This window comes from Anastrepha obliqua, chromosome 1, assembly GCF_027943255.1.
Source record: "Anastrepha obliqua isolate idAnaObli1 chromosome 1, idAnaObli1_1.0, whole genome shotgun sequence".
Taxonomy (NCBI): domain Eukaryota; kingdom Metazoa; phylum Arthropoda; class Insecta; order Diptera; family Tephritidae; genus Anastrepha; species Anastrepha obliqua.
This window is the reverse complement of record NC_072892.1, coordinates 124,373,796-124,434,743: the sequence shown is the minus strand read 5'-3', so window position 1 is coordinate 124,434,743 and position 60,948 is coordinate 124,373,796. Positions and strand designations below refer to the sequence as shown.

The window sequence follows — 60,948 nt, the reverse complement described above, 5'->3', positions numbered from 1 at the left end:
TCAGTGTAATAGACTCACAATTAAGGTACAATGGGATGAAGAACAAGAGAAAGTTAACGATATGAATAATTGTTGATTATACAAATAGACTATACTGGGAAGGCATGAAATCAAGTATGGACTTGGTTTATGAGTAAAGCGAACAAGCTGACGCCGATCGCTTACTTCCTACGGTATTAAAGCGGTAATCGATAAGTTTTGTAATACAGAGTTGCTGATGAACCTTCATCAGATATCAAGGGATGATATCACTAAAGACACCAAATATGAGAAGAAATTCAGAATTGAACTGGACAATAAAGTAAACTGGAGTTTAAAAGGAAACTCCTTGTATAAAGATGGTTCGAAGACACCAGAAGGCTCTTCTTAATTGACGAAATAACCGCTTAGGCGATTTTGGCCGAGTTTAACAAAGCACGCCAGTCGTTTCTTTCTCGTACTATGCGGTACCACTTGAACACACCAAGTGAACTCAAGACCTTCTCCACCTGTGCTTTCCAACAAAGAGGAGGTCTTCCTCTGCTACCACCAGCTGGTACCGCAGCGAAAACTTTCAGAGCCGAAGAGTTTGCATCCATTCGAACGACATAGCCCAGTCAACGAAGTCAAAAATCTTCCGCAGTTCTTTTTCTCAAACACTTCAATTCATACCTCATCGGATGATGTCATCGTCTGAGCTTCTGCGCAACTCGTTAGAACGGACATGATGTAAAGAGTAAGTTTTGTTTGTCGAGAAATGACTTTACTACTCAGTTGTCTACTTAGACCAGAGTAGCACTTGTTGGCAAAGGAGATTCTTCATTGCATTTCAAGGCAAAGGCGCTAGAGTACATAGCACCAAAACAAAGCGTTCTGTGCCGATGGGTAGTTTTCTAAGGATATTCCACGTGGAGGTGTATGCCATCTGTCTATGTGCAGAGATCAGTTTAGTCAGTAATCTTCTGAACGAGTAGCCATTCAGACAGCTAGGCGGCGCTCAAGGTATTATCTTCCGGTGAGGTTAAATCCTCAATGGTCCTTAAGTGTATCGAGAAACTAAATTTCTTAGGAACGCACAGTCGCATCCGGCTAATATAGGTCCCAGGGTACAGAGGTATAACTGGGAATTAAGTAGCGGACACTTTGGCTAGGCAAGTTGTGGGCTCGTTGCCAGTAAGACCGGAGTCCTTCCTTGATGTGGCACAATACACCATCAAGGAGAAGTTTATTAATGAAGAGCTAAGGGGGTGGATACGCCATTCGAAGTCTTTTCTGGGCTAGTAAAATCAGCAGAAGATTAGAGAACTCATAAAGCTCTCTAAGGATAAAGTGAGAATGACTCTTGACGTTTCTGCGACCAATTCCCGAAGACTCCAATACACCGCTGCTGCAGCACATGCAATACAACAAATTATTTATATGCTCAAATTAATGTCAGCAGAATACCTTCATTATAAGACAGTCTGATCTGATTGAAATTTTGCCACAGGATCCCTTGAATGGTGTACATAAGTTGCCGAACATCCATCAAACGGAATTGCATTCCAGCAATTCCATCAAACATCCAGTGTGATGTGCCGTTTTATAAAATTGTATTGTGTACTCAAGTTCAGGTTATCGGACCACTGCAGTGTATTCAAAGAGGAAGTAGCGGTAATTAAAGAAGGAGCTAATTAGCTGCTCACTTGCATAATAATTTTCACGGAGGTTAATTTCTACTCCGATAGCCACACGGCAATCAGGTTTCTGAGCTCGTTGATAGTGCACTCGAAATTGGTTTGGGAATGCCTTACTTACTATCGATCACATCCGATTTCTTCGATATAAAGCTCATCTGGGTATCTGGTCATAGCAACATTGCAGGAAAATGCGAGGCGGATGAGCTGGCTAGATAGAGGACCTTCGAGGTAGTTATCCCGCGAAACGAGAGATTTGGGATCCTGTCGACTACCTGTGGTCTGATCCTGGAGGAGAGGGCTTCGCGTCAACTCAGCGCAAGCTGGGAAAGCACACAGACTTATAAGATCACAAGATCTTTCTGGCCACGTGTGGATCGGAGGCTCACAAAGGATCTTCTGGGTCTAGCACAATCTAAGCTCTCGAGTTTTGAGGTATTTTCCGCGAGGTATACTTGCTGTGAGACTCGGCATTACTTCGAGTACTGCGGCTACCACCACCTTAAATCATGCCGTTTCACCAAATACACATCCCCCTCTTCCTCTTAATTTCTTCTCAACCTTCTTATCTCCTTTACAATGGTATCACAAAGAACGATTTTTTCATTTTCGTCCAAGTGTGCCCTCTCTATGGACAGCCACATCTACCTAATCTAACCTAACCTTTTGTTAAACCGCACATTTTTGCAGGAAGTGTCCGCAATATAACGGAACCCGTTTTCCAGAAATGTTAAAGCTTCTGTACTTTGCTTAAGTACGGAAGAATAATAGTTGAGTCGAAGTAATACCAACATCCAGTGATGCCCTTCTCACTTTCTTGATCATTTTTCTTTACACTTGAGTACCATTCTCGAAGGGTCCAATGTTCGTGCAGAGCAACATACTCACTCTTAACAATAAAACATAGCATGCGCCTATATAAATTAATTTTAACAAATTGTGAACTTCAATCGATGTTCCGGCATATTTGTTGACGTCGCGCATGCCCGCTGGCATCATGCGTTGTTTCAACTAATTAAAGTTGATTTAAAGTCAAGTGATTTTACTTTGCAAGCGCCTCCGCTGCCCCAAACCTATCACAAGTCTAACACTAGAGCACTTGAAAAGTCATAGAGAGCTCGGCAAGGGCATGCTGTCGCAAGGGCCGCGCCTGCCTTAACAAGCACATACAAATTCAAATGTGGATATGTAAGCGATCGTAATGTGGCGGTGAATCGCCTCTGCGGAATTTGTGGTGAGTTGAGGCGTATGGCTTTTTTACATACATACCTATATATGCATATTATTTCTTGTTTATCTTCTTTACTTTGGCTCTTTTCTTTCAATTTATTTGAAACTTTGTTTTCCATTTTATTTGCAACTCACTAATTCATACGACTTTTTTTTTAGTTTGTTTTGTAATTTGTTTCTCAATTCAACCGCAGTAGGGTGGGCTCACACTCACGCGATGAGAAGCGTTGAGATTGCGAGCACTCGGTCATAGACGACCGGCAAAGCAGCAGACAAAGTAAAGTGAATGCCTGAAGCCAGTTTAGCTGATGTTGGCGGTATTGGAGTCAATCTAGTAGTGGCGTGCTTGTGAGCGCGGAGCGAAGGCTGCCAGCTGGCCTGATGGGGCAGTGCTCTGCTGGTGTGCGGTCGTAGTGGGTAAAGTCGGTTACAAAAGTTTTTGCAAGCATTGCTCTCGACAGTCTTCGCATAAACTTCTAAGCAAACAGAAGAGTTACTGCAGTGCCGTACAGTTGAATAGACGAAGCGAAATTCGAAACATTTTCTACTAAACGCGAATGAGACGCATCGCGGTGTACTGGTTAGCCACAACATAAAGCATAACAATAAAAAGCAAAAATAAAAACAAAAATATCGTAAAAAATATTTAGATGCAAAGAGACAAAACAAATAATAAACTAGTAATTGTTAAGGCAAAAGATTGAAGAGCTGCAGGAATGGCTAATATTCGAAAGGTTTAAAAAGTCAGCAAACAACAACAACACATGTATGTATGTACATATGGTGAGTGTGATTTTTTGTTCTTCCACAATATTGTTTCGGCTTTTCTTGTTATTATTGTATTTTAACGTATGGAATGTTTCATTGCTCATCTTAAGCCGCTCGTTTGGTTAAGTTGTTTGAAAAATCATTCAATTGCTATTAATTTTTGCGAATATTGTTGTTGTGTGTCTCAGCGCGCAATGCACATACACATGTACGATAGTATACAAATATATGTATGTTCGTATAAGTTTAAAGCTGACACTTTCTAAACGCTGCTGGTATGTCATCACACCTCCTCAAACACCTTCAAACACCAGCCGTTTAGTTGGAGGACACGTAACCGCAAAACACACACACACATACCTACATACATCATACATACATTCGTACGTGGGCTCGCTTGGCTTATTGGCATTCATATAGTTTGCATTTATTGTTGTACTTAGTTTTTAATGCTCTGCAAAGCTAATATGCGTGCGTGCAGATGTATGAGGAGAAGGAAAGCCGCGCAGCTATCGGTATTAAGCAAATAAATAAAGGAAACACAGGGAACCACACCAAATGCGGTCACGTCCTGTGTGACAGTGCGGTAAATGTTCACTTTACTTACGAGCCTGCAGGGAAAACCTAAGCAAGTATAAGCAATTTTTGATTAGTGTAAGCCACTTCACTAGTGATTAGGTCGTTACTAAATCAAAGGTTGCACAGAAATGCCGGGCAGCCCTAATTTATATTAGGATCGTATTCAAGGTCGGCCTTATTTGGGTCCGGGTCAAAGTGATATCGAGGGAAATGGTAAAGCCGCTGAGTTTGCCAGGAAAGGGACTACTCTTCAACTGCTCAGTGATAGAATTACCATTGGAATACCTATGACCACGAGCAAACTAATAATAAAACACAATGTTATCCAAGAGGCCAATAGGTCATAGAGGGATGAAGGTACGAGTACATACGCAACAGCTAGGCTACTATGGGTGCAAATAAATAAGAAAAATATAAAGGAACTGCTTAGCCTTTCAAGAGAGGATGTCTCGAAGGTCGTGGCTTGGTCATTGGCTATTTGGCGGGCATTCCTTGAGACTAGGAGTTTTCTTCTATAAATATTGTAGAAAGTATAGTGATGAGGAAGAGGAAGAAACAGTTGAGCACTTTCATTGTCTAGCTTTAGCTAAAACCAGAGCAAGTTTCCTAGGAAAACATTTTTTTTCAATTCTCTTACGGAAGTGTCTGGCGTGGCGATGAGGCAAATGGTGACTTCAAATAGCCATAAAATGGTTGCACGAAGAAAAATAAATGAGGTTCCTGTGTCGCATAGTGGTATCACAACAGACCAATAAGGTCTAAGTCGTGCTAACCGACTACCACCATAACACCATAACTACCACCGACTAGTTTAATGTGCAACCATTAAAAAACATTTTTTTAGACAAATTTCATAATAAAGGGACTTTCAAAAGACGCGCCTAGATGTTGTTTTAAAATAAAACGAGAAAAACTTTAGATTCTTTCAGGTTGCACTATTTCTATTCAAAATACGGCTCTTAACAATTATATGCGAAACATTACATCATTTAAATTACCACCAAGAGCGGCACATCTACAGGTAAAATCCGCCAAACAGTCGGTTCATGAATGCCTGATTGTGGGGAACGTCGAGATATCGGAGTTGAAGGTTGTTCAGCAACACTTTGCGTTACAGCGGCAATATTCTGATTGGATCGTTCAGTTTTTGGTCTGCCAGTCCTTTTTCAATCCTTGACCGAACCAGTTTCTTGACATTTTCGACTCATTCAGATGATTATTTCCATTAAAAAATTACGAATTTTACTTGACAAATGTGAAAGATGACATAAAAAAGTTACTGTCTAGAAATTATTTGATACTTAGATCTAGGCGCCACTTTTGACAGACCCTTTATTTTACAATGCTGATAATATCACTTACACTCTCATAGTACAGCGGCCATCTTGGCAAAGCTACAGCTGCCACATTAGGCGGGAGTACTTATTTAGTAGGTCAACTCCTGTAAGGAGGAGATCAAACGCCACGAATGCGCAGAATACATTTTTCTTTTCTGGTTTCTTAGTCTAGAAACATAGAGAAGAAGGGAATTGCCGATGAGCTTACCAGGAAAGGGTCGACAGAAGCGGTTTCAGTTGTCCCCATCTCAGACATCGGTGGCCCCTTGACCATTGTTAAGGGTAACCTACAAAAATTCTTAAAAAAGCGCAAGACACATGGAATTCTATCTTATCGTTCGGTATCTCAAAAACACTTTAGCCTCAGTACGACAGAAGCAAAACGCTTAAAGTGCTGGAGATCTCACGCCACTTAATTTCCAAACTCATAGCGATATTCACCGGTGATCAGAAGCCATGCGGATAAGCTTGGGCTTCTGTACAAACCCCATTTTGTGAATAAGCCAAATTACCAAGATTCATCATCTGCCTTTGCTTTCAGCCAGCCTGGCCATCGTAACCTAACTTAACCTAGAAACTGTAAAGGGTGTTTTTTTAGAGGTTAGGTTTTCAAGATGAAATAAAACGTATATAATTTAATGTTATGGCCAAGAATTTAGCTTTATTATAAAGATAAGGGTTTGCCATTATGTTTTAAAAATGATTTCGGACAAGTGGCCGCCGCGGCTGGCTCGAATAAATTCCAGCCGAGAGGCCCAATTTTCGACCACTTTTTGCAGCAATTGGGGCCGTATGTCAGCAATAACGCGCCGAATATTCTCTTCCTAGACGTCAATCGTCTCGGGCTTATCTGCGTAGACAAGCGACTTCACATAGCCCCACAAGAAATAGTCCAGCGGTGTTATATCGCACGATCTTGGAGGCCACGCCACAGGTCCACAGCGCGAGATAATGCGCTCACCAAAAGTTTCCTTCAATAAATCGATTGTTACGTTGGCTGTATGGCATGTAGCGCCGTCTTGTTGGAACCAAAGGTCGTCCACATCAACATCGTCCAATTTAGGCACGAATTTAGGTTCTATAGCGCTCTCCATTGACTGTAACATTATGGCCGGCTTCATTTTTAAAGAAATATGGACCAATGATTCCCTCTGCCCATAGAGCACACCAAACAGTGACTTTTTGAGGATGTAACGGCGTCTCAGCAATGGCTTATGGATTATGTTCACTCCAAATGCGACAATTTTGCTTATTGACATACCCATTCAACCAAAAGTGAGCTTCATCGCTGAACAAAATTTTCTTGTGATGCGTCGCGCGAACCGAACCATTATTTTCGTAATAAATTTGCACGATTTGCAAACGTTGTTCAGGTGTAAGTCTATTCATTATGAAATGGCAAACCAAACTGAGCATAAATCAAGTGACAGCTGTCAAAAAGACCATCTACGAAAAAAGTAGTGCCAACTTGAAAACCTAACCTCTAAAAAAACACCCTTTATAAGATACACAAGCATATTATAAGTAGATACTACCAACCGTCTATAGGACCAGAGTTCCAATTTATCGAAAATAGAATGTAACGCGTGATAATTAAAACTTCCTAGAGTGTACGTTTGAAAAGAAAGGACTACTCACTAGTCACGATTCTAAATTCCCCTTACACGGCACGAATCGGCTTTCTTGCAAGGCCTGTTCGTATATTGTATTTTTACATTTTAGTGCTTTTGTGCGTGTGCAGGTGTCAACAAACTTGCTTAGTTATAAAACCGCACCTACCTGCATATGTAAGTATGAGGGTGTGGTAGTTGTGGGAACGTTTTGTCCGTAAAAGTTGGCGCCCATGTCTTGGCACATTTCTATCAAAAACTAATGCAATACAAACAGACTTAATCCGCTGACCATTCGAGCTACCTCAAACCCCTAGCCGCGTTGCAGGATGAGCAAGAGAATTTTACGACGAAAAACTGCAGGAAGAAGCAGAATAAGGAAAATAAATTTGATTTTTTCACGAAACACGATTCATTCGGACAGTGAATAGATGTACAGCAGTTGAAAATAGAAAATATTCATATGGCAGACGGAAGCTCACAACAAACTTTAGCGGTTTTATGGCTTTCAGCGCTTTATTTAGCTATGAGTTTTTAGATGTATTGCACTGAAAGGTGGGTATAGGATATAAAACGCATGGGATTGAGTTATTTACATATTTAACTATTCAAATAGTTCAGATAACATGAGCTTAAACTGACTATTAAAAGTAAAGAATAATGAAAATACAAATAATTAAATTACAAATTTCCGTGTAACTAAACTAAAACATGGAGTTCAAGAATACAGGAAATACTTCCTTCCGCATAATTTTTATTGAACTCTTGGAGGTGTAAGAAAACTAGTACTTTGAAGCAGAAATGTGCATCAATATCAGGTTGGAAACGAGCTACAGAGCAAGTATCGATCTTCTACAATATGGCGCAAAAATAATTACCCAATTTTGTTTTAGAATAACTTTTTACTAAATAAAAAAAATATACAGATATATTTTGAGTGAACACATAACAACAATCACAACAAAACTTAATAAAGTACAGAACTTACTCAAAGTTAGTACAGAACTTACCAAAGAAAAAATGGTCCTCATATTGAAACAGCATCTGACATATGACGATCACTAACTGAAGGAGTACACAACACGTATCAGTCTCTACGGAAAATAACAAAAAACAATAGAAATGCAGCGTTTAATCATTGTTTTGGAACAGCAGCTGGATTACTAATGGCAACACCAACAGAAGCTGTAAGAGTCAAAGCGCGCTACGATGGCTACTACGAAGCCGATCCGAAAAGCTGGCAGCAAAATCAATCACATCGTTGTCGCATCCTCTTGGAAACGTATAACTAGCCGAAATCCGCTCAGTCAATGCTATAGAAGCACCTGCAGTATTGTAACTATATCTAAATACCTACTGGATACGCACACGCCAATCCCACCTAAACCACTAGACAAATTTAGGACAAACTAAAACATTTCAATAGATATCTCACTGAATACTTTCCACAAAAATAACCCTTCATGAGAAGCTTACAAAAAAATATTCCTATCACATAAAGTAAACTGTAAAGCTGTTATTTTTTATTATACCGATGGCTGTTTACTCGAAGAATCACCGTCGCATGCTGTTATAGAACAACGGATGGACGGAACCTTTCAAACAATCCATTAAGCTCTTCTTCCGCCAAACGCTGGTTATTTCAACGCCGAACTAGCAGCAATTAATTTTGCCGTTCACCACGCAGCCAAAATCAACAAACGGGCCGTCATATTCTCGGACAGCTTGGGTGTGTTAAAATCACTAATAAATAGAAACAGTGAAGCGCACCGATATGTAATGGGAAGAATAAATGGACAGAACGAAATTAAACTAATAATTAAACAGTTCATATGGGAATAACAGGCAATGAGCTAGCAGACAAATCTGCGAAACAAACTTTCAACATCCCGCTCGTAGCGGAGACTCCTTGCTTAACCACTATCATGACAAATTTCAATAGGTTGTATCTTAGAACATTACAAGATAGCTTGTGGGAATCGTCAACCTATTTCTTAAGGACCCACAACTTCAGATGCGAACGACTAAACTACCACAAAGATCTCTCACGCGAAAAATGCATCACAATAGCCAGAATAAGAGTAGGTGCAACAAAATGTATATCTAGGTGCTACTAAAGCCGTGTAATCCCACGAGAATGCAGCCGTGGTAATACACTTCTGAACATAGAACGCATTCTAAAGACCTGCCCCATCTTGAGCTACAGCAGCAATCAAACTACAATTCTAGACTGCAGCAAGGAAGGTACGATGAAAGTACTAAGCGACGTCTTCAAAAAACACAACCTGCTGCATGAAATATGAACACACTTGCGAGGCAAAATGATGCAGTAACCGAGCCTCCAAAATATATTTTATAAATTAATTTGTAAAGTATAAATTTAATAATAATAATAATAATATTTTCATTGCTTCATTGCTTCTCTGTTTGTATACTGCAGCTGTCTAATTCGAAAAGTGACAAATATGATTGACCTACGACACCATTTGCTGCAATGGTCGAACAAAATCAATTTTGGAAACAACGTTAAAAGTATATAGCAACCCTGTAGTCGATGGCTTTTTTGACGTTTCCTTACACTCCTACTTTATTTGGAAAACTGTGTTGCATAAATAATGCTTACACTCCTCAAAACTATATAAACCAACTAAATTTTTAAGCTCATAAATACGTGGGAACTACAACTTCTTTAACAATAATTCATAAACCGTAAAATGAACTTGAAAATATTAGGTAGTCACTTCAAGAAACCAGTTAGGTATATGGTACTCCATGGTGGAATTATTCAGGTGAAGTAATAAAAACGGTACCAAAGAAATGACGATGCCTTATTGAATTATATGGGCCATTTAGATTTTCCAAAAGGGGTAAAAGGCAGAAATATTAAAAAAAATGTATCCCTTTTGACCTTTAAATGCGCAAATACCTGATTTTTTAATGAATGTAATGAATATGAGATTTATTTATTTTATTTTATTTATTTATTAGAAATATAATTATAAATAACTATATTACATTACGAAAGGCACTAGTAGCTAAGACTATCGGCCTTGAATATGAGATTAAAAATTACTTTTGTTGATATTCCCCACTATGAAAAATAGTTAAATCTTCTAAATTAATTAATTTTAATATGCAACTACTTTTTTTTATTCAAATTAGATATAAGCTAACCGATTTTATGGATCTCGGTTCTATTTAATACTGAAAAACAAATTCGATCCATAACAAAATAAGCGGTAAGATTTAACAGCAAATGCTATAAAAAATATTTGTGTTTCACCTTCATCTTTATTATGCCGCCATGGGTCAAAATATACTTAAAAACGGGTTATTAAATCGGGCAGTTCTCTCATAAAAATACACAATAATACCAAATTAAAAAAAATTTAACCTCTTTTAATTTTATATAATACTTTTCCACATTGTAGCCCCTTTCAAAACAGGTGTAATGAGTTGTATATCGGACCTTATTTATTACGCCTTGGGTATACTCTAGAAAGTATCAAATGTATTTCAGTGAGCGTAAATTACGTATTTCACAATTTTAAAATTTTGTTTTAAGTCACATTTTTTTCCTTGTTCATTCCAGTCGCGAGCACAGACTCAGTCTTGCGTTGGTTTCCTTAATTTATTTTGATTACTGACAGAGTAGGTGATTATCCTCTAACAGTTCTGAATAGTGGGAATGCCCCCCTGTCGTTGCTTAGGAACAACGCCTTCTTACTGTTTAGGGCGCCATCTGTGTTTCACATTTTTCTGACAGAAGGGTCGCACAGATGGTTGTGGACTTCGCTAAATTGCGTGTGTCTGCGCTATTACCGCGGTCGCCCGCTTCCTCTTGCTGGCGCCACTGATCCATTGTGTAACTATGTGTTTTTCTTTTTCTTTATTTTGTGCTTGTTTTAGCAGTCACAATGCGAATTAATAGAAGTTAAGGCAAGTTTATTGTACATCTATTGACGTGCATTTAACGGTTTTTGGAGGTTTGGTGGTTTAAGTGCATCGCTTATAATGAGTTTACATACAGAGACACGTGTTAGTAAAAAAAAGAACTTTTTTTTTTGTTTTCATGACAAAATGAGAAACATTTGAGTGAGACGAATCAATTATCTAATCTTGTTGGTGTTGTTTCTTCTACTCCTAGACGACGTTCTTGCTGTCGTAGAGGGATACCCTATGATCAAAAAGTACCGGGAAGGTGATGTTGTGTGTTTTCTTCTATTGCCAAGGCGTAGTGCACCATGAGTACCATCCCTCGGGCCAGACAGTCAATAATGAATAATATTAATTATCCGTTTTGAAGCGTTTGCGAGATGCTGTACGTCGCAAACGGCCGGAAATGTGGGCAAACAATCCTTGGATTTTGCTTGATGATAACGCGCCATCGCACCGAACTCAAATTGTGCTGGATTATTTGACCAAACACCAAGTAAATACCATCGTGCAAGCACCGTATTCACTTCTTTTTGTTTCCCAAGTTGAAGTTACCACTTCGTGAAAGGTGATTCCAGTCGATAGAGGAGCTCAAAGAGAATGCGACGAAGGAGCTGAATGCCTTCCCTTTCTCGGCATACCAGAGGTGCATGGAGGACTTGGTTAAACGTGGGCATTTGTGTGCTGCTTTAGATGGGTTATATTTTGAAGGAGATAAAATAAATTTGCCTGAAATTTAACTCTGTTTTGTTTTATTTAAACCTGTACAAATTTATCTTAACTTGGCTTACACGTTTTGCTAAGGTGAGCTGCAGATTGCAGCTTCAGGCTCGACATGTGTCCTGCATTGGAATTCTGTGGCACCTATAGCTAAATGGCGGCCGCCGTAGCCGAATGGGTTGGTGCGTGACTACCATTTGGAATTCAGAGAGAACGTAGGTTCGAATCTCGGTGAAAGACCAAAGTGAAGAAAAAGTTTTTTCTAATAGCGGTCGCCCCTCGGCAAGCAATGGCAAACCTTCGAGTGTATTTCTGCCATGAAAAAACTCCTCATAAAAAATATCTGCCGTTCGGAGTCGGCTTGAAACTGTAGGTCCCTCCATTTGTGGAACAACATCAAGTCACAAGCCACAAATAGGGGGAGGAGCTCGGCCAAACACCCATACGTATATATATGTATATATATATAATATATAATAGCTAAATGCACCACTGTGCGCAATTATTCATATTTCTGTACAAACAAGCATTACAAAATTACGTCATTTTTATCCACATAACTCTTTTTTATAGTATTACATAAAATAAAAAATACGGATAAAAAATTTGTCATTTTGTTTTCAATTATTTATTATTACTTTTTTATTCTGTTCTTATTTTGAGTTTTTCTCCGACTTTTTATAATTCGAAAAAAAAGAAACATAAAAATCTTTCGTGTACATTTGTATAGATAAAGAGTGATTAAATGGTTGTAAGTTCGCGTGCTGGTTGGAAAAGTAAGTATGCAACCCCTTTAACAGCAGTAGGGGGCATTTACTGTTGTTGTTGTTTTTGCTTCTGCTTCACTTTTAACCATTTTTGGTTAACTGACCGTCAATTATTTAAGTACTTCTGTGTATACGACCGAGTATGCATGTATTGGTGAATTGTTTTTGTACTTGCAAATGCGTAGGATGAGCGCAACAACAGCAGCAATGACAATAATTGCGCTAACAACGTATTATCAAATTTGAGTGTTGTGCACTTTTTTAAAGTCACCCAAAACGTCTTAGTTTTTGCTTTACCTTATTCGGCTGAACATTATTTTCTTTAATTGATTTAATTAAATTATTTGTAATTTTTTTTTTTTTTGCAGAATTTTAAAACCTCGCTCAACGCAGTTATAAATCTACAAAATTTAACGAAAAGTACTAACAACAATTCACCTCACTACGCTGACTAAAGTACCTCGATGAAGCATACATACATACACGCATATGTATATAAAATTTAAAAGTTAACAAGTCGCGCCTCTTGCCTTCACTTGTAACCAAGACTGTTAGTGTAATCCTTACGAAGGCATTCGGCAAGTTTTTAAACCCAACCTTCTAAGTGAAATCTAAGCGATTGCGTTGCTGATCGCATCATCAACAAAAACAAAAATTTAATAATAGTTATTAATATCGGCAAAAACCGTAAATAAAAAATTGCAGCACCAGAAAGTGTCAGCAACACCGGTTTGAAATCGGCCGCGAGCATTTCGTAAACAGCAAACAAAGAAGCGCTTAGAAATCAGGTACGATTAGCACAACAACGACAAAACGAAGCATACATTGAAAAAGAAGCCACAAGCGCCTTGTTCGAGTGTGACAGTTGAGACGCGTGAATCATTCGACGACACGTCACCAGTGCGCCGGAGAACGCGGGGTGCACGTGTCTGCTGCCAACAAATTGGCGATTGGTTGTGTTTAAATCATCAGCAGTCAAGCAAACGAATTAAAAACGCTGCCAGCGACGACAGCCGCAGCAACTGCAGCCACAGCAGCCCACACGTTTTCTTGGAACGAATCAAGGCAGTGCAGCCGCTAGCGATAGCGATTAAAGCTCAGCCACAAGCACCAGTTGGCAGTTGGAGCTGCCTTCCGCACGCGCTTACGTCCAGCGACAGTTGCGGGCGCGACTAAACACAGCAAAACCAGTTAAATTGAAAACATCGGCAATAACAAATTAGCGTCGCTTAATTTATTTGGTTTGTCGTCGTCATCGTCGTTGCCGCTACTGCCGCTGTTGCTTCGTCTACGCGTCAACGCTTTTAAACTTTGTCGTTTGTTGTGTTTGGGTTGTTAAAGCGATTCATATTTGGCGATGGCGTCACAAGGTGTCGCAGCAGCCAATTCAAGGCTGGCGCAAATGCAGGTGAGTGTTCGCTATTGTTGTGAATACATGCAAAAAAATACAGTCAAGTACAGAAAAATAGTATACTTTGAAAATCTAACAAAACAAAAGTTTATAACTAACTTAAAAAAAAAAATTGTTTTTACGTCTAAAAGAAATTGTTTTTGTCTAATCATGACTCGGAATCTCAATCATTGGTTTGTTTTTTTAGTAATTACTAATGTGAAAAATTATTATTTTTAATGTTTTGTGAATAATTTACTTAGCGACTGTAATAAAACAAAAAAAAATCCTTTTCTTTTGTTTTTCTTTAATACAGTCGCTAAGTAAAATATTCACACAAAAAAAAAAAACAATGATTGAGATTACTCAATTTTATTTTTAAATAACTACAGTGAAAACCTCCCTTGGGCGGACACTAACCTCAGTCAATTTTTGTTCGTCCATGAGTGGTATGCATTCAAGAGGAGAATAGTTTAATTTTTTAATTAATTGAATACTATTTCTTATTTGAACAAAAGCTATTGATATTAAAGGGTGATCAATTTAGAGGTATCTGATTTAAATTCAAATAAAACAACGAAAAAGTCAAATTGATTGGGCAATCAATCCAATGCCTCAATCAGAGCTGGTTTATTCATTAAGCATTTAGACTTTACATATTTATAAAAAAAATTATGTTTTCAGTTTGTCATTAGCCACGCGTGGTCTGTCAAAAAATTCCTATTGGAAAAATTACCTCTAACCTGATTACCTTTTAAAATGGCCAAAGCTGGTCAAAAGCTCACACACCTATTTTATTGCACATGAGTGTATGTATTTGACTGCATATAATATATATATTTATGCAAATACGGATGTAATGCACACACAAATAGACTTTAAAAATTATGTAAAATTGCATTGTTGACATTAAAGTAATTAAATAAGCGCCAAAAGTGGTACAGTCGTTAAAGGCTCATTCTTCCCCCACACTGAGTCTGACATTGACGCAAAAAAAAACAAAAAAAAAAAACTATCAAGTTTATGTGATATGAAACGTAATAATTTAATTGACAAACCTCCAAAATGAGTTGGCCAAATAGTACAGGGTGGGCCATATAGCGTTTGCTTTTTGAACTACCTATTTTTTTGGGAATGGTAACACAAATGACATGTCAAATGTGTTCATAATTTACTTAAAGGTTTGACATTTACGAAATGGGACGCTATACGCTTGAACAAAATTGGGAAATATTGAAAACCTATTTCCAAAGTGGTGAGTCTTCTTCTTCTTACGCGGTTACAGTAAATGGCGAGCGTTACCGTGACATGCTCAACTAATTTTTGTTTCCAAAAATTGAAGAGGATGACATGGACGACATATTTTTTTTGTTAAATTATTTGTACATTAAATTAAATATTCTGCAAAAAACCATACAACTCGCAGCATTGGCGACAGAGGCCTTCGGCTGAACATAAAATTAGTCTATGGCTTAAATCGATATTTTTAAATTTTTTACTACCTGTTCAGAAAGGGGATAAAGTAACATGCGAAATTAGTTGAGAAACATTACAAAACTTATTTTTATTAAATCAATAAATTTAGAATTTTGACTAAATTTGCAGATTTTAATGTGTTTTGTTTTTTTTTTTGTGGGTGAGGTAGGTTCCAAAATGCTTTCGCACCTACAGCAACCGTCGTCTACTGCGTCGTATGGTGTAGCCACTAAAACGATCCCTCCTCCCGAGACTACTTTCTATACTACTTCGTGAGGACCATAAAGGACCAATTTTATTCACCTACGTCTGGGTACACCATATTTGTAGCCAGATTTCATGCTATGGGCTCGTATTCTTGAGTCTCTATCTGTGGGGCTTCGCTTTGTTGCACTGTGTCGAGGTCAATCTTTTTTTCCGTAGTACGGTCTCTATGTATTTCTTTATCGCGTTCCAGCTGTCCTCGCGTTCGAGGATTTTGCTGATTTTGTTGCTCGGCGCGATGTCGCCAATCTGCTCCCTCAGAGCATTTCTTTCCGCGAGCCATCTGTCGCAATATAAAAACGTGTGTTCAGCGTCATCGCTCAGAGTTTCGTAGTATATGCACTTGGAATCGGTTTTTTTGCCCATGCAGTATAGGTATCTCCGGAACTATCCGTGGCCCGAGAGGAACTGAGTTAAGAAGTAGTTCACTTCCTCGAAGTTCTTTTGCATCCATTTGTTAATTGATGGAATAAGTTTCACCGTCTATCTGCTACTGGGTTTAGTGTCCCATCGGCTTTGCCACCGCAGCATGGCTTGGCATCTCCGTTGTGAGAAGCTAGTGATGACGTTTTTCTTCTTAAAGTCCCATGTATCCATTCGTTCCCAGACCATGAGTTCGTCGGGTATCTGCCTGTTGATCACACAATTGTAGCGTCTGAGACAGTGCGGTAGGCTGAGGCAACTCTGAGTGCCGCTGCTCATTGCACAGCTTCCAGTGCTTTGCGCTTGGCTTTGCAGTTTGGCACAATTTACATACTTCGCCTCCGTACAGGAAAATTCAGTTCGTGGCCGCCATAATTAGCTTTCTTTTGCTCTGTGTTGGCCCACCGATGTTTGCTATTAATATACTTAGCATACCCTTTGCTGCTTTGGTAGCCGCATGCCGTATCTGGGTCCAGAAAGTAAGCTTCCAGTCAAGTTGAATATTTAAGTATTTCACTACTTTTTGGGTCTCTAAGGACGTGTCGCCTATTTGAGGGATGACTTCAGTTTTATGTTTGGCAAGTTCCAGGCCGTGGTCATCAAGGCATATTTGGGTCCTTATCATAACTTGGTTCAGCTTCCTTCTAGCGCCCTCAGTGTCCCGAGCTGGTATCACCGCCCCTATATCGTCCGCGTATCCCACTGGATATGTATCTTCTGGCATTTCTATGCTCAATATCTCGTCGTAGCTCAGATTCCAGAGATCGGGGTCGAGAATACTAGATCCTTGAGCTGCACCAGACGTTATCGCTTTTGTTTTCTGGTCATCTGGTGTGTCATGCAGCAGTTCACGCTCTCTCAGGTAGCTCTGGAGAATCCTTAGCAGGCATTCAGATATTCGGAACCTTTCTCGTAGTGCCTTTATAATGTCTATCCATCGTAGGCTGTTATCGCTTTTGTTTTCTGGTCATCTGGTGTGTCATGCAGCAGTTCACGCTCTCTCAGGTAGCTCTGGAGAATCCTTAGCAGGCATTCAGATATTCGGAACCTTTCTCGTAGTGCCTTTATAATGTCTATCCATCGTAGGCTGTTAAAGGCGTTTCGTACATCAAGCGTTGTCAGGACGGTGATGCGGTTCGGGTGGTGGCGTCTGCGTTGAGCGCTGCTTATCACCTCCTCTATTACGCCAAGGGTAGATTTTCTGCATCGGAAACCGTATTGCCTTGCTGACAGTCCTCTTACACTCTCAACAGAGTCTACACGTCTACAAGCCTGCGCTGTATGAGTTTCTCAAGCAAGTTCCCGGCGCTGTCCAGCATGCAAAGCGGACGCCAGGCTGACGGTTGCGCTGGGTAGCCCTTACCTTTACTGATCAGCGTCAATTTCTGTATTTTCCACAGCTTAGGGAATATGCTTTGAGCGATGCATGCATTGTAAACGTCGAACATCACCTTGTATTATTAAGTATATAAGAAGTGTGTAACTTATGAAGAAGTGTACGTATGTATGGCTTAATTTTGTTACATTGTAGCCGCATTGTACAACCGCAAAGTGGTGGATAGCAAAGCGGCGTCATGGTATGCCTTCCAAATTTTTCCAATCAATGCATGAAATTGAACTACTTTTCATTGCCGGTTGCCGGGATACACATGCTTTCATGCCTATGTGTAAGTATGTATATATAGAAACAGATGTATTTACCCACTAGTGCTTATGGCTTAAGTAAATGTCAGTATCTATTTGCTAATTTTTGCATTTTCCTATTTATTTACTTTACTTATTATGCAGCTATCTTTAGGCTCAATGCCTGTTCTGATTTGCTTTTCAATTTTCAACATCTCAGGTGGGCGTCTTATGAGTGTTAGGTGTGTGCTACTCAAAATTGAAACAGTTCAATTTTAAGAGGTGTATTCGAAAGTCATATATTACACGTATACATTCACATACAAATATATACATATGTAGATATATTATATATGTAAATATGTACAAGTATTTATTTTTATAAGCCGTCTACTTGCTAACTCAATGAATTCATAATCGTGATGAATCATTCCTCGCTTTAATTAAAGTTATTCCTTTTTCGGAAAATCATAGTAGACCTACACAAATTCGCTACAGCTGATGAATAAATATCGCTAGTGCTGGCAATGGTAAGATAACAGGCTGTCTGTGTTACTTTCCTTAAATGGACATACACACAAGCAAACTTAAAAATATGTGTGCCTGTGTACAACAGTAGCGGATTAAGAGATTCATATGTGTAAACATACACACATACATACGTACATATTTATTACTATATTTATGATATTTACGGATATGAGACATAGACGGCCTTGCGCGGTTAAGCATCGCTTGTAGGTAGGAGGTTATTAATGAGTTGCGTAACCCAAATGTCTAAGTTACTTTGTACTTTAATGACAAGAAATGAGTAATTTATTGTAGTAGTTGCGAACTTCAAAAAGTAGGAGAATGCGGCTTACTTATACAATGATTTACATATTTACGTAATCTGCACAGTGAATTGAATACAAGTTCGTTGACTTGTAAATAGGGACTTTGAGTGAACTCTATAGGGATATGGAAACAAGGACATTATTAGCTGTTCAATTAATGGCTGCAGTAGTAGGCCAAGTGAAAAATTAATCTCATAAAATGGATCTACGGTTTGTGGGCGATTAAAAACTGTAAGCCTCGCAGGATATCACTGTACTAGGGTTGTACTACGAATTGGACGAGATGCTGGGTCAAAACTTCCCCGTTGCAAGGTGGCGCAAAATTAATAACGACATCGGAAGATTTATAATTTTTGTAAATGGCGTCTTACGTCAGCTTGTGAACTAGAGAGATGCAGTGTACAAGCAGACAGTGAATGGAGCGCATAAAGGTCAAAATAAAGTTTTCCATCACTCAAAATCATTTTTTTGTCTTAGTAAAAAAGATATTCAAAAAGAAAATGATTAATATATAGATTAATATAATTAATAACTAATTAATATTCAGTATACTTTCTCCTAACGGACACATTTCTTAAGCGAACTTTTTCCACTCCATCCCATATATCCTTAAGGGAACGGATTCCTGTAAACGGCCATATTTTCCCTGATTTTCATTAAAATTATTTAAAATGAAGAAGTCAATATATTTTTTTCAAAATTTACATACAGTTTATTTATACATTAAAATAATATAAACATTTTTTTTTTATTTTAATCATTTAAAATGGCGGATGTACACTCAATTCTTCCAGGATGGTGGCAGCGGGGCTTTTCAATCGGCAGGCATCGGCGTGACCTGAATACAAAAAACCAAAAATTTGTTTGGTTTATTAATGTCATAATTTCTATATGAATTAAAAAAAATGGGGGAAAAATTCGCGGAATAAAATGCTTAAGGGGGGAAGCTGGTCTAGAATTTTGAAAAAATCGAAAAATTTTTTTTTGTCTTAAAAGGTGCTTTAGGGTCTTAGAAATAATATACCAAATGAGGGATGCCAGCAAAAATGTCTAAATGCCCAAATTTTTCATTCGACGGCAGTGCCTCGCAGGTATGCCCCGAACGCTACTTACAACTTTAAACGCGTTTTTCTCGAAATCACTTTTTTTAAACTGGCCGAAGACATAACTCGAACAAATCTTTACCGATTCTTACGAAATTTTGACAATACATTCGAAATACCTTTCTCCGGAGACGTACGTAGGATTTTTTATTTATATTACATAGTTTTTTTTTTTAATCAACAATTTTATGTCGTTCTTTATAGTGAAAATTGTAACTTTTTGTTCAAACGTGCACCATTTCGCGAAAAAAACAAAATATCGAAAAAATCCTACGTACGTCTCTTTCTGTTGTTAATATATATAGAAACTAAAAAAATTTTATTTTTTAATCCAGGACAAAAATTAAGGAGTTTACGTCTTCGGCAATGGACCCACTAGAAAAAAAGGCGCCTTAGGAGAACTGCTGGACAGCCATTTTGAAATTAATTCAGACGAAAAATTTTGTATTTGTACCATGAAAGCTATATTATTAAACCTATTTCACAGATTTTCTATTGATTCCTTTGTTGAGTCAAAATAAATTCATAAAATATGCCCATTTTTTGCGCTCCAGACCAGCTTCCCCCCTTAAAAAAATGAATTTTGGGGCGAATTTTCCTACTATTTTTGCTTCGAAAAAAATTATTTTTTCGAAAAATTTTCAAAATTATAAATTTACTTAGAAAGTAATATCATAAGAAAGATGTGTGCAAAATTTCAGAGAGATCGGTCAATAACTTATCGAGGTTATCGTGTACGCCAATTCGAAAAATATAGTTTTGAGAAAAACGCGTCTAAAGTCGGCAACGTAACTATACCTCTCCCAGCGCTCGAGCGCAAAGAATAGAGTCGTCACGGTTGACGATCTATAATATAAGGAATACTTAAATTTACGTTCTAAAATTTTTTTGACATATTCTTAAAAAAAAATTGTTTTTCGCAATTTTACAGGTATCTGTCCCCTTAAGCATTTTTTTCTCTTGAGCGGACAAGCCTTCCTTAAACATATTATTCCCTTATTTTGAACTTTTCTCATAAGCGGGCAAATTTTTTAGTTCCTTAGGTGGACGAGCTCTGCGAGAATAGACAGATCAAGACACAAGGGAATAGACGCAATTGAGAGAGTTGCCGAGATTTCAAAGGCAGGCACCGGCTTGCCTAGGATGAGTACGTCGAAGATATATACCCCTCACTCTCAGTTTTGAAAACGGAACTTTACGAGAACCTAATTCTGGAAGCACAGTCTATGTAAGAAGTATCGGCCTCCAACAGGATGACCCGAATAATGTTGTGAACTTGCAACTTTATTTGATCACTCCCAAGAATGAATGTAAAATATTGAATGGAATACTGACGGGACATTGTCCCACTCCATATCACGCAGTTAAAATGGGATTGTTACAGAACGACGCGTGTAACTTATGCGATGAAGAAAGGGGCACGTTAGAACACCTCCTTTGCCACTGCCCTGCTCTAAGCAGAACTCATCACAACTGCCTGGGTTCAGTATACTTTTCATCTCTGAAGGATATTGTTGACAAAAGCTTAAACTGGTTACTAAAACTCGCCAAGACATGTAACACAAACTATGTTTGACACGACCCCAACAACACTGGTAGCACTACAGACCTTTGCGGTTATTGTGACATCTATTCAATTCAGCCAGATATTCCTAATCTAACCCAGTTGTTCGCTTAAGAGAGAGTACCCTATATTATAAATTTTACGCAAGCTGTTGAAACTTGATCACCAAATGACTGGGAGCCTTTTAATAAAAGGTCTTTCAAAAGTCGCGCTTAGAAGTTATTTCAAAATAAAGTATGTGTGCGTTCCGGTTTCACTATTTTTATTCAAAATACGGTTCTTAACAATTATATGTGAAAAATGGCATCATTTGTTTGTTGATACATGAACGCCTAATTGTGGAGAACGTCGAGATATCGGATATCGACGTTCAACGTTCCACCACACTTTGCTCTAAACAGCAATATTCGCAGCAGAAGGTCCAGTTTTTAGTCTGCCAGTCCTTTTTCTCTCTTCGACAGAATCAGTTTCTTGAACTTTGTTCACCAACCTTTGAATTGTCAACTCATTCAGATTATTATTGCCACCAAAACATCACGAATTTCGCCTCATAATCTGTTTCAATAATTTTAACGCGCTGTCCTATCATGTAAATGGAAAATGTCTCAGCTATGGGTTGCGAACGTCTCCCTAAATTCGCAATAGAAACAGGCACCATGGAGGTGGACTATTTCAAAACGCATAACTAAATCTAGTACTTATGGACCGAAACGGTCTGTAAGTGACTGTAAGTCAACCAGTTCAACCTAACATAACCTATCGTCTAAAATTATACATCTATTCACTTGACATATGTCAAAGATGAAATAAAAAAATATACTATCTAGGAATTAATCACTACTGACATCTAGGCGTCACTTTTGAATATACCAAAGAAATTATCGTCATTGCGATGTTGCCTGCTGAGAAACGAAGAAGAAAAATTGTTTACCTTTATTTGAAGAACTGTGGTACAAATTCAAATCTTAATTCTATTTAAGGAATTGCGGTACAAATCCAAATCTGGCTAGAACACGACCGAACATCAATTTTTAAGTCTGAACCGAACCGAACATTTTAAAGGTTCCAAGATAAAAATTAGTAATTATCTTTTTAATTGCGTATTTATATTCAATTTGAAAATCTTGTTCTTACTGACTACTCGTCCCAATGGAAGAGTCCAGGAAAGCCAATATCAAAAAAAGCACGTCAAGTTCGATCAAATGTCAAGCTTTGGCTCACTGTTTTCTTCGATTACAATGGCGTAGTGCATCAGAATTTCTTGCCAAAGGTCATACGGTAATAAAAAAATACCAGTCTAACGGTTAGACTTGATAGAAGTGAAACCTTCCGTAAAACAAACTGAGAGAGAATAAGACGAAAGCAGCATTAGGAGCGGGATAATTATAGGTTCATTATAATATTGCTATAAAGTTCATATTTTATTTTCTTCATTTTATCATTATTCATCCTCAATGTTTTCAATTTCAACAAATGATACGAGTGGCTTATGATAGATAAAATATGATACAAATGCTTTGGTTTCGATGTTGTCAAAAAAAATACCCAAACGGACCGAAGAAACAGACTTACAAATTTCTTCCATTTTCGTCTACTTGTATTCATATAAAAATTTATGTCTCTTCCCACCAAAGCTAAATGTATTAGTATATTTTTTCTTGTATTTATGTATTCCCGGCGGTAGTGCAATACCGGGCCAACCCGTGGCAGAGGTGGAGAGCAAGCCCCTAAAACACTCCGCGCATTTCCAAAAATTAGTTTAACATTTGTTGTCCTACGATGGAGGATCTATCAGATGTTAAGCTGATAACCACACTACCTAGTCAATACATTTTAAATAATAAACCTAATAAACCTTTTGAGAATTACACGCTCACAAAAAAAAAATTAATGTACGAAATATTTATACCGATTCACTTAAACTGACTTTCAGTATCTAAACCAAAAATAGAAAAGCCAAAAAACTGTTTTCAATAAATAATCATAAATGTCCTACAATGCAAATTTCAAAAAAAAATTCCATTTTCGTCTACATGTATTCATATAAAAATTTATGGCTCTTCCCACCAAACCTAAATGTATTAGTATATTTTTTCTTGTATTTATTCAAAGCCGAAATCCCGGCGGTACTGCAATACCGGGTCAACCCGTGGCAGAGAAGGAGCAAGCCCCTAAAACACTCCGCCAATTTCCAAAAATCAGTTTAACATTTGTTGTCCTCCGATGGAGGATCTATCAGATGTTAAGCTGATAACCACACTACCTAGTCAATACATTTTAAATAATAAACCTAATAAAACTTTTGAGAATTACACGCTCACAAAAATTATTTATATCAACATATAATAGAACGCTTCGTAACTAAATAACTTTTAGGCCAGCGACGACAGCATGGCGCGGTAGCCGAGCGACTAGCAATGTGAGCTTCCGATCCAAAATCCTTGGTTCGAATCACAAGAAAAAATAAAAGTTATTTTTATTTAGTTCGTCGCTACTTTTATATCAACATATAATATAACGCTTCGTAGCCAAGTTGGTCGCTTTTTCGTTTCACTTTTCCTCAAATCACTCCCAACGATTCTAAAGAAGTTTTCACTTCAAAAAGTTATGCGCCGTTTGCGTGAAGCAATACGAAAAAAATGCCCGGAATTGTGGAAAAAAAAAATTCATGGTTTTTGCATCATGATAATGTACCTGCTCACTCATCTTTGTTTGTGAGAAATTATTTGGCCAAAAACAGCAGAGTTATCATGCCTCAGCCACCGTATTCACCAGATTTGGCCCCCTGCGGCTTTTTTCTGTTCCCAAGATTGAAGAGACCTATGAAAGGACGGCGTTTTGCGACGATTGAGGAGATAAAAACCGAATCGCTGAGAGACCTCAAGGACATACCCAAAAGTGCATACGAGGGCTGCTTCGAGGATTGGAAAAAACGCTGGCACAAGTTTATTATATCTGAGGGGGACTGACTACTTTGAAGGAGATAAAATAGAAATTGATGAATAAATAAATATTTTTTGAGAAAAATGATAATTCACCTCTTATAATTGGCGCTTATGCTTTTGGGGTGTCCTCCGCCTCCTATTTGTGATGTGTGTCTTCATGTTGTTCCACACAAATGGAATGGCAGATATTGTTTTTTTTGTTTTTTTTTCAGTTTTTTATGAGGAGCTTTTTCATGGCAGAAATACACTCCGAGGTTTGCCATTGCCTGTCGAAGGACGACCGCTATTAAAAAAAAACTTTTTCTATAATTTTTGGTGTTTCTTATACCCATTTATGTTTCATGCACCCATTCGGCTACGGCGGCCGCCCATTTTAAAGGGATTATCTTTAGAAAATAAATGTCAAAATTATTATTCTACACAATTGGGCAATCAATCAATTCGAATTTTCGTTGTTTTATTTCAATTTAAACCCATATACCTCTAAATTGATCACCCTTTACATACGAGTATCAGCATATATCCTGAATGTATAGAAATAATGTGGAACCTTATCTGCAGATGCGAACAACTTCATTCCGAAGGCATTGAATCCACTAAAATCGACAGTTTTCCTTAGTATCACAAACCTACTTTATGCGGTTACAGCAAAATACACTCGCTTTAATTAAATTTGCAATTTTAAATTATTCGAATCTGGTGCATTACGAATGAAAATAAAAAACCAAATTTTCAATTCTATAGCAGGCTTTAGCGCCTTCCAGTTTGTGTGTATGTGAAGTTGACGTCAAGCCAATGACAGCGTGGTACTCATTAGTGTGGGCCACATTCGCCGCCCCAACCATAGCAACGTAAACACACATTTCGAATTGACATCGTCGCACAGGCACAGAACAAGCGCACATTAAGAAAGCACAAGCACAATACACCCACTTAAGCACCCATAGATGAAGGTATGCAGGGACTTTCACGGTGCTAGTGCTTTGATTTCTAATTTTCATACGCTAAATGGCTTTTTTCAAAGCGGCACAAAGAATTTTATTGATTGGCCTAAGGTCGAGATACTTTACAAGGTGCATCCAGCCATTACAACGGGTTATTGTTCAATTTCTTGAAGGCGAATTCTAGTTTGAGGAGCACTCGAGCAGACATTTCGGTACTCATAAAATATTCGGCCATAAATTTCTAACAAGTGCTATTTTGTTGTTGTACATATTTACGTATTGTATTATTGCATTAGTGTACGCGTTGGTGGTGCGAGTGAACGCAGAGTGGGAGTGATAGCGTCAACAAAACGGACTCGCTTAGCTTGACAATTCCTTTGGTGCGTCTGCTTTGCGCGCATAAGGAACTTATGTGTGTGTGTATGTATGTATATGTGCAAGGTGAAGTCCAAGACTTGCGTCATAAAAATGTTTTCGACGGTGCCTTCTTTTTAATGAGTTCGTGCGTTGGAAGTTACATATATCTCTAGCTGACTTCCAGTGAAAGCTTGGTGACATTCGGTTCAGGGGAAGTAAAGTTATTGCGTCTAAAGTGTCAGTATGTTTGAGTCATCGGTACGAAAAGGAGTTTCAAACAAAGAGGTAATATCAATTTTTTTTTTTTAAATCGGTAAAACGTTTACCGAATCATTTGAATTGATGAAAGAAGTTTATGGCGATGATTGTCTATCTCGTGCCAGAGTTCATGAGTGGTTTACACGTTTCAGAGATGGTTGTCAGGACATAAATAACAATAAACATACAAAAGCAGTAGCCACCGAAAACTCCAATGGAACTGGTTCGTAAATTTATCAAAAATGGGCCGAAATTATCGTTGAAATTCATGGACTCGGAGTTGAATATCTTCAAAACATCGATTTATCACGTTTTAATCATTTGGGCTTACGAAAGGTCTGTGCACGTTTCATTCTGCACAAGTTAACTGAGGACCAAAAATTGCTCAGAATTCCACAATCGAAAGACCTCATTAAAGAGGCGAGAAACGACGAGAACTTCCTTTATAACAGTGGAACTGGTGAAGCAACGTTGTGTTTCCAACATGAACTTGAAACTAAGCGTCAAAGTGTCGAATGGAAGGAAAAGTTTAGAAAAGTCAAAAATCAAGTCGATGCTCATTAGCTTTTACGATTTCAAGGGAATTTTCCACAAGGAGTTCGTGCCAATGAGCCAAACCGTCAATGCAATTTTCTATCCTTGAAGTATTTGTGCCATCGCATTCGTCAAATTCGCCCTGAATACCGCGAAGGAGGAAGCGGGCGCTTATTGCATGATAATGCACCATCCCACCGATTCACACTTGTGACTGACTTTTTGACTAGAAATCGTATTTTAACCATCAATCACTCATCGTATACGCCTGATATGGCTCCATGTGACTTTTACCTATTCGGAAAATTGCATTTGGCAATGAAAGGAGAACGTTTTGCGTCCGTAGAGGCCATCTAAAAGACTTGTACCGACATCCCGGTCAATGACCTGAAAAACTCTTTCAAAAATCTTTTAGATCGCGCAAAATAGTGTATCGAGATCCGAGGGGTCTATTTTGAATAAATAAGCTCGAAGTTATCTCCGAAGCTCTTGTCGTTCCTATTTCAGCTCCGTCTTGTTTATTTTGGACTTCACCTTGTATGTATGTATGTATATGTAATGTAAGTTTAACGGTAGAGTTGTGCTTGTACTGTGATTTAATGTGTGACGGTCGCATGCATGAATGGCGATGATTTGAGTTAGCAGATATTTTTGTATAATTTGTTGTTGCTAATTACTAAGAAATCGTTGGTCATTCACGGGGTGGGTTTGGGCCAAATGCCTTGCCAGCGGCCAAATAACATGTGAGTAATAATGAGTTAAATCGTGTAAATGTTTTGCTTGTTCATTCGGCAGTGAGAGACAACGCTTTGCTGAGTTATCCTCATAGTTAGTGTTGTTTTGTCTGGCGGAAGGACATGTCTCAAATACGTATACCGGCGAAATTCGTATACCTCTGTGTATGATAGCGCCTGCGGATTAAGAGAGAGGCATTTGGCATTTGTATGCACATTCGTATATGCTGCAGATAGGAGTTTATTATTTGAAACAACAACATGGCGACTTTGAGTCCAAATATCGATTTACTGCACGATCAATTGATACCGCCGGTCAAGCTTAGCGATTCGTGGGCGGGGCGCAGATTAGTTGAGGCGCTCAGTCAGCTGCCGCCAACGAACTTCAACTCATCGTTAGATGTGAGTTTTATCAAAATCGATTAGTGGCTCATCATAGCGTCACATCGGAACGAATTATATTCATTACATTAACTGGCACGTAAATTTGAGGAATCGCACAGCGTACATGCCAAGGCGTATTTAAAAATAACTCCGATAATTCCTAAATCTAATAAATTCGCCTTGGTACACTTAACAGACGTCACTAAAGGCTGGAGTTGTGAAGCAAATCGAAATTAATTTGAAATATTGACAACGCTTTTTTCTATACATATTTTTTGCAGATGCGTTTTCAGCAAAAACAGCAACAGGAGCGTGAGCAAAGGCGCTTGGAGATGACTGACGAGGGTGCCGGCACTACGGATGAAGTCGTTGGCGCAAAACGCATTACAAACGGCAAGGTACGCAGCCACAGATATGCATACACAAGCACACTTTCGAATTTCTTATTCTCATACATAAATACTTCTTTGCATTCCTCCCCGTCCCTGCTGCAGGTGCGCCAAATGTTCGATGAACGACGTCGTGGTGCTGGCATTGATCGCGCCAATCCGCTTAAACCAATCGCTTCTACGGCCAAAGCGCCGTCGCCTATTGCTCGCCAAGCCGGTGGCGCCATACAAAATTTACATCAAACGAAAAATGGCAACACGCCGACGGTTAGAATGCGCGTTGTGTCCAATGCAAATAATGTTTCCACACATGCGCGAAGTCCCCCGAAGCGGCTGCAAAACGGAAATACCGATGCGCTCAGCAAAGAGATGTCATCGCTCAGTTTGGGTTTGCACTCGCCAGAAGACCGCAACAATAATAGGAATAACGTTGTGGGGCGCGCCAAATCATCCAACAGCCTCAAGTTAAATCCGGTAGTGACGAAGAAGTCACCCACGCCGGCACCAGCAGCGGTGGCACATACCGCCAAACGTCCGGCAAATGCATCAGCTACGGGTGCACGACAAACGCCAGTGCCTGCCACAAGTTCCACCGTGAGAAGCTCAAAACCCACTGCAGCATCAAATACGAAGGTAGGCATTGTCACAAAGTTGCTGTTGGGCATGACTTGAGTTTTCCAATTGACTTGTCTACGACGTTTCATTTATTGAAAAAGTAAAATTCTCTGTTAATTTTTTTCCTTATTGACTTTTAGACACCGCCAAGAACTTCGGGAAATATGGCTTCTGCTGCAGTAAGTGTAGCCGTAAGGCGTAATAGACGCCATCTAAAAATCCCAATTCAATGTTTGCTTTATTTTTGCAGTCCATGAGAATGCAACCCGCTGCTGATATAGATTTGACCAACATGGGACTGTGTCAATACTGCAATCGCCATTTCAATACTGAAAGGCTGGCAAAACATGAGAAAGTATGCGAGAAAATGGTGCATACCAAGCGCAAAATCTTCGATGCGGCTCGACATCGTTTGCGCGGCACCGACGCCGAGAAGTATCAGAAAAAGGGCCAATCTCGCAATAGCGCCAACAACAAATCCGCCTACTCGAGTGCTGCTGCTGTAAGTGGCAAGCCGGCCAGCATGAAGAAGAATAATTGGCGCAGGAAACATGAAGAATTTATACAAGCCATAAGAGCAGCCAAGCAGGTGCAGGCGCACTTGGCTCGTGGCGGCAAGCTGAGCGATTTACCACCACCGCCACCTTCGGAGAACCCCGACTACATTCAGTGTCCACATTGCTCGCGCCGTTTCAATGAGTCAGCCGCTGAGCGGCATATTCCACGCTGCGCCAATATGATACACAACAAGCCGAAGCCGGGTCAGGCGCCGCCACGAAGGAGATAGACTAGGATCGGTGGACGCCAACATATTAAAAATTAACCTTTTTAAACATTTAATTTCATAGCAACTAACAACGTTCAAGTTTTGGTGCTCCGCTTACAGAATCGTTGACCAGCTGGCTCAGGGTGCTCTCAACATAAGGCCAATTGTCTGCGTGGACTGCCAAGAATTTAGATGACGATTAATGTTAATGTAGACAGTGGAAGGCATTCACACCCTGTACATGTGATAAATTATTATTGTAAACTTGACTTTTGGAATATTATTAAAACATAAACTAAATCAACACCGAGTTCTGTTTATAACATCAATTGAGTTCACACTTAAGATTACTATTTAAATTGTTTCATCCTAATCTGATAGCACCTCCACTTTGTCCTCTTTGGGTGTGAGTCGGTCTATGAGCGCTTTTACCGCCTTTGCTGCGGCATTTATCTCCAAACCTTCCAGCATATAAGCCCAATTATCGAGACTTGCGTCATCGTCATCGGCGAACCAGTTACTAAGCATTGCGATGCACCCACCATCACGATCTGGATGTTCCGTCTCAAAGTATAGCAGCTCATCAACAGTGTACCCTAATTTTTTGCCCAATTTTTTCCAGTCATCACCAATGAGTGGCGCAATTTCCTCTATTTGTTCTCTGGAGGCCGTCATCGGTTTGGTGTGTGCATTGCGATCATCATCGCCTTTGTCCAAGTCTCCTTGCACATCCTCTTCGGTTAACATGGCATCACCGTCACCATCACCGCTGCCATCACCGTCATTTTCCCCTTCACCTTCACCGTCACCAACACCATCCGCATCTGGTTCACCCTCTGTTTCTTGGGTGTTCGATCCCTGCTCGCTATTAGATTCGGTCGCATTAACAGTATCGGCAGTTGAATTGCTACCAACTAATGCGGCGTTGTTGGCATTCATAGCCGCTTTGGCATTATCTATACGATCCTTGGCTAAACGACGGCGTACTCCCTCCAGATAGTCAGCAATTTTATATGATGGCGAGTTTAAGAATGTGAAAAAATGTGGCGACTGCCTGGCTAGTAAACGGAGTGCGCGCCATTCAAATGATGGATCGTTCTTTTCATGCGGATTTTCGAGGAATGTTTCAACATGTGGCAAAAAATTGCGTTCCTCGCTCTTGCAGGCCTGCAAATTATCTGGCGAGTAGTTCCAGAGGCGTGTCAAGACATCACTAAACAATTGAGCTCGTTAAAATTTTATTTTATTTATGGACATATATGTACTACTCACTTGCCCAGAAAGAATTTACCATTGCGATGAGCTTCTCGCAAACTATCACCAAGTGTGCGTTTGGAGCGCTTAGCTGCAGGTGGTTTGGCAGGCGTACCATCAGCGTTTCCTGCATCCTTGTTTGTGCTATTATCTGCCTCAGCTTCATCGGGTTTGCGGAACTCTTTACATCCATCATTCTTCCAGTTGTTCCACATTTCCTCGCGCGTTAACATATGTTGTACCGTGCATGAAAAACGTTTTCCATTCGGTGGGGTCTCTTCGAGCAATTTATATACCTTTGCTTGGGTTTCTTTGATGAAGTCCGTTTGCGCAGTAGTTAATGTGTTTGATTCACTACAAGAAATTTTATTAAATTGCGAATTACCACGTTTTGCGTTTTTTTACGTTTTCAACTTACGTCTTAAACTTTACGGTTAATTGCAAATACTGAAAGAGAATCAGAAACTGTACTAAGACTGAGCGTCGAAAGTTTGAGTCGGACAACTGAAGTGTCAGCAATTTCGGATTGGTTAGAAACTTCGCAAAGAAATGATCTGACTGTCGCACAATCTGATCTGCCTCACTTGAATTTTGATTTTCCGTTTCCACTGAAATATCGGCAGCACTCAATTCCATTTTCATACTTTCTAAGTAATCATCCGCCGTAACAGCACTTTCAGTTTTTTCTGCCGCGCTACTTAGCCGTGGCTCCTCCAACTTGAAACTGTCGAACGCTTCTAATATAGTACCTGCATGCTAATGGCAAATTTTAAGATAATACAAAACAATGAAATTAATGATTATTTATAAATGACCACAAATAACTACTCACTGCTTGGAACATTTTCCATTGTGCTTTACTATAGCACTGGTTCGGGTTGCGGAAAAAGTCTTGTAATGACCAAAATTTGCAATACAGATTATAATCAATTTTAATAGGAATATCCTCCACGGTATCTTCCACAGTATCGTCCAGGTCTTTGCCATCCACGCCGTACTCAGTGACATTGTCTAAATTGAATTCCGATACAATATTTAATCCTGAACGTTCGGAGAAAGGGAAAAATTTGGACAGAAATAGCAATATACGTCCACAAAAAACAGTATTCTGTGCGCGCGACAAACGCCGTAAAAGATCGTTGCACATTCTTAGTATATTATTTTTACAAGATGAGAAGAATATATCCTCCTTCCACACTTCAACCATTTCTTCAACGAAACTAAAGATTTGTTCACACTTATCCAGCGTGACTGCATCGAAGATGTCGCCCAACAGCACAACTGGTATGGTCACTGAGACAATTTCTACGCGCACAGCGTCAACTGATAGCCGCACCAGAGCCCCGACCTTCTCAACATTGTCACTCAGGTGGAATAGTAGCATTTCACGAAAAGCTTGATCCATAGGCGACTTCTTATCATGATCAGTATTAGCGCCGAAGGATTCGTAAGAGGCGCGCAATATTTGAGCGTCCTTCTTTTGGAATGCTTCGTTGAGTGCTTTCTGAAAGTTGTATAGAGTTGTTGGTATAGCCACACGTTTTTCAATGTTTTGAAATACCTACTGTAAATTCCGTATGCAAACCAATAAAGCCTAGGGGCCGCTGCTGAGTTACAACAGCTGTACTCATTTTTAAGTTAACTAGTTGGATGAATATTGGCAGAAATAAATATTGGCGGAGAAAATTATTTATCAAACTACAGCCGGGCAAACAACATGTTGCACGTAATTGGCAACGTAGTGGGATATTCGAAACAAAGGGATGCTCAGAGACTAAAAGAAATGGATTGAAAACACAAGCTGTGTTCGATGAATTCAGTTGAAGGGCATCAAAATGTACGACAGAACAATATCTGTTTTCAGAAAGTTGTCAGATTGTGTGCAAATTAATGGTTTCGTGGGGAACAAAGCATTCTCGAAGAATTGGCACACAAAAGCAAAATTGAACGAACAGATTTATTTGAAGAAGTTCAGGAAGACTTTTTGTCATGTTAAATCAATGGCTGAAGTATCAGTGTGGCATTCCCCAAGTAGTACTAAAGCGCCGTTTTGGTACCATTTAATACCTCCAACTGGCAAATATCTACAGTCAATCTGTAGCTGTAATGAAAAAGGTTGAAGGGATTTAGCTTGAAACACTGCCCCCGGCTGTTGAAGAAAGGAGCACCCAGTGATCTTAATCGTCTAGCTGTCAAACCTGGACATTTATAGAGAAAGTGCTCAACGGTCCCCTTCTCTGAAAGATCATACAGCTTTTGAAAAGGGAATTAAATGGTAAATTAATTCAAAAAATACAATTCAGAATCAAGGATGATACAATTCGAGATCGCGCCATGCCAAGACCGTGACGTCGGTACAGAAAATAAATAAAAGGAAAGCAGAAGAAGAGAGAGAGTGGAAAGCCAGGAATGCACACAATATTAGCATAAATTCATTAAAAAGGATGAATGAATGGTTAGTGTTTTATTTGATATAAAAAAGGAGAAATACAGCAGTATGGCACGAAAAAGTGTGAAGTCTATGATCATCAACCCCCCATTGTACATATTTTTTAAAACCTGCGGTTGGGCAACCAGGTCTGGCCAGACCCTACGTACTTACATTTGTGGGAATATCTGACCAATGCAACACATTTATTATTCATTTTTAAGATTGCAGGTATATATTTTCCATTTCTTACCTTTTTTATTTGTACAGAAGCAAAAATAGTCGCTGAAAATATTTTGTTTTGTGAAAAAAACGATTTTTTTGGTTTTGTAATATACTTTAGTTTGACTCATTTCGAAGAAGGTAAGAAAAAGTTCATTGCAATGAAATGTATGGTAATATATGAAATGATGACAGAACTATTCTTTTTTTTCACAAGCCAAAATACTCAGCAAGACACGAGCGGCCCAACCGAAGGTGTAACTTTGTAATCCTTTTTTTCGTCCTGCTTGAGAATCCTTCTTAATATGTTATATCCATAAATCGATAGAAAATCAATTTTATGCAACCACCTGGAAGCTCAAGTCGTTAGCTATGATAAAAAGATGTTAAACTTACGTCGAAAGTCGGGCACCCGGCATATCCAGACTTGTCTGACCAGACTTAGGTGCCCAGTTTGAATAAGTTTATTCTTTAATAAAAACAACATATTTTATTAAAGGAAAATTGTAATTCTACCATAATACAGTATTGGAGTGCTGGATTATTCATGTTGAATGAAACTATGTAAATTAACAACATAGTTTCAAAAATTCAGTTGTATTGAAGAAATTTAGCTTTCATAAAATTTTATGATATAAAAAACTAAATTAAGAAGCGAAACTAATTGATTAAATTTTTTTAAGTTACAGACTTTGCTTTGATTATGCGCCAATACTAATTTCACGTCTGCCTATTATGATAACTAGCACAAGATACACATTGTTCAATTTAGTGTCCGCATTATAGATGCAACAATGTTAAATTATCTTATTATTATGGACGTGTCTGTAGCATTGTGCTATATTAGTTTTATTTCATATTTAAAAATTTGTATTTCAAAATGTTTAGCTTATTTATGTGTTTTGATATGTTGATTGCTTCTAAAAAAATAAAAATGCGTATGAAGTAGTAATGAAAATTAGTATAATTTTATTACAAACATTTCTTAAGTGGATTCCATACAATTTCGATTACTTGTACAAAAATTATTGATGAGAAAGTAATCGAACGAACCTAGTTGTGCTTACAATCGATATACATAAGCTCCTCACTTTCCGGCTTTGACAATTCAAAAAGTTTTAATTTTTTGGATGACAGATAAACAAATTGTTTTTAATGCGCCTAAGGAGTCAACATGTCGCAAGCAGATTTCAAACACAATTTGCGTAAGCTGGATTTCCCGGCTTGTGCAAAAGAAGCGCTGCCACGTATAGGTAGAGGACGTTGTTCACAAATCAATGCAAATTATATTTATTCTACGCTTTAATTTCTTCATTTTCAGAGAGCATAGTTGTGAGTCGCAGTAAACAAAATTTCGCCATTCAACTTATCTCAGAGTTTGTGTTTATGGAGCGTCCTAAGGACGCATTGGATGTTCGCAAAGGTCAAACATTTAGTGGGACGCAAATGAACTCTTTTCAAGAGTTTCAACTTATACTCGTTCTGATTGAGTTTTTTTCTCAGCCGGGACCGGATGCTACACGAAATGTTGTGTTTCTTTCTCTCTTTGGCAGCAACCTCACGCCGCAACGTTCTAAAATATTGTGTCGCTTAATTAGCACCGGAGTTTCTGGATCGGTAGCTCCTCTCCTTTCATCGGCAGGTACTTGGATGCAACAAGTAGGTTGCACGAGTCAACCAAGTTTGGAAGTGGCACAGAGTTTAGTCAGTGATTTTATAACATTTTCACGAAAAACCTCGGAGCAATTCAAACAGCTGCCTATGGTTGCACCACACTTTGCAGCTAATCTTATGACTGCCGTAGCAGAATTGTATATGACTGATCAAACAGGTGCGTTGACCCCACCACCCGATGCTTTGTTAGACGTGTTCACGGAATGGATAAGTGAAAACTCTTCCTTGTGTTTGGCGTCTCAGCAGCCTTTGGCGTTGCCGAGTGGTGCTATTGCAATGCCTGTTGTTACACCTTTGGCTGGGCTAATACGTTGGGTAGTGCTGGCACCCTTGTTCTCGAATCGTTCAACTTATAGTAATTTACATGTATGGCTGTTGCAAACTATGTTGCAGATAGTTAACTCGGGCCCGCCGACAGCCTTGAACGCACAACATCTGGCACAAATTGTAGGACCTCTGCAAGCTTATGTAGCACGCTTGTTGGCTGATAAGGTAGACCCTGCGAAAGATGCAGCCTATCAAAAGAGTATGGAGCGTCTGGCACAAGCAGTGCAGGTGCCAATTTCAGCCAATTGTATGTACGGAAATATACCACAACTCTTGTGTGTGTTAGAAACGCTTCCTTCCCATTCGCTTATGGATATAGTTATAAAAGCTAATAAAAACGTCTGAGTAACTTAGGTTTAAGCTATAATTTATGTAATTTATTTCACTTACAAATAAAAATTAAAAAATAACACCTACATTTTAATTTTATTAGCTCTTCATCAATATTAAAATGGTCTAAAACGCCGCGTCTTTTTCAGTGCTTCAATTTTTTGCTTGTCTTCTTCGAATTTCTTGCGCAGTTCAATTATGTTCTTCATCTTAGATTCGCGTATTTGAAATGTGTAAAAGTTTTCTAATTCCTTCTTTTTCTTGCCTTTCGCTATCTTCTCTTCCAAGCGTCCTATTACAGACTCTTTCTGCTCAAAGCCGGCATCGCGTCCTTGTTTGCCAACAGTCACCCAACCATCCGCGTCTGCCTTTGAATTTTTAGCCGCTTCCAAAGCATTTTTCTCACGTTCATCATAAGCTTCCATATACTTGTCAATGCGTGCTTGCTCTTCTATCTCATCCAGTAAACGTTTATTGTACTCTGTGTGCCACAATTCCATACCCGATTCTAGCACACTGCTGCCATCCGTGTTAAACAAGTCAATGCTTTTCACTTCCAAAGCACGTTGAACGCCTGTACTTTTCTGAAATACTATATAAGCTACTTTGAATTTAAATGGCACCGTCGAGCTGCTAAACGGTATATTGTTTTGTTGCCATATTTCGCTTTCGTTTCGCCCTGGTCGCTCAGCGAAGCTAACTTTATTCGGTACATCTACACTTTTGCGAAAGAACACACTCAGACTTTGTTCTGTCACATAAGGTGGCACGTTGAGTAAGAAGAGCGTACGTCCTTTTGGTTTGTTTACGTCTTCTAGACGTATGAAGTGTTCGCGCATGAAAATCTGTGGACAGAGCTCCAGAGGCCGGTCCGCAGTGAGACGGAGGGGTACCACTAAAAGAAAATTTAATCTCAGTTTTGTACTTGCACGGTTTGGTTTGTTTGTAGTTATTAATTACCTTTATAGCCTTCGATTTCGGGCATTTTATAAAATAATAAGAAATAAATACACTTGGGTATAAAAATGCACGTGCAATGGTTTGTTTACAACAGATGTTTGCCTTTTCTTGTTCTTGCCTTGAGTATTTATTCACAATGGCGCCGAAGTTCTATTGAACATATTTAGAGAATGAAATGGAACTGAAACGGAACAACTAATTCCAACGGTTGGAAGTTGATCTTTGCAAAGTATGCAAAAAATTTTAAACAAATTTTATGTATGAGTTAATTAATAGCAAGTCTTGGCCTATGATTTGTAAAATCGATAGATTTTTCACTGTTAATGCATTTTTTTCAAGCATCTCTTCGTTTCGTATGCCATTTTAAAAGTCGGTAGAGTGCTAGTGTACAAAGCAAATTTTCAAGGTTTCTAAACAATTTCCAAGCTCCATACAAAATGACGAAAAGCTGTATTTGTCCGTTTGCAAATACTTCACGCGTCTCTCCATTGCGCAGGAGCAGGACATTTGTCAGATGAAAAATCAATAAAGCTTTTTCTTCATATCAAAAAGTGTAGGTAAGTGCTCCTGGATTTATTTCACTTGTTGGTAAATAACCAATTAAATTTGCTAATAAAACTAAAATTGAAACTTCCAGAGCCAAAAGTACGTGCTGAGTAACTGAATGCTTATTGCTTACAGTCGTCTAAAATAATTTAATTGCAATATTCTAACCTAGTCGCCCAATCAATGGCAGTAGCATGAATCCAGTGCCAAATCGTGAATATATAGAAGTATGCGCTGCCGCCATACACCATCATCAGCAGCATCAGTATCCACAGCATCAGCATCAGCACCAGCACCATCAGCACCATCAACAACATCAGCAAGTTGCACTCACCACCCTACTTAATCCTGCACCACCACCACCACCACCGCCTGCACAACTCGCACACCCGCACGAGCTTCAGCCGCCATCACACGAGCATCAACCACATTGCAAGCAGCAATGTTTTGTCTTCACAGAGATCGCGGACATTGAACTACCGCCAGAGATTACGAAACTAGGCAGTGAGAAATTAAAGAATGGCGCTATAGCTGCCGCCACTTATAAAATGAGCGCGTGCAGCGATGCGGGCAGTGAGCCAAGCCGATCGACGCGTAGTCGCCGACTGATAGTTGTGCTCGGTATAATGCTGGTGTGCATAGCCATGGCAGGTGGCATTCCATTGGCGCTGCAGTTGCGTTCTTCCTCATTGCTGGAGGCGCGGCTCGCCTTTATACGCCGCTTGCTGGCCGAATCGCCGCTAATTGAAGGCTCCTCTTGGCAGCCACCCATGCGTGATGTTGTCAACCGCAGCAGTAGTATGCTAAGCGAGGTGCGTCGCAATCATGTAGGCGCAGTATTCTGGCCAATTTCAGTGCCGTGTGGTGCGCAGTATTTGGATGCAGTGCAGTTGGCGCTGGAGGGCATCGATGAGGCACGTCGAATTACAGCAAATACGGATGCTTTGCACATTGTGCTCTCCGCAGACGAAATGGAACAGACGCATATCCGAGGTGAAATAGCCGTAATGTTGGGTCTTGGTGGTGGCCATACGTTGGGTGCCAGTCTGGCAGTACTGCGTTCAATGTATTTGCTGGGCACACGTTTTGTATCGATTACCAGCTTGGAATGTACAACACCCTGGGCAGCTGCCTGCATACGTAGTCACGACTACTTATTCGAAGAAAACGCAACACACTCTATCAATGAGTTTGGAAAGGTTTGTCTGCACTTAACTAGTTGGTAACTTTAGTATGCACGTACATAGGCGTTCACTTTCAGACGGTACTGTACGAGATGAACAGATTGGGCATGCTTATTGAGATTTCACAATTGTCAGAGGCGGCTATGGTGACCACTTTGCACACCGCTAAAGCGCCCGTTTTGCTTTTAAACGCTGTACCGATTTCAGTTTGCAATAGTTCAAGCGTAGCCTCTATACCCGATCGTGTCCTAAGGTAAGTGCCTTCCACGATTTCCATTAATATGTTGCCTTACATCTTTTCCCACTTGTGCGGATGCATTGTCTCGCCAGCTTGCTGTCGGATAATGGTGGCGTTATTATGCTGAATTTGGAACGGTGTGATGAACGTCGCTTCTCTGTACGCGAAGCTATCAACGCCATCAACTATGTACGCAAGGTAGCCGGCGTTGATCATATTGGACTGGGTGGTGCGCCCAAGAGTTATGCTTTTCTTCTCGCTGAGTTGGCACGCGATCGTGTTTGGGGCAATGCCGCCATCAAAAAGTTGATAGGTGGCAATGTTGTTCGCATTCTGCGTGAAGTGGAGACACTGAAGAATCGCTTGCCCTTATACGAGGACTGGATACCGCGTGAATTGGTGGAGAGTACTTCATATTGCCGCTATCCTGAGACATAAGTTAAGCTCTTTTTGAGATGATGTTAAAAAAATAGCTAGTATTTTTGTTGGAGTTTTTTTTTTGTTGGCATATGCACATAGTATACAGTTAATTCCACCCACCCAAACCCCTCTACGTTTACCAACGGTATAAATACATATATATTTGAAAACAAATAAATGCAAAAACATGCAAAGATACTCTCATAATGACTCCACAGTTACATAAATACTACCTACAAATGTACAACGCCACCTGAGAGTGACACACTTGTGTGTGCACTCTCACGCTGGTATTAAATACTTACATATGTACGTGTACGTGTGCTTATTGCTCCTTTGCCCCCTATGTTGGAAAACTAAAAATATTGTGTTAAGTATTTAATGAAATATATTAAAATAAACGAAAGTAAACATAAAAAAATTAACAACAAACATGCAATTAAAATGTCTCAAATTTTCCTTATGAGTGTATATCTAAAAACCGCCAGAGAGTCACTACAATATGCTGAAATGTAACGGCAGTTACTTTAAGACGATCTCAATTTGGAGTAAATGAGATAATCATATTAAAAATTGCAACAGCACCTCCCCATCGCCGTTCACCAGACTCGTTGTATGTAATTGGCTGGATCAAGACAAGTGCAAACTATTTTAGTCAAAAATTCATACCACCTTTATCGGCAACAAGACGGCTGCAGATGGCTTGCTTTTCTCAGTTCTGAAGTTTAGGCGACCACCAGGAAGGCGAAAGCCTCTAAAGTGATGCTATATTCATATTTATGGTATTTTTTTGATGTGAGATTATTTTTTACGCATCTTTATCTGCGGACACTTTCTTAAATGAATAGAAATTTACAATCATCACACTTTTTTCTTAAAGCGGAAGATAGTTCTCGGCCGACTATAAATTCAAATGAGTCGTTACATGAATCTTACCAAGTGGAAATAAAAAAATTTCGGCTTCGTGGAACTCAGTTTTTTTAAATGATATTTGCTATTGGGTTGGGGAATAAGTTCATAGCGTTTTTATATTTTTTCTTATTTTACAACGATTTGTTTGCTGTTTGGCAAGGATAAGAAGGGGTTCGATAGAACTTTGTCGGTTCTATAAAACTATTTTAAGGGGTTAGGGGTAGTCAAAATTTTAAAAAAATTGGATATTTTGCTATTTGCTTTTTCTTCTTTAATATAATATTGTGTGAAAATTTGAAGTGAATCCGAGAAATACTTTTCGAGTTATTCAACAATTAACAAAGGGCGCTCGGGCGCTCCGGAATCGATAGCAAAATTTTAAATGCTCAAACTAAATACTTTTTTTGAACTTATGATCAACTTAAAAACCGCTTGCTAGATTTCAATAAAATGTATACTGCTTTGAAAAACATCAAGAACTCGTACCTGATCGAAGGATTTTTTTTCTCAAAAAATTTCAATTTTTTTTAAACAATGAATTGTCGATTTTTTGTTTTTGGAATTTTGCTAAAGTAAAGTTGAAACATGATGTATTAATGTTATGATTTTATTTTTGTAAAATAAATCAATTGACTAGCAAAAAACAAAAAAATATTAAAAATCATAATTTTTTCGGGCCTCTGATCACGCCTAACCCCTTAATTATATTTTTCAATTATTTAATTGTTTATTAGTTTTGAGGCTTAGAAATGGAATACCCTGGAAAAAATCAACATTTTCGACACCTGCTCTTCTTTTCGAGGTCAAAAAGCTGCCGCAGTAGGCCGGGACATTTGCTACGTGTATGGAGACGGTGTCACAGCACGGAAGGCGAGTCTACAGCACGAACTGTTTGCAAAGTTCAAAAATTGCAATTTTGACGTCGATGGAAGACATTCCGAATTCGATGGGAGCATGAGTGCCGCACGAGTTCAACGAAAAAACAAAGAAAGTCGTCTTCAACATCTCGCTTGCCATTGAGCAACACGCAGTCATAAACAGTAGATGAGAAATGGTACAGCAAAGAAAGGAGTAGGTAGATCCAGGAGATACCCCAAAGTCAAAAATCAAGCCGGATCTTTATCCAAAGAAGATCATGATATTTGTTTGGAGGGCCTGGGAGGGCATGGTGCACTGGAAAATGCTCAAAACGAATGCCACGGTCAACAAGGAGCTCTGCATTGCTCAGCTACACCGCGTAAATTAGGCTATTCGACTGAAAAGACCTGATCGACATGGTCAAACCACAAGTCGTCAAAGCCGCACTCCAAGAGCTCGAATGGGAGGTCCTTCAGCATTCGCCGTATTCTCCGGACCTTGCACCAATCGATTAGCATCTTTTCCGCTCCCTGTCAAACTATATGAAGGGTCTTCGATAACAAAGAGGACTTTAAAAACTCGCTCGGCGGAGTGACATCAATAAATTGGTCGAGAGGTAGGAAGAGCAACGCCGCAGGGCCGTGGAGAGAGTATTCGGGCCCCCCTTGAAATTTTTTTTATTTATCAAAATGAGTATTATGTTATAGCGATATAACATTTAAACATTGAAAAACTCATTGATAAAATTTTTGATAGAATTAATTAAGAAATATTGATTAAAATGAATTTTAGAAAACTCTTCAGCAGATCTGAAATAAAAAACGCAGTAGTTGCCGAAACATAAAAAAATAAAATAAAAGTGTGAAATTGGCTGGGGAAACGAATTTAAAAAATTATTTATATAATAACATACCCAGTGAAATATCGAAAATTTCTAATCTATAAAAAGTATTATTTCTAACTCTACATTTAATTCTTTATCAACGTAAGGACAAATTGCTTTGAAGAATAACTGCGTTTCAAAATTGGTCTTCATTTAAAATACAATTATCTAAATTTAATCTGATCATCACTATAATTATTAATTACCTTATAAATCAGAAGCATAAAATGTTCCATTTTAATAAGAGCTCAATAATATACACTTTTGTATCACCATATTATACATATTTATTCTTCGTAATCGTGATCATAACATTCGATATGGTGACACCAAAAAAAGTCTGTGACGGAACTCTGGTAGAAGTATTATTTACTATATTTTTTCAAGCAGGAAATTTCTTGGAATTACCCTCGAGTCCGGGCCCGGGGTAAAAAGTACCCGCCCCCCTCGTTGGGCCTGCAACGACGTATATGTAATTAATCAACTTATTGATATAATTATTGTTGTTTGTTTAAATAGATGTATTAGATGTGTAAAACTTATTCCCCAACCCAATATTACGTCTACTGCTGCCCACTTGAACGTTTCCGAACAGTTGAAAACCCTAAACGGTGCGCTAGGCGCCCTCACTCTGTTCCACAAATCGTAAGCGGGCTTCTATTGCACATAGCTTTAGTTTCGGGACTTTAATTCAATTGTGGGTAGATATTCACTTCTAAAGCTATCTTTAAATCTTTATTTTTAGACGAGGTTTTAAATTTTATTACACTCATCTGCATACTAAAAATTATATTATGCGACCGCATTTTGAATTGTTGATTGCCTGAGGAGCATCGAAATGTATTAAAATTTGCAAAGAGCGAGACAAAAAGGTTAGCAGATCCCGGAATACCACATCCGATGGCTTATAGTTCCTTCTTCTAAAATGCAAAGGTTTCAAGAAGACACATAATGAAACTCAGAGCTCTGAAAAAACAAACCTACTTATAACAACCATGACCACTTAGTTTCGGCTTAAAACTATGGACTTTTCCATTTGAGAAAAATCACACCTTGTAAACGTTAATAGAGAGTAGAAAATCAATTTTACTCCGGCTATGAGACTAAATGACAATATCTACACATTGAAAATCAATTTGTTTAATCAGTCTATGGTCCGACGTTGATTTCTTTTGGTGCAACTATTTTTCTGTACTACTGAGAACCAATTGACACAAATATGTAGGTGTGCTAAAATTTCGTTTTGTTAGAGATACATTCATAGAAACTCGTATACGCTATCCTTGAACCGCAGATACTACATTCCTTCCAGTATAGCCCGGGATAGTTCCAGTATTCAAGGAGTAAATGAAGATAACATTTCGTGACCGGAATTTAAGGGGTAACACCACTGTAGAAATTTCAAAAAATTGATTTTTTTTTTATAAGCTTAAAAAATTCTTTGAACCTTTTAAAATACTGAACAAAAAGTTTTATACGTTACCGAAGTCTATTTCATAAATATTTTAAGCTTTTAACCAAGCGTTAGTGACTTCTACCTAACGACTTCTCCAAATTTCCAAACTTTAAACGCGTTTTTCTCAAAACACGTTTTCTGAAATTGGAACGCAGCATAACTCAAACAATTTTAAATATTTTTAATCAGGTTTTTCACTACGTCTGTATAATAACTTTCTTAAGAGAAGAGCGTAGGGATTTTCGATAGATTAATTTAAACGATTGTTATAATTATTTAAGTGCCGTTTTTTTAGTCCAAAATAGAGTTTTTTCCTTCAAATGCTTGCTAATTCCACATTTCTAGATTAAGAAAAAAAATGTTTCTTTGTTCCAGATTAAAATTTGCACCCTCTGTGCTGCGTGCCGCGGAGCTCCTTCAAGAGAAACCACATTACAAAAATGTCTCCAATGCCGCCATTTTGTAAAATTTTTCGATCAAACTTTGTAGTTTTGTATTTTAGTATATAAGTAATAACTTCCCAAATCAGAGTGATTGTTTCCCCTTTCCTTCTCTACAAAAATTTTACGCGTGTACAGTGGTGTTACCCCTTAAGAAAAAATTGATAAACTTATTTTGTTTGTTTTTATTCGATAGTTACCTTATATTTACTTATATATATTTACTGGGATTTGTATAAAAAAATAGTATTATACTTCTTTTAAAAAAGACAACCCTCGAGCGAGAGCGTTCCCAGGTGGTGGATAGGGGGATACCTTCCATAAATGGATGGTAGGGGTGAAATAAGAAAACCTCCAAGGAACAACAAGTTAAGCCAGAAAAGGTCGATAAACAATCTTTCTAGACAAGAAATGGCCCTGGCCATGAAATAGTCCATGAAATTATCTACCAGATTAAAATATCGTGTCGCCACTTGCGGCCTTCTAGTCAACTCTGACAAAACTGAGCTGGTGCTATTTATCAGAAAATATAAACCTCCACCCTTTCGACTACCCAAATTAAACAACCACGTTCTCTCGCTCCCATCTAAAGTTAGGTATATTGAAGTTATACTTGACTCCAAACTCCATGGGAAGCTACTCACTGAAAATCGGGTAAAGAAGGCCAGGCTGCAAATCTATGTCCGAAATAGGCAGGATTGGATGGAGGGGAAAATCTGCACTGAAGCTTGCACCTCTGACGGTTCCAAGATGGAATCGGGAGTCGGAGCAAGGGTTTCCTGTAAATCAGCCAATAGATAATATATATTTCCTTTAAACTGCCGAATACTGCTATTGGCAGTGCAAAATGTTTAGGGAACGCGGGAGCGAGGGAGATATTAACATTTTCTCCGATAGTCAAGCCGGGACCAAGGCTCTGACGACGCCATGGTGCCTCCTACCTGGGCATCGGCATCCCCTTGAGAGTTGTTAAAGGGGAACTGTATAAATTATTTCCCAGGAAAGCGCAGAAAAGATGGAGCTCCATTTCTTCGTGTGCTATTTCGAAAATTCTTTAGCCCCAGTACAATATACGGAAGACTCAGAAAGTCCTTTGGACTCCTCGCCATTCAATTTCCAAACTCGTAGCTGTGTTTACCGGTCACTGGACGATCCGCACTCACGCTGAAAAGCTAGGGTTACCATTTAACCCACATTGCAGAAGCTGTGGGGATCTTTCACAGAAGGAGACTGTTCAACATTTTCCCTATAAATGTCCGGATTTGGCAGCTAGACGATTAATGCCCCTGGTTGCTCCTTTCTTTGACAGCCTGGGGCAGTACGCCAACCTAAATCCCATCAATCTTCTCCATTACATCAAATGCTTTGGTTGGTTGCAGATATCTGCCTGTTGGAGGTCTCATAATGGTATCAAAACGCTGCTTTAGAGCTACTTGAGGAGTGCCAGACTGGCACTTCAACCATTTCACCTACCTACTAATTATCATTTAAAGCCCCCAAGCTCTTAAAAAATCCTACACAAACGCAGTATACCCAAAAAGGTGCACTATAATTTTTAACTTCATGACCCTGAAATTGGATTCGGATTCAAAACTAACTAGATATGTGCTGTTATTATTGTTGTGTTCGTTTGTTTATTGCTTGTGCTGCATCTCTTAGCTGCGCATTCCCCAATACAAATCACCAATGCCGTACTTATTTTGTTTCACTCAGTAATTTACCGGCACATTCGCATTGCTCATATTTCCCATTTTCCACATTCTTTACATACATTTCTCTCCCTTTCCGCAAAATTTTAGTGCGTTTGCTCGATTTGATGACTGCTTTGATTTCCATGCTACTTTTCTGATTTTCCACAGTCGCCGCATTTCTCATGCTACACGCACTTTGTTAAATATTAAACTGCCTTGCCTCGACCTCAAATCCATGTATTTCACTGCTTTAGCTGCATTTCATATTTATACCCACGCACTTGTGCACAAGGGTATCATCATTTTGATCACAAAACGGTTTTATTCGAACGTAACAGCATAAACAGCAGAAACGATATGGGTAAAGACATATTCCGGAATATATTCAGAAAATTCAAAGTACAAGTTTATTCCTCAAAAGTGATATATGAGGACGATGGAATTTACAGCTCGGGGTGAGCCAGCGCTTTCTTTACAATATCTCTCTATACGTATTGATTAATTGCATATTATAGCCAAAAACTCGCTTAGACCATTTCTTTATGTGAGCCATCTGTCGCAACTAAAAAACGTGTGTTCAGCGTCATCGCTCAGCGCTTCGCAGTATATGCACTTGGAATCGATTACATTGCCCATGCAGCATAGGTGGAAACTGAGTTAAGAAGTACTTCACTTCCCCGAAGTTCTTTTGGACCCATTTGTCAATTGATGGAATAAGTTTCGCCCTAAGGCTTTTTGTGATCTCTGAATTTGATTTCCATCTTCTATCTAAGTTGCTTAAACTAGGTAGATCGTTTTAAGGGGATAACTAGTTTCACCAGTGAGCCATTTTGCGAATTTCCTAGGACTTCAAAGAAATAATCGGAGAAGTGCAGGATATTCACAGAGGAGGTGTTGTACCGACTAAATTTTTTCCTCATCTCCACAACTCCAGCAGAAGTTATTGGGAGGTACGCCCATTCTACTGGTTAGGGTGTTACTAGTGCAGTGACCCGTTATAACAACTGTGAGGACGTTGGTAGCTGAATCCAAGCAGAAATTTTATCCTTTTAAGATTCATTTTTGGTTAAAGCGCTTTGGAGACCCTGCAATTAGTAGACAGATACCACTTTCTATTGGCTTCCACTGTTACGCTCAAGTCAGTCGCAATATACAGTTCGTTTAGAGGAACGCTTGTGTCCTCAACCACTCGCTGAAGGTCAAGCTCAGAGCCTTTCCTTGCACAATCATTCACTCTTCTATTTCCCCTCACTCCAGAGTGGCCGGGAAAGCAACAAAGAGTGGTTAAATAAGCGAGAGCGACCTCCTACATTCTTAAACACATCTTGAATTGATGCGCGCTGAAAACAGTGCCTTGATCGCTACTTGACTTTCAACAAAAAGGGTAAGTTTTGACGGAGGTAAGTCTATTAGTCTTTTGGTTTTTGCTGCTTTGCCTATAGCGTGGATCTCAGCTTGGAAGACTCCACACCGGTCTGAGAGTATAAAGGAGCAATTAAAATGAAATTGTGATTGTTCTGTGTACACTTTCGATCTAGTGCCATTGTCCATCTTTGAGTCGTCAGTATGGTATAGTGGTATGGCGGCTCAAAGATGGACATATGATATGACTCTGATCTGCTAATCCTTTCTGTCGAGTCTACGTATTTTATAGTCTTTGTTCAGATCTATCTTGGGAGCCAGATAGTATTTTTTCGATTCGTCTTGAATGTGTTCCAAAGCGAGTAGAACTGATGCATGACCGTGCGTGTTTTCTTTTAGCATTCTTGCTGCCTTAATCCTGGAACCTGATTTGATCGATATCCGTTTAACATATACATCAATAGATGGAATATGTAGGATTACTTCCCGCACCGCCTGAGACGTCGACCGGAGCGCTCCTGTTATTTCTACTCAAGCTAATAGTTGGACATTTATGAGATTCTTTAGGTACGATTGTGTCTGCCTCCCACCACACGAAAGCTCTATAAGTCAAAATGGGTCTGTTGATCGTATTGTTCGTCCTTCGATTTATATACGATTTCAGACCATATTTTTGCCAAATGTACCCTGTAAAGCAGGGATTACAAGCTTTCTTCGTCCTCCCCTCGGTGTTCCTTTTCCAAGAAAGCTTTGAGTCCAGAATTATGCCAAGGTATATTAAATATGCGTGGATATATAAAGCGCGGCCCGGATCGAATGTAGCCCTCCTTACTTGTTTAACATTTTGTTTCCTCGTTTTCATTTTCGTGATGATTTTGGAAAATTTAGCTTATCGGCAAATGCTATTTACTGTCTCTTCTTTTTCTTCCTAAGCTTTTTAAATTGTGCATTAAATAATACAAAAATTGAAAAAGCGCAACTCCACGACATTTTGTGACTGTTTCTAAAGCAGCAAGTGAGCTGAGGAGCGAAAGAAATACGACAACAAAAATATTAACAAAAACAATGTGACTTTTATCTCCATACCCTTTTTGTTTCGTAACTTTTCACTTCTTTACTTTATTTACATTCCATTTGATATGCCAAGAAATGCTACGCCGTGTCTACGAGTTGGGAATGCTTGTGTGTGTGTGTGACAAAATGCACATGCAATTGCGTGGTCGTCTTGACTATAAAATTATGCTAATGAAATTGCATATCTGATGACGATCAACTTATTCGTATAGCAACCAAACTACTATGCCTTTTCAGCCATTTTATGCATTCGCTTACTTGTTTTTGTTTTGTCTTTTAGGTTTTTGTTGTTGTAGTCTGCAAGGCGTTACGCTGGAAATCCAATAAAAACTAACAAGTTATGTGTCCTTGAGTGGTTGCGGCCTGCATACGGCAGTGATATTTGTGCATCCTACATACAATCAACCCCATACACACACACACACACTACGTCTTTCAGCAATGCAGTTAAAAGCGCCTAGTTCCATGTACATGAAATGTGTTGTGAGTTAGTGGTAAATGCTATTAGCTATGCCGCGATTTATTTATACTCGACGCGTACACAAAACCAAACGGAGATTTGAAAATCAGCAGTAGCGCAAATTATCTACGAGTGGAGGAAAAACGCGATCTGCGCGCATTACTTGAATACTTGGGCACCCGTGGCGTATGAGTAATATTTTTATGTGGCCACTGCATTTGACAAGGCACACAAGCAGCCACGGAATTGTAATTATATAAGAAGTCATAAAATATTTTGGGATAAAAAGGTTGAGGTAGCTTGGAGTGTCATGCCATTCACATGCTTTGTAGGTAAACATTTTACAAATAGCAGGTTAACATTACAATAGGTAGTTCAGAGCAAGATTAGAAAAAATAATAATTACGGTAAAAACTCGATTCTTGCACGTAATGAAAACTGTGTTCGGTGCAAGTTTCAGGGTTATCTCAAGTACTGAGGTTTTTTTCCAAACAAATTTAAATAGTCTTTTTTTACTGATAGCGATATAGACATAGCGGCACCAGGTGGTTCCGTCCTGTCTGTTGGAAGTGGTTCGATCGCAGCGCCTGTTTGACGATGTTGCCGTTACTCTTCCTCAGGGTGTGGCCGATCTATTGCCATTTTCTTCTGCGGATTTCAATCGCCAAATCGGATTGATTAGCCTTCCTCTGTAAATCGGTGTTGGATATAGTTCGGATTCGGCTTAAAAATGTAAGCCTTTCACTAGTGGAGAAATATGACGACGTACACCACATATAGGAGGAGGAGCTCGGCCAAATAAGCAAGAAAGCATTTAAGAGCCAATTATATACTTTGCATGCCAGTTTAATTTTAACTTATATTTCGTTTACATAAATTAAATCAATGCAGAAATATAAACATTTTAAGGAAATTGTAATAAACTAACTAAATAACATTCCAAAAATTTTTTAACCCTAGGACTTATACCCAAGTACAGGTGTGGCCAGTAGCTACTTTGGAGTGATGTAGCTCCTAAATTGCTAAAGATATTGACTTGAAATTTTTGATCTAGGAAAACGAAGTAAATATACGTCGATTGGTGTCTCATTTGTCATGCTAGGTCCATGCATTGATGAGATATAAGCTTTCAAAGTTGACACCTACGACTTCTTATACCCGGGTACAGGTGTGGCCAGAAGCTTTTTTTCTCGTTTTTTCTCATTTTTTGAAGGGAAAATATTTTTATTTATTATTTTCTTTATAAAATATTATTTTATTGATTATTTCTTATAACTAAATATGTAAACAAATTTAAATTATTCTATTGTCTTCATTATTTTCACAATTATTACATGTAAATGTATTTGAAGAATGCTGTATGCATATTGGGCGCTAACATATTCTGCACATGTTACGCGTTCGTCTTCTGTGTTGGTCATGGATGTAGCAGAGAAAACAGCTTCCAACCTGCTGTTGCTTTGATGGCCTATTGTTAGCACTTCCTTGCAAGGCCGTACTTATGAAACTCGCGACTGCAATTTTTGTGTTGAAGTTCCGCATCACTTGCTGATTCACCGACCGCTCTTCAATTATGGGCATAGACAGTTCCTTGGCGAGCTGGCGACGAGATCTCTTACGCTTCGCATTGGTGCATCTGATGTTGGGATTATTCTCATAATATATGATGTACGCTGCCAATGCCGCCAAATCAATAATATTTAAGAATAGGGACAACGGCCAACGCTTTGTCATCCTTTGGCAAGTATATTCTCCAAGCAATTGGTCCATCACGTCCACTCCTCCTTTTGTTTTGTTGTAAAACTCGATCATTTCTGGTTTCGCCAATGTGATCATCGTCATACATTGATGATAGTAATATAACTGCCTTGTTTTTTTTTTCGGCATATAGGAGCATATGGATATGTTGGACCTAAAACCGAATGTACTTGACGTCTCTGCCCGATCTTTGTGTGCCAACATGTCCTTTGGTATGTAGGGCTTATTTTTCCGCAGAGTTCCAACTGCCGTCAAATTCATGGATGACAAGCTTTCCAGTAGATTTAGGGATGTAAAAAAATTTTCCATCGTTATATTTCGGCCGGTTCCATGAAAGCGGCTTACTAAATCCTTCACCACGCGTTCACCCTGGTTAGTTTCCCGTCCCGTAGGTGGGGCCAGTATATATTTGTCCATACAGTTGATATGCGTTTTTGGAACCAAATACCCACCACACTTTGATGCCATATTTTGCCGGTTTCGATGGGATGTATTGCGTGAAACGAGTGCGGTATGGAAAGAGCTGCTCGTCTACCGTTAGATATTCACTTGGCTTTTATGACTGCTCAAAGTTGTAGTTCACCATTGTCCACAGCTCGGATATTGGTGCAGCTTTGTCAGTTACCAAACGTTGTGCCCGTGTGTTGCCATCGTCAAACCTTATAAACCACAGTATAGCCTGAAAGCGGTTAATGCCCATTTTCCACCGACCACAAGTCCGGCGCACATTCGGCATTGCTGCGGTTAGCGCCAGTCATAATAAGCACTCCAATGCTACTGCTACTTGTTCGCTTTCATCCCCTTCAGGGTCGGAAAATTCAAATAATTCATCATCTGAGATTTCGTCAAACAGGTTTTGTATGTACTGCTCGTTTTCAGCGTTAGATAATCTATATAAAAATAATTAATTTTTATTCCATTTATGAAATTATATTTGAGTTATTTGTATTTACCTCATATATTGATTCGAAGACAAATATTCCATGTTCCTTCTGCTATCCATGTTGTAATATTTTAAATTTTGTCTGACTTGTTATTTTCATAAATATAAATCACCTTCACACTTCAAAAGAACGCTTTACAATGAATATAAACTCGCAAAACTGCCGTTTATATAGCTGCAACCCTTAAGTTTCTGGAAGCATTTCTTACCTGTCAGGTAGTTGGATTATATCAAATGTTGTTTGTCAGCAAATTCTAGCAAGGGTACAATATAATGTCTTCTACTAAATAATTAAGAGTGCGCGAAAACGGTTGTCTTCTAAAAATTCTAACAACAATAGAAATTATTGACTACTTAGAAATAACTTAGAATGCGCGCAATTCTTAGAAGCAGGCTACAAATATATGTTTATAACTACTTAAAACGTTCGTAAGACAGTGAGCTACAACATTGCATTAAAAAAAATAACTTGTTTCTCAGAAAAAATGAGAAAAAATGGGTAAAACAGGCTACTGGCCACACCTGTACCCGGGTATAAGAAGTCGTAATAAAAGTTGGGTATAAGTCCTAGGGTTAAACCGGAATTTGCGCGCACATAATCCCTTGTTAAATCGAACTTCTCCTCCACTAAGTGGTGTCTGTCTGGACGGCGATCTACAAATTGGAGGTCTTACAGTTTTATTCGAATAACAAATAGTTTGCAGAGAAGCTTTCTCAAGGGAGGGTGCGATCCCTGCTGGTGGTGGCTAAAAAAGTTAAAAGTCTTTGCAACATTCCGATGGAGAGAAGTGACGAAGAAGAACGAACACGTTGGTACATGTTTTGTTGAATTCATCTAAAATAGTATCTTAGTCTATTGTCCCAAAAAGGAAAAATAAAATTCTAAGCGGAAATACACCTAAAAAAATCCTTACGAGGCCTGCCTCGTAACTGGATCGCCTTTGCAATACTACAGGTGATGAAATATAATTCGATATTTTTATCGGAAAGTTTGGTATTTTTATATATTTACATACAACGTTTTTATTTACGTGATTTACTTGTTATTTTTTCGACGTGGATTATCGAGACAGGCTTGATCAACTTGCTCCGACTTTTACTGTTGTGACATAGTTACATAGTCTGAAATGCTGGTACAACGAGTTTCAACCAGACCATCGATCTTTGCAAATGAATTTCGTTTAGGTAATCCAGAAACGGTTGGTGTGTCAGAAACAATCGATGCTATGAGTATTCCAAAGCGGGCTTAATCCAACAAAGGTTGTTCACGGAAGAACCAACTCAAAGCAGATGGTCGCCTGTTTTTTTCGAAATATCTGATCATGTCGCAACTGTACCATAAAAATAAATAATTAATTGGCGCATACACTTCTGTTAGGTGTTTGGCCGAGCTCCTCCTCCTATTTGTGATGTGCATCTTAATGTTGGTTTTCATGGCAGAAATACATTCGGAGGTTTGCCATTGCCTGGCGAGGGGCGACCGCTATTAGAAAAAACTTGTTCCTATAATTTTGCTGTTTCTCGCACTGGGATTTGAACCTACGCACTCCCGAACGGTAGTAATGCATAGACCTATTTGGCTACGACGGCCACTAGAAAAACTGAAAAGAGTCAAATGTGAGGGGTACACAATTGTCTATTTGCAAGAAGTTTTCGAAGAATTTTGGAAAACCAACCGCCGAAGACGAACCATCTTTCAAAAAGACAATGCGAAGCTGTTGCTGTTATTTTAACAGCATAAACACTCCCCGTATATATATAGATAAAAATCTGGGTCGTGCCGGCAACGAGCTCTTACAGATCGTCTCATACAAGAGAGTTTTTGAGCACTCAAAAGATCGAATTAATGGGTCATGTGGCTAACGGCTCGGATTTGGTATCCAATAAAATTTTTTTTGTTCCCGAATATAATAACTAAAATGCGAGGTTAACGTTTTTGAACGGTTGCAGAAGTTGCTAAAGCCTGCAAACAGCACGTTTTGGCGGCACCCAGTTCTGAGTGGCAAAAGAGTTTTGCATTTAGGTTCAAGCGAATGCAGAAGTATATTGACTTCCAAGCAGAATATTTTGAAAAACAATCAACCCATTTTCATTATTATTTTACTGTGTTTTCATTACTTTGTATAAAATGTAAAAGGCGACCCTCGTAAACGGAAGATAACCTACTGTATATGGGTATATAAATATCCATTTGACTTCTGTATTTGTAGTTGACGCAATACATTTCGAATAAGATGAAAAAACAGGCACACAGGCACACATATAATTGAGCCCACCAAATTCACTACTGATGTGCAAGTTGAAAAGTTGTATGAATGACAATAGAAAGCATTGAACTTGTTTATGTAAAAATAGGTTTAGCGTGAAGTTGGCATTTCCTTACCACAGATCTCGTTTTGCCACCTTTACTGCCACTGCTGAAGGGATCCCCAGAGAGGTTCATAAATAAATTTACAAGAGGTTGTTAGTGTAGACATAAAAACAACACAGCCCAAAGTAAGCAAGGGACGGCGGCAACTTGTGCGATTGCAGTACTAGCAACAAAAAAAAGCAAAAAAAAAATCGTAACAACTTCTGATATTTTTATGCATTATCTTGTACTATGACCAGGAAATAACAGCAGCAAACAATTTAAGTTATAAATTTCCTTCCTCATTTGCCTTAATTGGCATAAATTAGCGAAGTTTTTCTGGTGTTGCCGCTACATATAAAGCAAAGGTAGCAGCGCACCAATTTTCGATTGATTTCGGCTGTACAACAAAAACACGGACACAGCCACGTTTACACAAACTCATTGCTGCTATTCAATTGAAACTTCCAATCAACCCTGAGTTTTGAATCACAAGCACGACGGGGCTCAAACTTTATCAATAAAATATCCAACAGTGCGCGCAAATACTCACACTGACTTAGGCAACACACTGTATGCACACACACCTGTATTCACAATAGTAGCAGCGCGACATGTGGCAAAGTTTTGAGCATTTGTTTGTTTTCTCTTTAATTTGCTTTATTTTTTTATGAAATTTTAGCTCTTACTACCACAGAAATCGGATAACCTAAAGTTTAAAAAATTTCAAAAATTGAACAAAGTTTTACCAAAATTTCAAACTTAAAGCTAAACAAGCTCATATGCCCAGTCCATCCAATTTTAATATAATACTATATTTCACCAGTTTAAAAGGCTCCAAATTCACGTAGCTTTTCTTCGTTGACGGTGTTATGAATTTTCTTCCCTATAACGAAGCTTAAAGTTGTTCATATGGAGAAAATTCACAAGTCCCCCAGAAAAAAATAATTGCCCAAATTCTACATACGTAATTTGGAGCCATTTCAAGTTTTTTGGCCAGTTTTTCTTCATGGCATGCTTTGACTTTCCCATTGTCTTCTTGTATTAGTTGCTTTTCGCATGGAATTCTAAACAGAAAAAATTTGATAACCAAATAATAACAAAATAACAATTCATAAAAAGATGTATTTTGAACGCATTTACAATTGAAAATTGTGCAACACACCTTAAAGAGTTAACAGCAGTAGAACAAAAACAACAAGAACAATGTATTTTGTTTTTGCAACAAAATTTGACGATGTAAAGATAAAATAAATAGAAAAATACCTAAATTGCAACTCGCCTGCTGCTCTCTTGAAATTGTGGATGACGTTGGCTTTGTTTTGTTAGAAATTTTCATTAAATAACTCTGTGTGACAAACAAAAAATTAAATATACTTTATATATATAGAAAAACTAAAAAAAATGGTATAGGAGAAATTTCCAATACACCCCAAATCTCATTTTGTGACCATAACACCGTTTTTCAGTAGGTTGATGTGAACAATCACTCCTAACTTCGCCAATTTCCATCCGATTTCGAATTTGTTTTTTTAATTCGAATGAACAAAAACAAGCTTTTTTGACAGTGTGTTGACAATTTTTCTGAAATGACAACTGACGAGACTGTAGACGGAAGTATTTGGATTTTTTTTTATTTCTTATCTATTTTTTCAACTTTGACATAATTTTTACGATATTATCCGATATTGAGGATTCTTTTTAGTACACTACTGCTATAGAAAATTTATTTTGCGTGGAATGAGCTATATTTGACTGTAATTGAATTAAAATTAATAGCGTTGTGTGAGTTTTAAGATTTTATTTTTTTTTTTACTAATTTGGTATGTAGGTATAACTTACGCTGAATGGGAATAAGGGCGCGAGCAAGACATTTTCAAATGATCTGGGGCTAATGAGCCAGAGAGGGAAAGTTTCAACGACTCTTTTCGCTCGGTAAAGAGTTATGAAGTTCTTCTTGGCGAAAACGAGGGATCTTGATATAGATGATAGTATCCTCGGCTGCGTTTTTCGTAAAATTGCATTGTTGAAGAGGTTTGTTAGCGCCATATTTGTGGTGTCGAGTTGTTTTGCAAGAACACGAGATGTTGCATCGGTAACTCTATTGGGAATACTCGGTAAGTCGGCTTCTGCTAGTAGAAACTTTATGGGTGCAGATTGCTGCATGATAAGGCACTGAAATTTTGCGGATTAAAGATGTTGCACAGTGCCCGTAGATTGGCAAGGCGTAGTCTATTTTCGATAGAAGTAGTGCTCTGACAACATTAATAAGTGTCGTAGGATGTATATAACTATGTATGCAGGACAGATACTTAATGATATTTAATCTAGTTGCTAGGGAATTTCTAACATAATTACAATGCGGCTTAAAAGAGTACTTAGAGTCTATAATTAATCCTAGCAACATTAAGTTTTCTTTTGGTTGAATAGCATAGTTGTCTATTCTCAGTGATATGTTGCACGGACTCCTCTTTCGGCAGATATGCAAGAGATTAGTTTTCTCTAGAGAGAGTTTTACATCTGAAGTTATGGACCATAATGAAATATCGTTGAGAATATCAGTAAAGATATTTTCAACACTAGATATATTATTGGCTTTTGTGTATATGAGTACATCATCGGCATAGATTTGATGCTCTATGTTCTTGTATTTGCATAGGAGATGGCTCAATTCATCAAAGGCGATGATAAAAAGGAAGGCAGAAAGAGGTGATCCTTGAGGGGTACCATTTGATAAATTGCAGGTAGATGAGAGTGATCCATTGACAGAGACTGAGAGTTTCCTGTTAGTAAGAAAAGATGTCAAGAAGTTTAGCATTTTAGGACCAACTTTCCATTTTTGTAATTGTTTTAAAACGACATGAATTCCAATGCGGTCAAATGCTTTTTGGAAATCCAATGAGAGCAGGGATACATGGCTTTTACTAGACAGGGCGTTTGTTACAAAATAGTCAAGGGATAGCAAGGCATCAATTTTGCCATGTCCTTTTTGGTAAGCCACCTGACGCGAGCTGATGAGGTTATTTCTTTTGGCGTACCATGCAAGACGGTTGCGGATAATTTTTTCTAGAATTTTCCCTAGGCAACTTAAAAGTTATTAGCTATTAACATCAGTGGATGGTTTTCCAGATTTAAGTATTGAACTATGTTTTTAAGTTATATGATTTTTGTTCTAGTAAAAACCAAAGTGTATTAAACAAAATATTTGACAATATGAAAATAAACACCTTGTTTTTAATTCTTTTTTTATTTATTTATTTCGAAGTACAATTTTATTCTTACTAGCTCTTATGCACTTTTTAGCAGGATCTATGAGTTTGTGTATGACTTAGGACTAAGTTTTTCAATGTCACTACGGCAAATTACATTACTGACTTCATTTACCGGTGGTCTAGAAATTTCAAAAAATCAATTTTTGGTTTTTTCGATATTTCGAAAGTATATGCTTTTAGGAATAAACTGTCAAATTTTTGGAAGGATATTCCCAGTATTTTCGATTCTACAGGCGTTTTAGCAGGTAGAGTCAGATTCGTCACGCGGCCACTCTCAAAACTGTTAACTCAATTATCTCGAAACGACTTTTTTCGGCCTGGTGATGTTCACAACATAAATGGCTATCGCCCGTACTAGAATCATATTACTTCAATTCTTTCGTATTTTTTTTTAATTATAAAACTGAAGAAACCCAATTTTTAGAGTGTCAAATTCGAAACCGCGCCATTTTGTCAAAATTTATTATTTTTTTTACCCGGTTTTTGTGTTTCAGACAAATAAAAGAGCCAAAATAAATAGCATCGTCCATGTCCAATTTTTCGGGAGGGTCAACTTCAGCGCCATTTGTAAAATTATTAAAATTAAAAAAAAAAAAAATTATTTTTTCATTTTTGTATGTAAAAGAAGTTAAATATTGTATAAAGCCTGAAAAATTTAAATATCGCTTTGTTGTAAAAAACAAATCCTGAAAATACTCTAAATATTTGAGCCCTAGACCACCAGGTCCTCTTCAGGTTCGCGCAACGTGTACATTCATAGCTTAATTGAATTTGATTAAATTCAAATGAAACATGTCAAAATGGCGCTAGGACCTAACCGGTATGTATATTCAGATCTTACTAAGATAAGTACAAAAGTCTACTGTGCGGTGATGTTAAATTCAAAAGCTGCCATCGGGAATCTTATAAGGGGAATGGCTCTGAAAAGTTTAGCGACTGTAAGGAAAATTTTATACAAACATTTTTGTATACGCGCAATTGTTTTTATGGGAGTGACTTGAAATGGCCGCTGGATAAAAGCAACCGTAACAAATTCTATTTTGAGAGTAAATAGGTAGGTAGGTAAAATGGCAAGAGTACCACAGGCACATTTCAAGTAGCCCCTATGTGCCGTTTTGATACCATAATGTGGACCACTACTTGTGCAAAGAAAAATTTTTGGGAAGAGAAAACCTTCTACAGCCATCCAGTGCTGTTGATGTAGTGGAGGAGAGAAAAGGGATCTAGGCTGGAGAATTTCTTCAAGTCATCCCCAAAGGACATGCAAAGGAATCTCAAGCGCCAGAGCCAGACATTTGCAGTCTCAACAGTCTCTTTCTCTGCAGGATCCCCACAGCTTCTGCAATACTCCGCATGAGTACCGATCACCCAGTGACCGGTGAACACCGCAATGAGTTTGGAAATTGAATGGCGGGGGATTCTCATCACCTTAGGCGTTCTGTTTCTATCGTATTGGGGCCATAGTGCTTTCGAAATAGCACACGATCAGACAGGTCTCCATCTGTCTTGTGCTTTTTTTAGAAAGAAATTGTGTAGTTTCCCTTTAACAAAGGACAAAGGGACACCGATGTCTGAGAAGGGGACAGCTGAAACCGGTTCTGTCGACCCCTTCCTGGCAAGGTCGTCGGCAATTTCATTTTCCACTATATTCCTGTGCCCAGGTACCCAGATAAGGGAAATGTTTCCTGCTCGTTCGAGATGTTTGAGTTCCTCCTTACAGGAGTTCACCAGAGGAGAGCTGCAATACGGCGACGACAGGGCCTTGATCGCAGCTTGGCTATCGGAAAAAATATTAATGTCTTCCTCCCAACAGCGATTCCGAAGCATTTTTCATTCCTGCAGGATCGCGAAGACCTCTGCGTGAAAAACGCTGTTCGTTTCCGGCAGCTTAAAGGAGACCGAAATGCTGGCTGATTTAGAGAAAACTACCGCTCCCACTCCAGATTCCATCTTGGATCCGTCAGTGAAAACAGAGGTACCTATATCCGTGCAGACTCTCCCCTATTTCCAGTCTTGCCTGCTCGGAAAGATAGCTCTAGCACAACCCTCAAATCCCAGTGTGTGGATGGAGAGATCAGTGGAAAATTTTGAGAGTATAAAGATCTGAGAAATGTGTACAATTCTGGCATACAAAAGCTAGCATAGCGCAGGTGCTTTGGAATTAAATAATCTATTTTGTTACTGAATGTGAGTTTAGAGGAGCAAAATACCGCTAAGTGCTTAATTTGATCACCAGTTTTTCGTTAAGATCTCAAAATACCACCTTGATTAACAAGTACCCGGAACAACCGCCAGGTAAAGTAAACTGATTAGAGTTGTGTTTTTTTTGTTCTTTTCATAGGTTGCCACAACTTTTATTAACATTTCTACTATTGTAAAATTCTATCGCCATTGCTTGACATTTGTAAAAGTTACACCCCCTTGAGTGAATCTACTTTTGTATGTATTTTCGAGTTTTTAAAATGGATTTAAATATGCTACAAGGAGTTTGTATTAAATTTTGCAAAAAAAATCAATTAAAAACCTTAAAAATATTGTGAAACTGTTATGGTAATGATACTCTAAAGTAAACAGCCCTTTAGGAGTGGCATGAACGCTTCAGAAGAGATCGTGAGCTCATCGAGGCTAAAGAACGTAATAGCAACCCGCCGACATTGAAAACTGATGAAAACATCACAAAAGTAAAAGAAAAGTTTAACAATAACCACAAAATAACCATCAGGGAGCTTGCAAAGGACTTGAACATTACTTTGGATCCATTCGGGACGTTGTAGGTAATGATTTGGGTTTGCGCAAAGATGGTGTTGCTGCAAAGGTGGCTCCAAAGGACCTGTATTTCATGCAAAAAAGGGATCGCGCTAATATCGCCAATTACATGGTTTCCACGGCTGCATCTGACCAAACATTCATTAAACGCATAATTACTGAAGGCGAGACGTGGGCTTATGAGTACGACATGCAATCTAGACATCAGGGAAGCGAGTGGAGATCTCCAAATGGAGAGCTTCACTTCGTTTTCAGCCAAAAAAGAAAGAGATGTTCACGGGTTTTTATGGATTACAACGGTATTGCAAACCACGAATTTCTGCCAGAACGTCAGACAGTTAATAATGAATATTATTTGGGCGTGGACTTTGTGCTAAAATAACACTCCGTTGCACAGTGCCATCATTATCGGTGAATTTTTTACCAAGAATGAAACAAATACCGTCTTATAGTCATTGTTTGACAGCCAGCCTTAAAGCTATCAACAAAATCCTTAGAAAAAATGCTCAAAACCAAAATCATATCGATTCGTGCTTATAAAACTAGACACAGAACAAATCAGTTTTGCCGTAACAACAGTTTTAAATAATTTTGAAATTATTCTCAGTTTCGTAATAGGACATTATTATTATTCTCACTTTTACTTTGTTGAATGTACTCGTACAATGCCGTTTGTGTTTTTTTCTATCTGAGCTTTAAAAAGCTACTTGTTTTACATATACAAGGTGGCGCAAAATTAATCATTTTATCGGAAGTTTTATAATTTTTACAAATGGTGTTGTACGTCAATCATATTTGACACGTACGAACCAGACAGCTCCAGTACACAAGCAATGGAGAGCGTAAAAGTCAAAATAAAGATTTCCATCACTCAAAATCATATTTTTTTATTTAGTAAAAAAGTTATGCAAACTCAAATAGAGACATAAAATAGAGACACACAATTCATTCACTCTCAACGTTGTAGTTATTTCATATTTATTATGTTTTACTAGTAATGAAATAATTAATAAATATAAATATGAAATATATTCACAAATATTAAAGCTACAATTTTATTGGACATTGACACATTGTTTCCGTGAGTTGTTTTGTACAAACAAATGTGTGCGGCATTATTTCTTTTTCAAATAATGCTTTTTTGTTTCTTTTTTTCTTTTTTTAATATAACTATTTTTCGATTTTAAGACTGAATTTTTCGACCACTAAAATATGCCAAATAAGCCTGTAAAATAAAATATATTACTTATTTAATTTTTTTATTACACAAACAAAAAAACAAAATTTTTATAAAGAAATAGAAGAAAGAAATAAAAAAAAAAATTAAATAGGGAATAAATAAATAGTCAAAATATTCCATAAGTTTCGTGTTATTATCGTGAACACAGATGTGTACGTACATATGTTTGAAACCAAAGGAAGCGAACAAATAAGAGTGAGTGCTTAAGTTGTGAGACAGGGCAATACTTAGCCTCCACTAACTACTCCATGTACGCTCTACTATATTTGATGGTTGCCTTCATGACACATATTATATGTACATATCTATGTGTGTATATCAGCGACAATTTATTTCCGACTGACAGACACTTATACGGCGAGTGTTTGGTATTTCCGTTTCCGGCATTTGCCTTTGGCCATATCTCCACAATATTGCATTAGGATGGAAAGAGGCGTGCGATTACTGGCGAAAGGACCTTGAATTAATCAATAATTTATTGTATCAGTGCAGCGAGATAATAAAATAAACAGATCTTAAATATTGCACAGTAAACTTCGACATCTATGCATATAACCACAACAAAGCATTGGTGAATTTCTGTCAGATATGGGCTGGGCATAGTGCATTACTCTTTGAGGGCACTGCGCTTTTAACTACCACTGACGATAGCGATAGCGGGCGCTGGTTTATTTTATGAAAAACTTTTTAGTA

The 60,948-nt window shown here is 38.5% G+C and overlaps 5 protein-coding genes and 2 pseudogenes across 11 annotated transcripts; 3 read left to right on the top strand and 4 right to left on the bottom strand.

Moving 5' to 3' along the window:
- Positions 1–3,255: 3,255 nt before the first annotated feature.
- On the top strand, positions 3,256–29,511 carry LOC129235976 (zinc finger C2HC domain-containing protein 1C). Of its 6 annotated transcripts, none has more exons than XM_054870084.1 (6): positions 3,256–3,668; positions 12,971–14,010; positions 27,719–27,835; positions 27,932–28,459; positions 28,582–28,620; positions 28,692–29,511. In XM_054870084.1, the coding sequence occupies exons 2-6, from the start codon at positions 13,960–13,962 to the stop codon at positions 29,226–29,228; spliced, it is 1,272 nt and encodes a 423-aa protein (XP_054726059.1). In that variant the 5' UTR covers positions 3,256–3,668; positions 12,971–13,959; the 3' UTR covers positions 29,229–29,511. The 6 variants fall into 6 exon arrangements, with proteins under 6 accessions (XP_054726059.1, XP_054726060.1, XP_054726058.1 ...); XM_054870085.1 differs by lacking the exon at positions 3,256–3,668 and adding an exon at positions 12,488–12,586; XM_054870083.1 differs by lacking the exon at positions 3,256–3,668 and adding an exon at positions 12,516–12,611.
- Positions 22,940–23,123, bottom strand: LOC129236598 (U2 spliceosomal RNA; annotated as a pseudogene).
- LOC129236520 (U2 spliceosomal RNA) lies at positions 23,384–23,567 on the bottom strand (annotated as a pseudogene).
- On the bottom strand, positions 29,407–32,172 carry LOC129235974 (THO complex subunit 1). The gene is made up of 5 exons (XM_054870078.1): positions 32,027–32,172; positions 31,294–31,965; positions 30,880–31,217; positions 30,480–30,815; positions 29,407–30,420 (listed from the first exon to the last, which is right to left on the bottom strand). The coding sequence occupies exons 1-5, from the start codon at positions 32,090–32,092 to the stop codon at positions 29,577–29,579; spliced, it is 2,256 nt and encodes a 751-aa protein (XP_054726053.1). The 5' UTR covers positions 32,093–32,172; the 3' UTR covers positions 29,407–29,576.
- Positions 32,173–34,227: 2,055 nt separating this feature from the next.
- LOC129235977 (integrator complex subunit 15) lies at positions 34,228–35,516 on the top strand. The gene is made up of 2 exons (XM_054870088.1): positions 34,228–34,364; positions 34,433–35,516. The coding sequence occupies exons 1-2, from the start codon at positions 34,286–34,288 to the stop codon at positions 35,455–35,457; spliced, it is 1,104 nt and encodes a 367-aa protein (XP_054726063.1). The 5' UTR covers positions 34,228–34,285; the 3' UTR covers positions 35,458–35,516.
- On the bottom strand, positions 35,463–36,494 carry LOC129235978 (ribosomal RNA-processing protein 7 homolog A). Its single transcript, XM_054870089.1, has 2 exons — positions 36,403–36,494; positions 35,463–36,337 (listed from the first exon to the last, which is right to left on the bottom strand). The coding sequence occupies exons 1-2, from the start codon at positions 36,425–36,427 to the stop codon at positions 35,559–35,561; spliced, it is 804 nt and encodes a 267-aa protein (XP_054726064.1). The 5' UTR covers positions 36,428–36,494; the 3' UTR covers positions 35,463–35,558.
- Positions 36,495–36,699: 205 nt separating this feature from the next.
- LOC129235975 (dipeptidase 3) lies at positions 36,700–39,220 on the top strand. Of its 2 annotated transcripts, none has more exons than XM_054870080.1 (4): positions 36,700–36,955; positions 37,040–38,147; positions 38,210–38,385; positions 38,463–39,220. In XM_054870080.1, exons 2-4 carry the CDS (start codon positions 37,143–37,145, stop codon positions 38,806–38,808), a joined length of 1,527 nt encoding a protein of 508 aa, XP_054726055.1. In that variant the 5' UTR covers positions 36,700–36,955; positions 37,040–37,142; the 3' UTR covers positions 38,809–39,220. The 2 variants fall into 2 exon arrangements, with proteins under 2 accessions (XP_054726055.1, XP_054726054.1); XM_054870079.1 differs by having other exon boundaries at positions 36,700–36,959.
- Positions 39,221–60,948: the final 21,728 nt, after the last annotated feature.

Bases quoted from the DNA above. Each gene is read 5' to 3' on its own strand.
- LOC129235974 (XM_054870078.1), bottom strand. From the start codon at position 32,092: ATGAGTACAGCTGTTGTAACTCAGCAGCGGCCCCTAGGCTTTATTGGT. The intron at 31,966-32,026 runs GTAGGTATTTCA...TACAACTTTCAG, and splicing joins GTTTGCATACGGAATTTACA to AAAGCACTCAACGAAGCATT. The intron at 31,218-31,293 runs GTGAGTAGTTAT...ATTTGCCATTAG, and splicing joins AATGGAAAATGTTCCAAGCA to CATGCAGGTACTATATTAGA.
- LOC129235978 (XM_054870089.1), bottom strand. From the start codon at position 36,427: ATGCCCGAAATCGAAGGCTATAAAG. The intron at 36,338-36,402 runs GTAATTAATAAC...ATTTTCTTTTAG, and splicing joins CGAAATCGAAGGCTATAAAG to TGGTACCCCTCCGTCTCACT.
- LOC129235975 (XM_054870080.1), top strand. From the start codon at position 37,143: ATGAATCCAGTGCCAAATCGTGAATATATAGAAGTATGCGCTGCCGCC. The intron at 38,148-38,209 runs GTTTGTCTGCAC...GTTCACTTTCAG, and splicing joins CTATCAATGAGTTTGGAAAG to ACGGTACTGTACGAGATGAA. The intron at 38,386-38,462 runs GTAAGTGCCTTC...TTGTCTCGCCAG, and splicing joins ATACCCGATCGTGTCCTAAG to CTTGCTGTCGGATAATGGTG.
- LOC129235977 (XM_054870088.1), top strand. From the start codon at position 34,286: ATGTCGCAAGCAGATTTCAAACACAATTTGCGTAAGCTGGATTTCCCG. The intron at 34,365-34,432 runs GTAGAGGACGTT...CTTCATTTTCAG, and splicing joins AGAAGCGCTGCCACGTATAG to AGAGCATAGTTGTGAGTCGC.
- LOC129235976 (XM_054870082.1), top strand. From the start codon at position 27,315: ATGGCGACTTTGAGTCCAAATATCGATTTACTGCACGATCAATTGATA. The intron at 28,460-28,581 runs GTAGGCATTGTC...ATTGACTTTTAG, and splicing joins CTGCAGCATCAAATACGAAG to ACACCGCCAAGAACTTCGGG. The intron at 28,621-28,691 runs GTAAGTGTAGCC...TTATTTTTGCAG, and splicing joins GAAATATGGCTTCTGCTGCA to TCCATGAGAATGCAACCCGC.